This window comes from Pleurodeles waltl, unplaced genomic scaffold (genome assembly GCF_031143425.1).
Source record: "Pleurodeles waltl isolate 20211129_DDA unplaced genomic scaffold, aPleWal1.hap1.20221129 scaffold_69, whole genome shotgun sequence".
Classification (NCBI taxonomy): domain Eukaryota; kingdom Metazoa; phylum Chordata; class Amphibia; order Caudata; family Salamandridae; genus Pleurodeles; species Pleurodeles waltl.
Window position 1 is genome coordinate 2,123,233 of NW_027150390.1, and position 52,046 is coordinate 2,175,278.

A 52,046-nucleotide genomic window follows, 5' to 3' on the forward strand; every position below is an offset into this window, starting at 1 on the left:
CACAGGAGATTGATAATAGCAGGACAAAAAAAGGGAATAATAACGTTCCTAGCAGCCTCAGAAAGAAGTGCGAGGGTCCCATCTTTCGTTAATGGTCATAACTGTGCATCATTTCCTTTGAAGTGTAGGGTTGATTCTCTGACCATCTGTCTCCCTGACTTTGAGCAGAGACCGATAGTTGAGCAGTCTCTTCCCACAAAAAGCTGGCACAAGCCTGCTTTTTTCCGCTCTGGCAGCGTGGAAACGAGAGAGTGGTCCTCACAAGAAAAAAAATCAATCCATGCTAGCAGAGGATGGTTTCGATCCATCGACCTCTGGGTTATGGGCCCAGCACGCTTCCGCTGTGCCACTCTGCTTCCTGCTCAAAATGCTGTGGTTATGCAGATCAGGAGCCTTCAGAGGAGTGGCATGGGATCGCTGGAGCTATTCTGGCAGGGCTCTCACCTCATTTGCCTAAGAATGTCACAAGGCATACTGGGTGCAGAAAATCTTCGCCTTCCCCTCTCACAGTCAGTCATAGGGGAAAGTCAAGGCCCTCTCAGTCACTAGCCATGTCACACCTTTGTCAAGACAGAAGCACCCCCACCCGCTCCTTCTCTGTGATCCTGGGCTACCATGCTCAGGTTTTGGCCTTACCTGGGAGCCAGAGGTGCACCCGGTGAGGACTTGCCCGGTATGAGCGTTCGGGACGTGAGTGGACTTAGGACTGGAAGTTCTGTCCATTCGAAGCAGCCAACCTTCCTGCTGCAGACAGGGGCTGTTCCCTTGGGTTTCTTTCACCTTGCTCTAGGATAAATTTGGTTGTATGCTGCAGTTGCCTACGATGACTACAAGGTGGCGCTGCTTTCAGGTAAGAGCACAAATATGCAGAAAATGTTGGGGACTTTTGCCACATTTATCGGTGGTGGGTCTCGCACATTTTTTCCAGGGGAGAGATATTGACCTGAAACACTTTTTACTGCAGAGATGCTGCAGTTCTAAAGGCTGGTCGGGCAGAAGGGCTTAGCCGTTTCATTGCCTGCCCCCCTGCAGCCCATTTATTACCAGCAGTTGTGAGTGGTGACTGCTGTTTGTAAAATATAAAAATTTCAGGACATAGAAAGTCGCAGACGGGGGTTTTGGGATGCCTGCCTATGTCTTTGTTTATTATTTATCTAATAGCTGAGTAATCTGGTCAAGATATTTCTCTTTTTTTTAACATATTGCGTTAGAATAGCTACAGCTTGCTTAATGTATAAATATTAGCACTGCGTTGGCCGGGAATCGAACCCGGGTCAATTGCTTGGAAGGCAGCTATGCTCACCACTATACCACCAACGCTCCGTGGCATATGTTTTTTTTAAACTCTAGACATCACAACCCTGAGTTCAATGACTATATTGCACCAGTATCAGAGGTATTTTTGGTTTACAGACCAACATGAAAATCAGGAAAAAAGTTCTTGCAACTGCTAAGGAACTGGAGATTGAAACCAATGCAAAAGCTGCGCAGAAAAGGAGAAAGGGAAAGCAGCAGTTCAAATCATTGAAATAAGCATATATTGGCAGCAAGGGAAAAACAGCAGGGTAGAGAAAGAAAACAGCTCCACGAAATTCACAGGAGATTGATAATAGCAGGACAAAAAAAGGGAATAATAACGTTCCAAGCAGCCTCAGAAAGAAGTGCGAGGATCCCATCTTTCGTTAATGGTCATAACTGTGCGTTATTTCCTTTGAAGTGTAGGGTTGATTCTCAGACCATCTGTCTCCCTGAATTTGAGCAGAGACCGATCGTTGAGCAGTCTCTTCCCACAAAAAGCTGGCACAAGCCTGCTGTTTTCCGCTCTGGCAGCATGGAAACGAGAGAGTGGTCCTCACAAGAAAAAAAATCAATCCATGCTAGCAGAGGATGGTTTCGATCCATCAACCTCTGGGTTATGGGCCCAGCACACTTCCGCTGCGCCACTCTGCTTCCTGCTCAAAATGCTGTGGTTATGCAGATCAGGAGCCTTCAGAGGAGTGGCATGGGATCGCTGGAGCTATTCTGGCAGGGCTCTCACCTCATTTGCCTAAGAATGTCACAAGGCATGCTGGGTGCAGAAAATCTTCGCCTTCCCCTCTCACAGTCAGTCATAGGGGAAAGTCAAGGCCCTCTCAGTCACTAGCCATGTCACGCCTTTGTCAAGACAGAAGCACCCCCACCCGCTCCTTCTCTGTGATCCTGCGCTACCATGCTCAGGTTTTGGCCTTACCTGGGAGCCAGAGGTGCACCCGGTGAGTGCTTGCCCGGTATGAGCGTTTGGGAGCGTTCGGGACGTGAGTGGACTTAGGACTGGAAGTTCTGTCCATTCGAAGCAGCCAACCTTCCTGCTGCAGACAAGGGCTGTTCCCTTGGGTTTCTTTCACCTTGCTCTCGGATAAATTTGGTTGTATGCTGCAGTTGCCTGCGATGACTACAAGGTGGCGCTGCTTTCAGGTAAGAGCACAAATATGCATAAAATGTTGGGGACTTTTGCCACATTTATCGGTGGTGGGTCTCGCACATTTTTTCCAGGGGAGAGATATTGACCTGAAACACTTTTTACTGCAGAGATGCTGCACTTCTAAAGGCTGGTCGGGCAGAAGGGCTTAGCCGTTTCATTGCCTGCCCCCCTGCAGCCCATTTATTACCAGCAGTTGTGAGTGGTGACTGCTGTTTGTAAAATATAAAAATTTCAGGACATAGAAAGTCGCAGACGGGGCTTTTGGGATGCCTGCCTATGTCTTTGTTTATTATTTATCTAATAGCTGAGTAATCTGGTCAAGATATTTCTCTTTTTTTTAACATATTGCGTTAGAATAGCTACAGCTTGCTTAATGTATAAATATTAGCACTGCGTTGGCCGGGAATCGAATCCGGGTCAACTGCTTGGAAGGCAGCTATGCTCACCACTATACCACCAACGCTCCGTGGAATATGTTTTTTTTAAACTCTAGACATCACAACCCTGAGTTCAATGACTATATTGCACCAGTATCAGAGGTATTTTTGGTTTACAGACCAACATGAAAATCAGGAAAAAAGTTCTTGCAACTGCTAAGGAACTGGAGATTGAAACCAATGCAAAAGCTGCGCAGAAAAGGAGAAAGGGAAAGCAGCAGTTCAAATCATTGAAATAAGCATATATTGGCAGCAAGGGAAAAACAGCAGGGTAGAGAAAGAAAACAGCTCCACGAAATTCACAGGAGATTGATAATAGCAGGACAAAAAAAGGGAATAATAACGTTCCTAGCAGCCTCAGAAAGAAGTGCGAGGGTCCCATCTTTCGTTAATGGTCATAACTGTGCATCATTTCCTTTGAAGTGTAGGGTTGATTCTCTGACCATCTGACTCCCTGACTTTGAGCAGAGACCGATAGTTGAGCAGTCTCTTCCCACAAAAAGCTGGCACAAGCCTGCTTTTTTCCGCTCTGGCAGCGTGGAAACGAGAGAGTGGTCCTCACAAGAAAGAAAATCAATCCATGCTAGCAGAGGATGGTTTCAATCCATCGACCTCTGGGTTATGGGCCCAGCACGCTTCCGCTGCGCCACTCTGCTTCCTGCTCAAAATGCTGTGGTTATGCAGATCAGGAGCCTTCAGAGGAGTGGCATGGGATCGCTGGAGCTATTCTGGCAGGGCTCTCACCTCATTTGCCTAAGAATGTCACAAGGCATGCTGGGTGCAGAAAATCTTCGCCTTCCCCTCTCACAGTCAGTCATAGGGGAAAGTCAAGGCCCTCTCAGTCACTAGCCATGTCACGCCTTTGTCAAGACAGAAGCACCCCCACCCGCTCCTTCTCTGTGATCCTGGGCTACCATGCTCAGGTTTTGGCCTTACCTGGGAGCCAGAGGTGCACCCGGTGAGGACTTGCCCGGTATGAGCGTTCGGGACGTGAGTGGACTTAGGACTGGAAGTTCTGTCCATTCGAAGCAGCCAACCTTCCTGCTGCAGACAGGGGCTGTTCCCTTGGGTTTCTTTCACCTTGCTCTAGGATAAATTTGGTTGTATGCTGCAGTTGCCTGCGATGACTACAAGGTGGCGCTGTTTTCAGGTAAGAGCACAAATATGCAGAAAATGTTGGGGACTTTTGCCACATTTATCGGTGGTGTGTCTCGCACATTTTTTCCAGGGGAGAGATATTGACCTGAAACACTTTTTACTGCAGAGATGCTGCAGTTCTAAAGGCTGGTCGGGCAGAAGGGCTTAGCCGTTTCATTGCCTGCCCCCCTGCAGCCCATTTATTACCAGCAGTTGTGAGTGGTGACTGCTGTTTGTAAAATATAAAAATTTCAGGACATAGAAAGTCGCAGACGGGGCTTTTGGGATGCCTGCCTATGTCTTTGTTTATTATTTATCTAATAGCTGAGTAATCTGGTCAAGATATTTCTCTTTTTTTTAACATATTGCGTTAGAATAGCTACAGCTTGCTTAATGTATAAATATTAGCACTGCGTTGGCCGGGAATCGAACCCGGGTCAACTGCTTGGAAGGCAGCTATGCTCACCACTATACCACCAACGCTCCGTGGCATATGTTTTTTTTAAACTCTAGACATCACAACCCTGAGTTCAATAACTATATTGCACCAGTATCAGAGGTATTTTTGGTTTACAGACCAACATGAAAATCAGGAAAAAAGTTCTTGCAACTGCTAAGGAACTGGAGATTGAAACCAATGCAAAAGCTGCGCAGAAAAGGAGAAAGGGAAAGCAGCAGTTCAAATCATTGAAATAAGCATATTTTGGCAGCAAGGGAAAAATAGCAGGGTAGAGAAAGAAAACAGCTCCACGAAATTCACAGGAGATTGATAATAGCAGGACAAAAAAAGGGAATAATAACGTTCCAAGCAGCCTCAGAAAGAAGTGCGAGGGTCCCATCTTTCGTTAATGGTCATAACTGTGCATTATTTCCTTTGAAGTGTAGGGTTGATTCTCTGACCATCTGTCTCCCTGACTTTGAGCAGAGACCGATAGTTGAGCAGTCTCTTCCCACAAAAAGCTGGCACAAGCCTGCTGTTTTCCGCTCTGGCAGCATGGAAACGAGAGAGTGGTCCTCACAAGAAAAAAAATCAATCCATGCTAGCAGAGGATGGTTTCGATCCATCGACCTCTGGGTTATGGGCCCAGCACACTTCCGCTGCGCCACTCTGCTTCCTGCTCAAAATGCTGTGGTTATGCAGATCAGGAGCCTTCAGAGGAGTGGCATGGGATCGCTGGTGCTATTCTGGCAGGGCTCTCACCTCATTTGCCTAAGAATATCACAAGGCATGCTGGGTGCAGAAAATCTTCGCCTTCCCCTCTCACAGTCAGTCATAGGGGAAAGTCAAGGCCCTCTCAGTCACTAGCCATGTCACGCCTTTGTCAAGACAGAAGCACCCCCACCCGCTCCTTCTCTGTGATCCTGCGCTACCATGCTCAGGTTTTGGCCTTACCTGGGAGCCAGAGGTGCACCCGGTGAGGGCTTGCCCTGTATGAGCGTTCGGGACATGAGTGGACTTAGGACTGGAAGTTCTGTCCATTCGAAGCAGCCAACCTTCCTGCTGCAGACAGGGGCTGTTCCGTTGGGTTTCTTTCACCTTGCTCTCGGATAAATTTGGTTGTATGCTGCAGTTGCCTGCGATGACTACAAGGTGGCGCTGCTTTCAGGTAAGAGCACAAATATGCAGAAAATGTTGGGGACTTTTGCCACATTTATCGGTGGTGGGTCTCGCACATTTTTTCCAGGGGAGAGATATTGACCTGAAACACTTTTTACTGCAGAGATGCTGCAGTTCTAAAGGCTGGCCGGGCAGAAGGGCTTAGCCGTTTCATTGCCTGCCCCCCTGCAGCCCATTTATTACCAGCAGTTGTGAGTGGTGACTGCTGTTTGTAAAATATAAAAATTTCAGGACATAGAAAGTCGCAGACGGGGCTTTTGGGATGCCTGCCTATGTCTTTGTTTATTATTTATCTAATAGCTGAGTAATCTGGTCAAGATATTTCTCTTTTTTTTAACATATTGCGTTAGAATAGCTACAGCTTGCTTAATGTATAAATATTAGCACTGCGTTGGCTGGGAATCGAACCCGGGTCAACTGCTTGGAAGGCAGCTATGCTCACCACTATACCACCAACGCTCCGTGGCATATGTTTTTTTTAAACTCTAGACATCACAACCCTGAGTTCAATGACTATATTGCACCAGTATCAGAGGTATTTTTGGTTTACAGACCAACATGAAAATCAGGAAAAAAGTTCTTGCAACTGCTAAGGAACTGGAGATTGAAACCAATGCAAAAGCTGCGCAGAAAAGGAGAAAGGGAAAGCAGCAGTTCAAATCATTGAAATAAGCATATATTGGCAGCAAGGGAAAAACAGCAGGGTAGAGAAAGAAAACAGCTCTACGAAATTCACAGGAGATTGATAATAGCAGGACAAAAAAAGGGAATAATAACGTTCCAAGCAGCCTCAGAAAGAAGTGCGAGGGTCCCATCTTTCTTTAATGGTCATAACTGTGCATCATTTCCTTTGAAGTGTAGGGTTGATTCTCTGACCATCTGTCTCCCTGACTTTGAGCAGAGACCGATAGTTGAGCAGTCTCTTCCCACAAAAAGCTGGCACAAGCCTGCTTTTTTCCGCTCTGGCAGCGTGGAAACGAGAGAGTGGTCCTCACAAGAAAAAAAATCAATCCATGCTAGCATAGGATGGTTTCGATCCATCGACCTCTGGGTTATGGGCCCAGCACGCTTCTGCTGCGCCACTCTGCTTCTTGCTCAAAATGCTGTGGTTATGCAGATCAGGAGCCTTCAGAGGAGTGGCATGGGATCGCTGGAGCTATTCTGGCAGGGCTCTCACCTCATTTGCCTAAGAATGTCACAAGGCATGCTGGGTGCAGAAAATCTTCGCCTTCCCCTCTCACAGTCAGTCATAGGGGAAAGTCAAGGCCCTCTCAGTCACTAGCCATGTCACGCCTTTGTCAAGACAGAAGCACCCCCACCCGCTCCTTCTCTGTGATCCTGCGCTACCATGCTCAGGTTTTGGCCTTACCTGGGAGCCAGAGGTGCACCCGGTGAGGTCTTGCCCGGTATGAGCGTTCGGGACGTGAGTGGACTTAGGACTGGAAGTTCTGTCCATTCGAAGCAGCCAACCTTCCTGCTGCAGACAGGGGCTGTTCCCTTGGGTTTCTTTCACCTTGCTCTCGGATAAATTTGGTTGTATGCTGCAGTTGCCTGCGATGACTACAAGGTGGCGCTGCTTTCAGGTAAGAGCACAAATATGCAGAAAATGTTGGGGACTTTTGCCACATTTATCGGTGGTGGGTCTCGCACATTTTTTCCAGGGGAGAGATATTGACCTGAAACACTTTTTACTGCAGAGATGCTGCAGTTCTAAAGGCTGGTCGGGCAGAAGGGCTTAGCCGTTTCATTGCCTGCCCCCCTGCAGCCCATTTATTACCAGCAGTTGTGAGTGGTGACTGCTGTTTGTAAAATATAAAAATTTCAGGACATAGAAAGTAGCAGACGGGGCTTTTGGGATGCCTGCCTATGTCTTTGTTTATTATTTATCTAATAGCTGAGTAATCTGGTCAAGATATTTATCTTTTTTTTAACATATTGCGTTAGAATAGCTACAGCTTGCTTAATGTATAAATATTAGCACTGCGTTAGCCAGGAATCGAACCCAGGTCAACTGCTTGGAAGGCAGCTATGCTCACCACTATACCACCAACGCTCCGTGGCATATGTTTTTTTTAAACTCTAGACATCACAACCCTGAGTTCAATGACTATATTGCACCAGTATCAGAGGTATTTTTGGTTTACAGACCAACATGAAAATCAGGAAAAAAGTTCTTGCAACTGCTAAGGAACTGGAGATTGAAACCAATGCAAAAGCTGCGCAGAAAAGGAGAAAGGGAAAGCAGCAGTTCAAATCATTGAAATAAGCATATATTGGCAGCAAGGGAAAAACAGCAGGGTAGAGAAAGAAAACAGCTCCACGAAATTCACAGGAGATTGATAATAGCAGGACAAAAAAAGGGAATAATAACGTTCCAAGCAGCCTCAGAAAGAAGTGCGAGGGTCCCATCTTTCTTTAATGGTCATAACTGTGCATCATTTCCTTTGAAGTGTAGGGTTGATTCTCTGACCATCTGTCTCCCTGACTTTGAGCAGAGACCGATAGTTGAGCAGTCTCTTCCCACAAAAAGCTGCCACAAGCCTGCTGTTTTCCGCTCTGGCAGCGTGGAAACGAGAGAGTGGTCCTCACAAGAAAAAAAAATCAATCCATGCTAGCAGAGGATGGTTTCGATCCATCGACCTCTGGGTTATGGGCCCAGCACGCTTCCGCTGCGCCACTCTGCTTCCTGCTCAAAATGTTGTGGTTATGCAGATCAGGAGCCTTCAGAGGAGTGGCATGGGATCGCTGGAGCTATTCTGGCAGGGCTCTCACCTCATTTGCCTAAGAATGTCACAAGGCATGCTGGGTGCAGAAAATCTTCGCCTTCCCCTCTCACAGTCAGTCATAGGGGAAAGTCAAGGCCCTCTCAGTCACTAGCCATGTCACGCCTTTGTCAAGACAGAAGCACCCCCACCCGCTCCTTCTCTGTGATCCTGCGCTACCATGCTCAGGTTTTGGCCTTACCTGGGAGCCAGAGGTGCACCCGGTGAGGGCTTGCCCGGTATGAATGTTTGGGACGTGAGTGGACTTAGGACTGGAAGTTCTGTCCATTCGAAGCAGCCAACCTTCCTGCTGCAGACAGGGGCTGTTCCGTTGGGTTTCTTTCACCTTGCTCTCGGATAAATTTGGTTGTATGCTGCAGTTGCCTGCGATGACTACAAGGCGGCGCTGCTTTCAGGTAAGAGCACAAATATGCAGAAAATGTTGGGGACTTTTGCCACATTTATCGGTGGTGGGTCTCGCACATTTTTTCCAGGGGAGAGATATTGACCTGAAACACTTTTTACTGCAGAGATGCTGCAGTTCTAAAGGCTGGTCGGGCAGAAGGGCTTAGCCGTTTCATTGCCTGCCCCCCTGCAGCCCATTTATTACCAGCAGTTGTGAGTGGTGACTGCTGTTTGTAAAATATAAAAATTTCAGGACATAGAAAGTCGCAGATGGGGCTTTTGGGATGCCTGCCTATGTCTTTGTTTATTATTTATCTAATAGCTGAGTAATCTGGTCAAGATATTTCTTTTTTTTTTAACATATTGCGTTAGAATAGCTACAGCTTGCTTAATGTATAAATATTAGCACTGCGTTGGCCGGGAATCGAATCCGGGTCAACTGCTTGGAAGGCAGCTATGCTCACCACTATACCACCAACGCTCCGTGGCATATGTTTTTTTTAAACTCTAGACATCACAACCCTGAGTTCAATGACTATATTGCACCAGTATCAGAGGTATTTTTGGTTTACAGACCAACATGAAAATCAGGAAAAAAGTTCTTGCAACTGCTAAGGAACTGGAGATTGAAACCAATGCAAAAGCTGCGCAGAAAAGGAGAAAGGGAAAGCAGCAGTTCAAATCATTGAAATAAGCATATATTGGCAGCAAGGGAAAAACAGCAGGGTAGAGAAAGAAAACAGCTCCACGAAATTCACAGGAGATTGATAATAGCAGGACAAAAAAAGGGAATAATAACGTTCCTAGCAGCCTCAGAAAGAAGTGCGAGGGTCCCATCTTTCGTTAATGGTCATAACTGTGCATCATTTCCTTTGAAGTGTAGGGTTGATTCTCTGACCATCTGTCTCCCTGACTTTGAGCAGAGACCGATAGTTGAGCAGTCTCTTCCCACAAAAAGCTGGCACAGGCCTGCTTTTTTCCGCTCTGGCAGCGTGGAAACGAGAGAGTGGTCCTCACAAGAAAAAAAATCAATCCATGCTAGCAGAGGATGGTTTCGATCCATCGACCTCTGGGTTAGGGGCCCAGCACGCTTCCGCTACGCCACTCTGCTTCCTGCTCAAAATGCTGTGGTTATGCAGATCAGGAGCCTTCAGAGGAGTGGCATGGGATCGCTGGAGCTATTCTGGCAGGGCACTCACCTCATTTGCCTAAGAATGTCACAAGGCATGCTGGGTGCAGAAAATCTTCGCCTTCCCCTCTCACAGTCAGTCATAGGGGAAAGTCAAGGCCCTCTCAGTCACTAGCCATGTCACGCCTTTGTCAAGACAGAAGCACCCCCACCCGCTCCTTCTCTGTGATCCTGCGCTACCATGCTCAGGTTTTGGCCTTACCTGGGAGCCAGAGGTGCACCCGGTGAGGGCTTGCCCGGTATGAATGTTCTGGACGTGAGTGGACTTAGGACTGGAAGTTCTGTCCATTCGAAGCAGCCAACCTTCCTGCTGCAGACAGGGCCTGTTCCGTTGGGTTTCTTTCACCTTGCTCTCGGATAAATTTGGTTGTATGCTGCAGTTGCCTGCGATGACTACAAGGTGGCGCTGCTTTCAGGTAAGAGCACAAATATGCAGAAAATGTTGGGGACTTTTGCCACATTTATCGGTGGTGGGTCTCGCACATTTTTTCCAGGGGAGAGATATTGACCTGAAACACTTTTTACTGCAGAGATGCTGCAGTTCTAAAGGCTGGTCGGGCAGAAGGGCTTAGCCGTTTCATTGCCTGCCCCCCTGCAGCCCATTTATTACCAGCAGTTGTGAGTGGTGACTGCTGTTTGTAAAATATAAACATTTCAGGACATAGAAAGTCGCAGACGGGGCTTTTGGGATGCCTGCCTATGTCTTTGTTTATTATTTATCTAATAGCTGAGTAATCTGGTCAAGATATTTCTCTTTTTTTTAACATATTGCGTTAGAATAGCTACAGCTTGCTTAATGTATAAATATTAGCACTGCGTTGGCCAGGAATCGAACCCGGGTCAACTGCTTGGAAGGCAGCTATGCTCACCACTATACCACCAACGCTCCATGGCATATGTTTTTTTTTAAACTCTAGACATCACAACCCTGAGTTCAATGACTATATTGCACCAGTATCAGAGGTATTTTTGGTTTACAGACCAACATGAAAATCAGGAAAAAAGTTCTTGCAACTGCTAAGGAACTGGAGATTGAAACCAATGCAAAAGCTGCGCAGAAAAGGAGAAAGGGAAAGCAGCAGTTCAAATCATTGAAATAAGCATATATTGGCAGCAAGGGAAAAACAGCAGGGTAGAGAAAGAAAACAGCTCCACGAAATTCACAGGAGATTGATAATAGCAGGACAAAAAAAGGGAATAATAACGTTCCTAGCAGCCTCAGAAAGAAGTGCGAGGGTCACATCTTTCGTTAATGGTCATAACTGTGCATCATTTCCTTTGAAGTGTAGGGTTGATTCTCTGACCATCTGTCTCCCTGACTTTGAGCAGAGACCGATAGTTGAGCAGTCTCTTCCCACAAAAAGCTGGCACAAGCCTGCTTTTTTCCGCTCTGGCAGCGTGGAAACGAGAGAGTGGTCCTCTCAAGAAAAAAAATCAATCCATGCTAGCAGAGGATGGTTTCGATCCATCGACCTCTGGGTTATGGGCCCAGCACGCTTCCGCTGCGCCACTCTGCTTCCTGCTCAAAATGCTGTGGTTATGCAGATCAGGAGCCTTCAGAGGAGTGGCATGGGATCGCTGGAGCTATTCTGGCAGGGCTCTCACCTCATTTGCCTAAGAATGTCACAAGGCATGCTGGGTGCAGAAAATCTTCGCCTTCCCCTCTCACAGTCAGTCATAGGGGAAAGTCAAGGCCCTCTCAGTCACTAGCCATGTCACGCCTTTGTCAAGACAGAAGCACCCCCACCCGCTCCTTCTCTGTGATCCTGGGCTACCATGCTCAGGTTTTGGCCTTACCTGGGAGCCAGAGGTGCACCCGGTGAGGACTTGCCCGGTATGAGCGTTCGGGACGTGAGTGGACTTAGGACTGGAAGTTCTGTCCATTCGAAGCAGCCAACCTTCCTGCTGCAGACAGGGGCTGTTCCCTTGGGTTTCTTTCACCTTGCTCTAGGATAAATTTGGTTGTATGCTGCAGTTGCCTGCGATGACTACAAGGTGGCGCTGCTTTCAGGTAAAAGCACAAATATGCAGAAAATGTTGGGGACTTTTGCCACATTTATCGGTGGTGGGTCTCGCACATTTTTTCCAGGGGAGAGATATTGACCTGAAACACTTTTTACTGCAGAGATGCTGCAGTTCTAAAGGCTGGTCGGGCAGAAGGGCTTAGCCGTTTCATTGCCTGCCCCCCTGCAGCCCATTTATTACCAGCAGTTGTGAGTGGTGACTGCTGTTTGTAAAATATAAAAATTTCAGGACATAGAAAGTCGCAGACGGGGCTTTTGGGATGCCTGCCTATGTCTTTGTTTATTATTTATCTAATAGCTGAGTAATCTGGTCAAGATATTTCTCTTTTTTTTAACATATTGCGTTAGAATAGCTACAGCTTGCTTAATGTATAAATATTAGCACTGCGTTGGCCGGGAATCGAACCCGGGTCAACTGCTTGGAAGGCAGCTATGCTCACCACTATACCACCAACACTCCGTGGCATATGTTTTTTTTAAACTCTAGACATCACAACCCTGAGTTCAATGACTATATTGCACCAGTATCAGAGGTATTTTTGGTTTACAGACCAACATGAAAATCAGGAAAAAAGTTCTTGCAACTGCTAAGGAACTGGAGATTGAAACCAATGCAAAAGCTGCGCAGAAAAGGAGAAAGGGAAAGCAGCAGTTCAAATCATTGAAATAAGCATATATTGGCAGCAAGGGAAAAACAGCAGGGTAGAGAAAGAAAACAGCTCCACGAAATTCACAGGAGATTGATAATAGCAGGACAGAAAAAGGGAATAATAACGTTCCAAGCAGCCTCAGAAAGAAGTGCGAGGGTCCCATCTTTCGTTAATGGTCATAACTGTGCATCATTTCCTTTGAAGTGTAGGGTTGATTCTCTGACCATCTGTCTCCCTGACTTTGAGCAGAGACCGATAGTTGAGCAGTCTCTTCCCACAAAAGCTGGCACAAGCCTGCTGTTTTCCGCCCTGGCAGCGTGGAAACGAGAGAGTGGTCCTCACAAGAAAAAAAATCAATCCATGCTAGCAGAGGATGGTTTCGATCCATCGACCTCTGGGTTAGGGGCCCAGCACGCTTCCGCTGCGCCACTCTGCTTCATGCTCAAAATGCTGTGGTTATGCAGATCAAGAGCCTTCAGAGGAGTGGCATGGGATCGCTGGAGCTATTCTGGCAGGGCTCTCACCTCATTTGCCTAAGAATGTCACAAGGCATGCTGGGTGCAGAAAATCTTCGCCTTCCCCTCTCACAGTCAGTCATAGGGGAAAGTCAAGGCCCTCTCAGTCACTAGCCATGTCACGCCTTTGTCAAGACAGTAGCACACCCACCCGCTCCTTCTCTGTGATCCTGCGCTACCATGCTCAGGTTTTGGCCTTACCTGGGAGCCAGAGGTGCACCCGGTGAGGGCTTGCCCGGTATGAGCGTTTGGGACGTGAGTGGACTTAGGACTGGAAGTTCTGTCCATTCGAAGCAGCCAACCTTCCTGCTGCAGACAGGGGCTGTCCCCTTGGGTTTCTTTCACCTTGCTCTCGGATAAATTTGGTTGTATGCTGCAGTTGCCTGCGATGACTACAAGGTGGCGCTGCTTTCAGGTAAGAGCACAAATATGCATAAAATGTTGGGGACTTTTGCCACATTTATCAGTGGTGGGTCTCGCACATTTTTTCCAGGGGAGAGATATTGACCTGAAACACTTTTTACTGCAGAGATGCTGCAGTTCTAAAGGCTGGTCGGGCAGAAGGGCTTAGCCGTTTCATTGCCTGCCCCCCTGCAGTCCATTTATTACCAGCAGTTGTGAGTGGTGACTGCTGTTTGTAAAATATAAAAATTTCAGGACATAGAAAGTCGCAGACTGGGCTTTTGGGATGCCTGCCTATGTCTTTGTTTATTATTTATCTAATAGCTGAGTAATCTGGTCAAGATATTTCTCTTTTTTTTAACATTTTGCGTTAGAATAGCTACAGCTTGCTTAATGTATAAATATTAGCACTGCGTTGGCCGGGAATCGAACCCGGGTCAACTGCTTGGAAGGCAGCTATGCTCACCACTATACCACCAACGCTCCGTGGTATATGTTTTTTTTAAACTCTAGACATCACAACCCTGAGTTCAATGACTATATTGCACCAGTATCAGAGGTATTTTTGGTTTACAGACCAACATGAAAATCAGGAAAAAAGTTCTTGCAACTGCTAAGGAACTGGAGATTGAAACCAATGCAAAAGCTGCGCAGAAAAGGAGAAAGGGAAAGCAGCAGTTCAATTCATTGAAATAAGCATATATTGGCAGCAAGGGAAAAACAGCAGGGTAGAGAAAGAAAACAGCTCCACGAAATTCACAGGAGATTGATAATAGCAGGACAAAAAAAGGGAATAATAACGTTCCAAGCAGCCTCAGAAAGAAGTGCGAGGATCCCATCTTTCGTTAATGGTCATAACTGTGCATCATTTCCTTTGAAGTGTAGGGTTGATTCTCTGACCATCTGTCTCCCTGACTTTGAGCAGAGACCGATAGTTGAGCAGTCTCTTCCCACAAAAAGCTGGCACAAGCCTGCTGTTTTCCGCTCTGGCAGCGTGGAAACGAGAGAGTGGTCCTCACAAGAAAAAATATCAATCCATGCTAGCAGAGGATGGTTTCGATCCATCGACCTCTGGGTTATGGGCCCAGCACACTTCCGCTGCGCCACTCTGCTTCTGCTCAAAATGCTGTGGTTATGCAGATCAGGAGCCTTCAGAGGAGTGGCATGGGATCGCTGGAGCTATTCTGGCAGGGCTCTCACCTCATTTGCCTAAGAATGTCACAAGGCATGCTGGGTGCAGAAAATCTTCGCCTTCCCCTCTCACAGTCAGTCATAGGGGAAAGTCAAGTCCCTCTCAGTCACTAGCCATGTCACGCCTTTGTCAAGACAGAAGCACCCCCACCCGCTCCTTCTCTGTGATCCTGCGCTACCATGCTCAGGTTTTGGCCTTACCTGGGAGCCAGAGGTGCACCCGGTGAGGGCTTGCCCGGTATGAGCGTTAGGGACGTGAGTGGACTTAGGACTGGAAGTTCTGTCCATTCCAAGCAGCCAACCTTCCTGCTGCAGACAGGGGCTGTCCCCTTGGGTTTCTTTCACCTTGCTCTCGGATAAATTTGGTTGTATGCTGCAATTGCCTGCGATGACTACAAGGTGGCGCTGCTTTCAGGTAAGAGCACAAATATGCATAAAATGTTGGGGACTTTTGCCACATTTATTGGTGGTGGGTCTCGCACATTTTTTCCAGGGGAGAGATATTGACCTGAAACACTTTTTACTGCAGAGATGCTGCAGTTCTAAAGGCTGGTCGGGCAGAAGGGCTTAGCCGTTTCATTGCCTGCCCCCCTGCAGCCCATTTATTACCAGCAGTTGTGAGTGGTGACTGCTGTTTGTAAAATATAAAAATTTCAGGACATAGAAAGTCGCAGACGGGGCTTTTGGGATGCCTGCCTATGTCTTTGTTTATTATTTATCTAATAGCTGAGTAATCTGGTCAAGATATTTCTCTTTTTTTTAACATATTGCGTTAGAATAGCTACAGCTTGCTTAATGTATAAATATTAGCACTGCGTTGGCCGGGAATCGAACCCGGGTCAACTGCTTGGAAGGCAGCTATGCTCACCACTATACCACCAACGCTCCGTGGTATATGTTTTTTTTAAACTCTAGACATCACAACCCTGAGTTCAATGACTATATTGCACCAGTATCAGAGGTATTTTTGGTTTACAGACCAACATGAAAATCAGGAAAAAAGTTCTTGCAACTGCTAAGGAACTGGAGATTGAAACCAATGCAAAAGCTGCGCAGAAAAGGAGAAAGGGAAAGCAGCAGTTCAAATCATTGAAATAAGCATATATTGGCAGCAAGGGAAAAACAGCAGGGTAGAGAAAGAAAACAGCTCCACGAAATTCACAGGAGATTGATAATAGCAGGACAAAAAAAGGGAATAATAACGTTCCAAGCAGGCTCAGAAAGAAGTGCGAGGGTCCCATCTTTCTTTAATGGTCATAACTGTGCATCATTTCCTTTGAAGTGTAGGGTTGATTCTCTGACCATCTGTCTCCCTGACTTTGAGCAGAGACCGATAGTTGAGCAGTCTCTTCCCACAAAAAGCTGGCACAAGCCTGCTGTTTTCCGCTCTGGCAGCGTGGAAACGAGAGAGTGGTCCTCACAAGAAAAAAAATAAATCCATGCTAGCAGAAGATGGTTTTGTTCCATCGACCTCTGGGTTAGGGGCCCAGCACGCTTCTGCTGCGCCACTCTGCTTCCTGCTCAAAATGCTGTGGTTATGCAGATCAGGAGCCTTCAGAGGAGTGGCATGGGATCGCTGGAGCTATTCTGGCAGGGCTCTCACCTCATTTGCCTAAGAATGTCACAAGGCATGCTGGGTGCAGAAAATCTTCGCCTTCCCCTCTCACAGTCAGTCATAGGGGAAAGTCAGGGCCCTCTCAGTCACTAGCCATGTCACGCCTTTGTCAAGACAGAAGCACCCCCACCCGCTCCTTCTCTGTGATCCTGCGCTACCATGCTCAGGTTTTGGCCTTACCTGGGAGCCAGAGGTGCACCCGGTGAGGACTTGCCCGGTATGAGCGTTCGGGACGTGAGTGGACTTAGGACTGGAAGTTCTGTCCATTCGAAGCAGCCAACCTTCCTGCTGCAGACAGGGGCTGTTCCCTTGGGTTTCTTTCACCTTGCTCTAGGATAAATTTGGTTGTATGCTGCAGTTGCCTGCGATGACTACAAGGTGGCGCTGCTTTCAGGTGAGAGCACAAATATGCAGAAAATGTTGGGGACTTTTGCCACATTTATCGGTGGTGGGTCTCGCACATTTTTTCCAGGGGAGAGATATTGACCTGAAACACTTTTTACTGCAGAGATGCTGCAGTTCTAAAGGCTGGTCGGGCAGAAGGGCTTAGCCGTTTCATTGCCTGCCCCCCTGCAGCCCATTTATTACCAGCAGTTGTGAGTGGTGACTGCTGTTTGTAAAATATAAAAATTTCAGGACATAGAAAGTCGCAGACGGGGCTTTTGGGATGCCTGCCTATGTCTTTGTTTATTATTTATCTAATAGCTGAGTAATCTGGTCAAGATATTTCTCTTTTTTTAACATATTGCGTTAGAATAGCTACAGCTTGCTTAATGTATAAATATTAGCACTGCATTGGCCGGGAATCGAACCCAGGTCAACTGCTTGGAAGGCAGCTATGCTCACCACTATACCACCAACGCTCCGTGGCATATGTTTTTTTTAAACTCTAGACATCACAACCCTGAGTTCAATGACTATATTGCACCAGTATCAGAGGTATTTTTGGTTTACAGACCAACATGAAAATCAGGAAAAAAGTTCTTGCAACTGCTAAGGAACTGGAGATTGAAACCAATGCAAAAGCTGCGCAGAAAAGGAGAAAGGGAAAGCAGCAGTTCAAATCATTGAAATAAGCATATATTGGCAGCAAGGGAAAAACAGCAGGGTAGAGAAAGAAAACAGCTCCACGAAATTCACAGGAGATTGATAATAGCAGGACAAAAAAAGGGAATAATAACGTTCCAAGCAGCCTCAGAAAGAAGTGCGAGGGTCCCATCTTTCGTTAATGGTCATAACTGTGCATCATTTCCTTTGAAGTGTAGGGTTGATTCTCTGACCATCTGTCTCCCTGACTTTGAGCAGAGACCGATAGTTGAGCAGTCTCTTCCCACAAAAAGCTGGCACAAGCCTGCTGTTTTCTGCTCTGGCAGCATGGAAACGAGAGAGTGGTCCTCACAAGAAAAAAAAATCAATCCATGCTAGCAGAGGATGGTTTCGATCCATCGACCTCTGGGTTATGGGCCCAGCACACTTCCGCTGCGCCACTCTGCTTCCTGCTCAAAATGCTGTGGTTATGCAGATCAGGAGCCTTCAGAGGAGTGGCATGGGATCGCTGGAGCTATTCTGGCAGGGCTCTCACCTCATTTGCCTAAGAATGTCACAAGGCATGCTGGGTGCAGAAAATCTTCGCCTTCCCCTCTCACAGTCAGTCATAGGGGAAAGTCAAGGCCCTCTCAGTCACTAGCCATGTCACGCCTTTGTCAAGACAGAAGCACCCCCACCCGCTCCTTCTCTGTGATCCTGCGCTACCATGCTCAGGTTTTGGCCTTACCTGGGAGCCAGAGGTGCACCCGGTGAGGGCTTGCCCGGTATGAGCGTTAGGGACGTGAGTGGACTTAGGACTGGAAGTTCTGTCCATTCGAAGCAGCCAACCTTCCTGCTGCAGACAGGGGCTGTCCCCTTGGGTTTCTTTCACCTTGCTCTCGGATAAATTTGGTTGTATGCTGCAGTTGCCTGCGATGACTACAAGGTGGCGCTGCTTTCAGGTAAGAGCACAAATATGCATAAAATGTTGGGGACTTTTGCCACATTTATCGGTGGTGGGTCTCGCACATTTTTTCCAGGGGAGAGATATTGACCTGAAACACTTTTTACTGCAGAGATGCTGCAGTTCTAAAGGCTGGTCGGGCAGAAGGGCTTAGCCGTTTCATTGCCTGCCCCCCTGCAGCCCATTTATTACCAGCAGTTGTGAGTGGTGACTGCTGTTTGTAAAATATAAAAATTTCAGGACATAGAAAGTCGCAGACGGGGCTTTTGGGATGCCTGCCTATGTCTTTGTTTATTATTTATCTAATAGCTGAGTAATCTGGTCAAGATATTTCTCTTTTTTTTAACATATTGCGTTAGAATAGCTACAGCTTGCTTAATGTATAAATATTAGCACTGCGTTGGCCGGGAATCGAACCCGGGTCCACTGCTTGGAAGGCAGCTATGGTCACCACTATACCACCAACGCTCCGTGGTATATGTTTTTTTTAAACTCTAGACATCACAACCCTGAGTTCAATGACTATATTGCACCAGTATCAGAGGTATTTTTGGTTTACAGACCAACATGAAAATCAGGAAAAAAGTTCTTGCAACTGCTAAGGAACTGGAGATTGAAACCAATGCAAAAGCTGCGCAGAAAAGGAGAAAGGGAAAGCAGCAGTTCAATTCATTGAAATAAGCATATATTGGCAGCAAGGGAAAAACAGCAGGGTAGAGAAAGAAAACAGCTCCACGAAATTCACAGGAGATTGATAATAGCAGGACAAAAAAAGGGAATAATAACGTTCCAAGCAGCCTCAGAAAGAAGTGCGAGGGTCCCATCTTTCGTTAATGGTCATAACTGTGCATCATTTCCTTTGAAGTGTAGGGTTGATTCTCTGACCATCTGTCTCCCTGACTTTGAGCAGAGACCGATAGTTGAGCAGTCTCTTCCCACAAAAAGCTGGCACAAGCCTGCTGTTTTCCGCTCTGGCAGCGTGGAAACGAGAGAGTGGTCCTCACAAGAAAAAAAATCAATCCATGCTAGCAGAAGATGGTTTCGTTCCATCGACCTCTGGGTTAGGGGCCCAGCACGCTTCCGCTGCGCCACTCTGCTTCCTGCTCAAAATGCTGTGGTTATGCAGATCAGGAGCCTTCAGAGGAGTGGCATGGGATCGCTGGAGCTATTCTGGCAGGGCTCTCACCTCATTTGCCTAAGAATGTCACAAGGCATGCTGGGTGCAGAAAATCTTCGCCTTCCCCTCTCACAGTCAGTCATAGGGGAAAGTCAAGGCCCTCTCAGTCACTAGCCATGTCACGCCTTTGTCAAGACAGAAGCACCCCCACCCGCTCCTTCTCTGTGATCCTGCGCTACCATGCTCAGGTTTTGGCCTTACCTGGGAGCCAGAGGTGCACCCGGTGAGGGCTTGCCCGGTATGAGCGTTAGGGACGTGAGTGGACTTAGGACTGGAAGTTCTGTCCATTCGAAGCAGCCAACCTTCCTGCTGCAGACAAGGGCTGTCCCCTTGGGTTTCTTTCACCTTGCTCTCGGATAAATTTGGTTGTATGCTGCAGTTGCCTGCGATGACTACAAGGTGGCGGTGCTTTCAGGTAAGAGCACAAATATGCATAAAATGTTGGGGACTTTTGCCACATTTATCGGTGGTGGGTCTCGCACATTTTTTCCAGGGGAGAGATATTGACCTGAAACACTTTTTACTGCAGAGATGCTGCAGTTCTAAAGGCTGGTCGGGCAGAAGGGCTTAGCCGTTTCATTGCCTGCCCCCCTGCAGCCCATTTATTACCAGCAGTTGTGAGTGGTGACTGCTGTTTGTAAAATATAAAAATTTCAGGACATAGAAAGTCGCAGACGGGGCTTTTGGGATGCCTGCCTATATCTTTGTTTATTATTTATCTAATAGCTGAGTAATCTGGTCAAGATATTTCTCTTTTTTTTAACATATTGCGTTAGAATAGCTACAGCTTGCTTAATGTATAAATATTAGCACTGCGTTGGCCGGGAATCGAACCCGGGTCAACTGCTTGGAAGGCAGCTATGCTCACCACTATACCACCAACGCTCCGTGGTATATGTTTTTTTTAAACTCTAGACATCACAACCCTGAGTTCAATGACTATATTGCACCAGTATCAGAGGTATTTTTGGTTTACAGACCAACATGAAAATCAGGAAAAAAGTTCTTGCAACTGCTAAGGAACTGGAGATTGAAACCAATGCAAAAGCTGCGCAGAAAAGGAGAAAGGGAAAGCAGCAGTTCAATTCATTGAAATAAGCATATATTGGCAGCAAGGGAAAAACAGCAGGGTAGAGAAAGAAAACAGCTCCACGAAATTCACAGGAGATTGATAATAGCAGGACAAAAAAAGGGAATAATAACGTTCCAAGCAGCCTCAGAAAGAAGTGCGAGGGTCCCATCTTTCGTTAATGGTCATAACTGTGCATCATTTCCTTTGAAGTGTAGGGTTGATTCTCTGACCATCTGTCTCCCTGACTTTGAGCAGAGACCGATAGTTGAGCAGTCTCTTCCCACAAAAAGCTGGCACAAGCCTGCTGTTTTCCGCTCTGGCAGCGTGGAAACGAGAGAGTGGTCCTCACAAGAAAAAAAATCAATCCATGCTAGCAGAGGATGGTTTCGATCCATCGACCTCTGGGTTATGGGCCCAGCACGCTTCCGCTGCGCCACTCTGCTTCCTGCTCAAAATGCTGTGGTTATGCAGATCAGGAGCCTTCAGAGGAGTGGCATGGGATCGCTGGAGCTATTCTGGCAGGGCTCTCACCTCATTTGCCTAAGAATGTCACAAGGCATGCTGGGTGCAGAAAATCTTCACCTTCCCCTCTCACAGTCAGTCATAGGGGAAAGTCAAGGCCCTCTCAGTCACTAGCCATGTCACGCCTTTGTCAAGACAGAAGCACCCCCACCCGCTCCTTCTCTGTGATCCTGCGCTACCATGCTCAGGTTTTGGCCTTACCTGGGAGCCAGAGGTGCACCCGGTGAGGGCTTGCCCGGTATGAGCGTTCGGGACGTGAGTGGACTTAGGACTGAAAGTTCTGTCCATTCGAAGCAGCCAACCTTCCTGCTGCAGACAGGGGCTGTCCCCTTGGGTTTCTTTCACCTTGCTCTCGGATAAATTTGGTTGTATGCTGCAGTTGCCTGCGATGACTACAAGGTGGCGCTACTTTCAGGTAACAGCACAAATATGCATAAAACGTTGGGGACTTTTGCCACATTTATCGGTGGTGGGTCTCGCACATTTTTTCCAGGGGAGAGATATTGACCTGAAACACTTTTTACTGCAGAGATGCTGCAGTTCTAAAGGCTGGTCGGGCAGAAGGGCTTAGCCGTTTCATTGCCTGCCCCCCTGCAGCCCATTTATTACCAGCAGTTGTGAGTGGTGACTGCTGTTTGTAAAATATAAAAATTTCAGGACATAGAAAGTCGCAGACGGGGCTTTTGGGGTGCCTGCCTATGTCTTTGTTTATTATTTATCTAATAGCTGAGTAATCTGGTCAAGATATTTCTCTTTTTTTTAACATATTGCGTTAGAATAGCTACAGCTTGCTTAATGTATAAATATTAGCACTGCGTTGGCCGGGAATCAAACCCAGGTCAACAGCTTGGAAGGCAGCTATGCTCACCACTATACCACCAACGCTCCATGGCATATGTTTTTTTTAAACTCTAGACATCACAACCCTGAGTTCAATGACTATATTGCACCAGTATCAGAGGTATTTTTGGTTTACAGACCAACATGAAAATCAGGAAAAAAGTTCTTGCAACTGCTAAGGAACTGGAGATTGAAACCAATGCAAAAGCTGCGCAGAAAAGGAGAAAGGGAAAGCAGCAGTTCAAATCATTGAAATAAGCATATATTGGCACCAAGGGAAAAACAGCAGGGTAGAGAAAGAAAACAGCTCCACGAAATTCACAGGAGATTGATAATAGCAGGACAAAAAAAGGGAATAATAACGTTCCAAGCAGCCTCAGAAAGAAGTGCGAGGGTCCCATCTTTCTTTAATGGTCATAACTGTGCATCATTTCCTTTGAAGTGTAGGGTTGATTCTCTGACCATCTGTCTCCCTGACTTTGAGCAGAGACCGATAGTTGAGCAGTCTCTTCCCACAAAAAGCTGGCACAAGCCTGCTGTTTTCCGCTCTGGCAGCGTGGAAACGAGAGAGTGGTCCTCACAAGAAAAAAAATCAATCCATGCTAGCAGAAGATGGTTTCGTTCCATCGACTTCTGGGTTAGGGGTCCAGCACGCTTCCGCTGCGCCACTCTGCTTCCTGCTCAAAATGCTGTGGTTATGCAGATCAGGAGCCTTCAGAGGAGTGGCATGGGATCGCGGGAGCTATTCTGGCAGGGCTCTCACCTCATTTGCCTAAGAATGTCACAAGGCATGCTGGGTGCAGAAAATCTTCGCCTTCCCCTCTCACAGTCAGTCATAGGGGAAAGTCAAGGCCCTCTCAGTCACTAGCCATGTCACTCCTTTGTCAAGACAGAAGCACCCCCACCCGCTCCTTCTCTGTGATCCTGCGCTACCATGCTCAGGTTTTGGCCTTACCTGGGAGCCAGAGGTGCACCCGGTGAGGGGAGCGTTAGGGACGTGAGTGGACTTAGGACTGGAAGTTCTGTCCATTCGAAGCAGCCAACCTTCCTGCTGCAGACAGGGGCTGTCCCCTTGGGTTTCTTTCACCTTGCTCTCGGATAAATTTGGTTGTATGCTGCAGTTGCCTGCGATGACTACAAGGTGGCGCTGCTTTCAGGTAAGAGCACAAATATGCATAAAATGTTGGGGACTTTTGCCACATTTATCGGTGGTGGGTCTCGCACATTTTTTCCAGGGGAGAGATATTGACCTGAAACACTTTTTACTGCAGAGATGCTGCAGTTCTAAAGGCTGGTCGGGCAGAAGGGCTTAGCCGTTTCATTGCCTGCCCCCCTGCAGCCCATTTATTACCAGCAGTTGTGAGTGGTGACTGCTGTTTGTAAAATATAAAAATTTCAGGACATAGAAAGTCGCAGACGGGGCTTTTGGGATGCCTGCCTATGTCTTTGTTTATTATTTATCTAATAGCTGAGTAATCTGGTCAAGATATTTCTCTTTTTTTTAACATATTGCGTTAGAATAGCTACAGCTTGCTTAATGTATAAATATTAGCACTGCGTTGGCCGGGAATCGAACCCGGGTCAACTGCTTGGAAGGCAGCTATGCTCACCACTATACCACCAACGCTCCGTGGTATATGTTTTTTTTAAACTCTAGACATCACAACCCTGAGTTCAATGACTATATTGCACCAGTATCAGAGGTATTTTTGGTTTACAGACCAACATGAAAATCAGGAAAAAAGTTCTTGCAACTGCTAAGGAACTGGAGATTGAAACCAATGCAAAAGCTGCACAGAAAAGGAGAAAGGGAAAGCAGCAGTTCAATTCATTGAAATAAGCATATATTGGCAGCAAGGGAAAAACAGCAGGGTAGAGAAAGAAAACAGCTCCACGAAATTCACAGGAGATTGATAATAGCAGGACAAAAAAAGGGAATAATAACGTTCCAAGCAGCCTCAGAAAGAAGTGCGAGGGTCCCATCTTTCGTTAATGGTCATAACTGTGCATCATTTCCTTTGAAGTGTAGGGTTGATTTCTGACCATCTGTCTCCCTGACTTTGAGCAGAGACCGATAGTTGAGCAGTCTCTTCCCACAAAAAGCTGGCACAAGCCTGCTGTTTTCCGCTCTGGCAGCGTGGAAACGAGAGAGTGGTCCTCACAAGAAAAAAAATCAATCCATGCTAGCAGAGGATGGTTTCGATCAATCGACCTCTGGGTTATGGGCCCAGCACGCTTCCGCTGCGCCACTCTGCTTCCTGCTCAAAATGCTGTGGTTATGCAGATCAGGAGCCTTCAGAGGAGTGGCATGGGATCGCTGGAGCTATTCTGGCGGGGCTCTCACCTCATTTGCCTAAGAATGTCACAAGGCATGCTGGGTGCAGAAAATCTTCGCCTTCCCCTCTCACAGTCAGTCATAGGGGAAAGTCAAGGCCCTCTCAGTCACTAGCCATGTCACGCCTTTGTGAAGACAGAAGCACCCCCACCCGCTCCTTCTCTGTGATCCTGCGCTACCATGCTCAGGTTTTGGCCTTACCTGGGAGCCAGAGGTGCACCCGGTGAGGGCTTGCCCGGTATGAGCGTTCGGGACGTGAGTGGACTTAGGACTGGAAGTTCTGTCCATTCGAAGCAGCCAACCTTCCTGCTGCAGACAGGGGCTGTCCCCTTGGGTTTCTTTCACCTTGCTCTCGGATAAATTTGGTTGTATGCTGCAGTTGCCTGCGATGACTACAAGGTGGCGCTGCTTTCAGGTAAGAGCACAAATATGCATAAAATGTTGGGGACTTTTGCCACATTTATCGGTGGTGGGTCTCGCACATTTTTTCCAGGGGAGAGATATTGACCTGAAACACTTTTTACTGCAGAGATGCTGCAGTTCTAAAGGCTGGTCGGGCAGAAGGGCTTAGCCGTTTCATTGCCTGCCCCCCTGCAGCCCATTTATTACCAGCAGTTGTGAGTGGTGACTGCTGTTTGTAAAATATAAAAATTTCAGGACATAGAAAGTCGCAGACGGGGCTTTTGGGATGCCTGCCTATGTCTTTGTTTATTATTTATCTAATAGCTGAGTAATCTGGTCAAGATATTTCTCTTTTTTTTAACATATTGCGTTAGAATAGCTACAGCTTGCTTAATGTATAAATATTAGCACTGCGTTGGCCGGGAATCAAACCCAGGTCAACAGCTTGGAAGGCAGCTATGCTCACCACTATACCACCAACGCTCCATGGCATATGTTTTTTTTAAACTCTAGACATCACAACCCTGAGTTCAATGACTATATTGCACCAGTATCAGAGGTATTTTTGGTTTACAGACCAACATGAAAATCAGGAAAAAAGTTCTTGCAACTGCTAAGGAACTGGAGATTGAAACCAATGCAAAAGCTGCGCAGAAAAGGAGAAAGGGAAAGCGGCAGTTCAAATCATTGAAATAAGCATATATTGGCAGCAAGGGAAAAACAGCAGTGTAGAGAAAGAAAACAGCTCCACGAAATTCACAGGAGATTGATAATAGCAGGACAAAAAAAGGGAATAATAACGTTCCAAGCAGGCTCAGAAAGAAGTGCGAGGGTCCCATCTTTCTTTAATGGTCATAACTGTGCATCATTTCCTTTGAAGTGTAGGGTTGATTCTCTGACCATCTGTCTCCCTGACTTTGAGCAGAGACCGATAGTTGAGCAGTCTCTTCCCACAAAAAGCTGGCACAAGCCTGCTGTTTTCCGCTCTGGCAGCGTGGAAACGAGAGAGTGGTCCTCACAAGAAAAAAAATCAATCCATGCTAGCAGAGGATGGTTTTGATCCATCGACCTCTGGGTTATGGGCCCAGCACGCTTCCGCTGCGCCACTCTGCTTCCTGCTCAATATGCTGTGGTTATGCAGATCAGGAGCCTTCAGAGGAGTGGCATGGGATCGCTGGAGCTATTCTGGCAGGGCTCTCACCTCATTTGCCTAAGAATGTCACAAGGCATGCTGGGTGCAGAAAATCTTCGCCTTCCCCTCTCACAGTCAGTCATAGGGGAAAGTCAAGGCCCTCTCAGTCACTAGCCATGTCACGCCTTTGTCAAGACAGAAGCACCCCCACCCGCTCCTTCTCTGTGATCCTGCGCTACCATGCTCAGGTTTTGGCCTTACCTGGGAGCCAGAGGTGCACCCGGTGAGGGCTTGCCCGGTATGAGCGTTCGGGACGTGAGTCGACTTAGGACTGGAAGTTCTGTCCATTCGAAGCAGCCAACCTTCCTGCTGCAGACAGGGGCTGTCCCCTTGGGTTTCTTTCACCTTGCTCTCGGATAAATTTGGTTGTATGCTGCAGTTGCCTGCGATGACTACAAGGTGGCGCTGCTTTCAGGTAACAGCACAAATATGCATAAAATGTTGGGGACTTTTGCCACATTTATCGGTGGTGGGTCTCGCACATTTTTTCCAGGGGAGAGATATTGACCTGAAACACTTTTTACTGCAGAGATGCTTCAGTTCTAAAGGCTGGTCGGGCAGAAGGGCTTAGCCGTTTCATTGCCTGCCCCCCTGCAGCCCATTTATTACCAGCAGTTGTGAGTGGTGACTGCTGTTTGTAAAATATAAAAATTTCAGGACATAGAAAGTCGCAGACGGGGCTTTTGGGATGCCTGCCTATGTCTTTGTTTATTATTTATCTAATAGCTGAGTAATCTGGTCAAGATATTTCTCTTTTTTTTAACATATTGCGTTAGAATAGCTACAGCTTGCTTAATGTATAAATATTAGCACTGCGTTGGCCGGGAATCAAACCCAGGTCAACAGCTTGGAAGGCAGCTATGCTCACCACTATACCACCAACGCTCCATGGCATATGTTTTTTTAAAACTCTAGACATCACAACCCTGAGTTCAATGACTATATTGCACCAGTATCAGAGGTATTTTTGGTTTACAGACCAACATGAAAATCAGGAAAAAAGTTCTTGCAACTGCTAAGGAACTGGAGATTGAAACCAATGCAAAAGCTGCGCAGAAAAGGAGAAAGGGAAAGCAGCAGTTCAAATCATTGAAATAAGCATATATTGGCAGCAAGGGAAAAACAGCAGGGTAGAGAAAGAAAACAGCTCCACGAAATTCACAGGAGATTGATAATAGCAGGACAAAAAAAGGGAATAATAACGTTCCAAGCAGCCTCAGAAAGAAGTGCGAGGGTCCCATCTTTCTTTAATGGTCATAACTGTGCATCATTTCCTTTGAAGTGTAGGGTTGATTCTCTGACCATCTGTCTCCCTGACTTTGAGCAGAGACCGATAGTTGAGCAGTCTCTTCCCACAAAAAGCTGGCACAAGCCTGCTGTTTTCCGCTCTGGCAGCGTGGAAACGAGAGAGTGGTCCTCACAAGAAAAAAAATCAATCCATGCTAGCAGAAGATGGTTTCGTTCCATCGACCTCTGGGTTAGGGGCCCAGCACGCTTCCGCTGCGCCACTCTGCTTCCTGCTCAAAATGCTGTGGTAATGCAGATCAGGAGCCTTCAGAGGAGTGGCATGGGATCGCTGGAGCTATTCTGGCAGGGCTCTCACCTCATTTGCCTAAGAATGTCACAAGGCATGCTGGGTGCAGAAAATCTTCGCCTTCCCCTCTCACAGTCAGTCATAGGGGAAAGTCAAGGCCCTCTCAGTCACTAGCCATGTCACGCCTTTGTCAAGACAGAAGCACCCCCACCCGCTCCTTCTCTGTGATCCTGCGCTACCATGCTCAGGTTTTGGCCTTACCTGGGAGCCAGAGGTGCACCCGGTGAGGGCTTGCCCGGTATGAGCGTTAGGGACGTGAGTGGACTTAGGACTGGAAGTTCTGTCCATTCGAAGCAGCCAACCTTCCTGCTGCAGACAGGGGCTGTCCCCTTGGGTTTCTTTCACCTTGCTCTCGGATAAATTTGGTTGTATGCTGCAGTTGCCTGCGATGACTACAAGGTGGCGCTGCTTTCAGGTAAGAGCACAAATATGCATAAAATGTTGGGGACTTTTGCCACATTTATCGGTGGTGGGTCTCGCACATTTTTTCCAGGGGAGAGATATTGACCTGAAACACTTTTTACTGCAGAGATGCTGCAGTTCTAAAGGCTGGTCGGGCAGAAGGGCTTAGCCGTTTCATTGCCTGCCCCCCTGCAGCCCATTTATTACCAGCAGTTGTGAGTGGTGACTGCTGTTTGTAAAATATAAAAATTTCAGGACATAGAAAGTCGCAGACGGGGCTTTTGGGATGCCTGCCTATGTCTTTGTTTATTATTTATCTAATAGCTGAGTAATCTGGTCAAGATATTTCTCTTTTTTTTAACATATTGCGTTAGAATAGCTACAGCTTGCTTAATGTATAAATATTAGCACTGCGTTGGCCGGGAATCGAACCCGGGTCAACTGCTTGGAAGGCAGCTATGCTCACCACTATACCACCAACGCTCCGTGATATATGTTTTTTTTAAACTCTAGACATCACAACCCTGAGTTCAATGACTATATTGCACCAGTATCAGAGGTATTTTTGGTTTACAGACCAACATGAAAATCAGGAAAAAAGTTCTTGCAACTGCTAAGGAACTGGAGATTGAAACCAATGCAAAAGCTGCGCAGAAAAGGAGAAAGGGAAAGCAGCAGTTCAATTCATTGAAATAAGCATATATTGGCAGCAAGGGAAAAACAGCAGGGTAGAGAAAGAAAACAGCTCCACGAAATTCACAGGAGATTGATAATAGCAGGACAAAAAAAGGGAATAATAACGTTCCAAGCAGCCTCAGAAAGAAGTGCGAGGGTCCCATCTTTCGTTAATGGTCATAACTGTGCATCATTTCCTTTGAAGTGTAGGGTTGATTCTCTGACCATCTGTCTCCCTGACTTTGAGCAGAGACCGATAGTTGAGCAGTCTCTTCCCACAAAAAGCTGGCACAAGCCTGCTGTTTTCCGCTCTGGCAGCGTGGAAACGAGAGAGTGGTCCTCACAAGAAAAAAAATCAATCCATGCTAGCAGAGGATGGTTTCGATCCATCGACCTCTGGGTTATGGGCCCAGCACGCTTCCGCTGCGCCACTCTGCTTCCTGCTCAAAATGCTGTGGTTATGCAGATCAGGAGCCTTCAGAGGAGTGGCATGGGATCGCTGGAGCTATTCTGGCAGGGCTCTCACCTCATTTGCCTAAGAATATCACAAGGCATGCTGGGTGCAGAAAATCTTCGCCTTCCCCTCTCACAGTCAGTCATAGGGGAAAGTCAAGGCCCTCTCAGTCACTAGCCATGTCACGCCTTTGTCAAGACAGAAGCACCCCCACCCGCTCCTTCTCTGTGATCCTGCGCTACCATGCTCAGGTTTTGGCCTTACCTGGGAGCCAGAGGTGCACCCGGTGAGGGCTTGCCCGGTATGAGCGTTAGGGACGTGAGTGGACTTAGGACTGGAAGTTCTGTCCATTCGAAGCAGCCAACCTTCCTGCTGCAGACAGGGGCTGTCCCCTTGGGTTTCTTTCACCTTGCTCTCGGATAAATTTGGTTGTATGCTGCAGTTGCCTGCGATGACTACAAGGTGGCGCTGCTTTCAGGTAAGAGCACAAATATGCATAAAATGTTGGGGACTTTTGCCACATTTATCGGTGGTGGGTCTCGCACATTTTTTCCAGGGGAGAGATATTGACCTGAAACACTTTTTACTGCAGAGATGCTGCAGTTCTAAAGGCTGGTCGGGCAGAAGGGCTTAGCCGTTTCATTGCCTGCCCCCCTGCAGCCCATTTATTACCAGCAGTTGTGAGTGGTGACTGCTGTTTGTAAAATATAAAAATTTCAGGACATAGAAAGTCGCAGACGGGGCTTTTGGGATGCCTGCCTATGTCTTTGTTTATTATTTATCTAATAGCTGAGTAATCTGGTCAAGATATTTCTCTTTTTTTTAACATATTGCGTTAGAATAGCTACAGCTTGCTTAATGTATAAATATTAGCACTGCGTTGGCCGGGAATCGAACCCGGGTCAACTGCTTGGAAGGCAGCTATGCTCACCACTATACCACCAACGCTCCGTGATATATGTTTTTTTTAAACTCTAGACATCACAACCCTGAGTTCAATGACTATATTGCACCAGTATCAGAGGTATTTTTGGTTTACAGACCAACATGAAAATCAGGAAAAAAGTTCTTGCAACTGCTAAGGAACTGGAGATTGAAACCAATGCAAAAGCTGCGCAGAAAAGGAGAAAGGGAAAGCAGCAGTTCAATTCATTGAAATAAGCATATATTGGCAGCAAGGGAAAAACAGCAGGGTAGAGAAAGAAAACAGCTCCACGAAATTCACAGGAGATTGATAATAGCAGGACAAAAAAAGGGAATAATAACGTTCCAAGCAGCCTCAGAAAGAAGTGCGAGGGTCCCATCTTTCGTTAATGGTCATAACTGTGCATCATTTCCTTTGAAGTGTAGGGTTGATTCTCTGACCATCTGTCTCCCTGACTTTGAGCAGAGACCGATAGTTGAGCAGTCTCTTCCCACAAAAAGCTGGCACAAGCCTGCTGTTTTCCGCTCTGGCAGCGTGGAAACGAGAGAGTGGTCCTCACAAGAAAAAAAATCAATCCATGCTAGCAGAGGATGGTTTCGATCCATCGACCTCTGGGTTATGGGCCCAGCACGCTTCCGCTGCGCCACTCTGCTTCCTGCTCAAAATGCTGTGGTTATGCAGATCAGGAGCCTTCAGAGGAGTGGCATGGGATCGCTGGAGCTATTCTGGCAGGGCTCTCACCTCATTTGCCTAAGAATATCACAAGGCATGCTGGGTGCAGAAAATCTTCGCCTTCCCCTCTCACAGTCAGTCATAGGGGAAAGTCAAGGCCCTCTCAGTCACTAGCCATGTCACGCCTTTGTCAAGACAGAAGCACCCCCACCCGCTCCTTCTCTGTGATCCTGCGCTACCATGCTCAGGTTTTGGCCTTACCTGGGAGCCAGAGGTGCACCCGGTAAGGGCTTGCCCGGTATGAGCGTTCGGGACGTGAGTGGACTTAGGACTGGAAGTTCTGTCCATTCGAAGCAGCCAACCTTCCTGCTGCAGACAGGGGCTGTCCCCTTGGGTTTCTTTCACCTTGCTCTCGGATAAATTTGGTTGTATGCTGCAGTTGCCTGCGATGACTACAAGGTGGCGCTGCTTTCAGGTAAGAGCACAAATATGCAGAAAATGTTGGGGACTTTTGCCACATTTATCGGTGGTGGGTCTTGCACATTTTTTCCAGGGGAGAGATATTGACCTGAAACACTTTTTACTGCAGAGATGCTGCAGTTCTAAAGGCTGGTCGGGCAGACGGGCTTAGCCGTTTCATTGCCTGCCCCCCTGCAGCCCATTTATTGCCAGCAGTTGTGAGTGGTGACTGCTGTTTGTAAAATATAAAAATTTCAGGACATAGAAAGTCGCAGACGGGGCTTTTGGGATGCCTGCCTATGTCTTTGTTTATTATTTATCTAATAGCTGAGTAATCTGGTCAAGATATTTCTCTTTTTTTTAACATATTGCGTTAGAATAGCTACAGCTTGCTTAATGTATAAATATTAGCACTGCGTTGGCCGGGAATCAAACCCAGGTCAACAGCTTGGAAGGCAGCTATGCTCACCACTATACCACCAACGCTCCATGGCATATGTTTTTTTTAAACTCTAGACATCACAACCCTGAGTTCAATGACTATATTGCACCAGTATCAGAGGTATTTTTGGTTTACAGACCAACATGAAAATCAGGAAAAAAGTTCTTGCAACTGCTAAGGAACTGGAGATTGAAACCAATGCAAAAGCTGCGCAGAAAAGGAGAAAGGGAAAGCGGCAGTTCAAATCATTGAAATAAGCATATATTGGCAGCAAGGGAAAAACAGCAGGGTAGAGAAAGAAAACAGTTCCACGAAATTCACAGGAGATTGATAATAGCAGGACAAAAAAAGGGAATAATAACGTTCCAAGCAGGCTCAGAAAGAAGTGCGAGGGTCCCATCTTTCTTTAATGGTCATAACTGTGCATCATTTCCTTTGAAGTGTAGGGTTGATTCTCTGACCATCTGTCTCCCTGACTTTGAGCAGAGACTGATAGTTGAGCAGTCTCTTCCCACAAAAAGCTGGCACAAGCCTGCTGTTTTCCGCTCTGGCAGCGTGGAAACGAGAGAGTGGTCCTCACTAGAAAAAAAATCAATCCATGCTAGCAGAGGATGGTTTTGATCCATCGACCTCTGGGTTATGGGCCCAGCACGCTTCCGCTGCGCCACTCTGCTTCCTGCTCAAAATGCTGTGGTTATGCAGATCAGGAGCCTTCAGAGGAGTGGCATGGGATCGCTGGAGCTATTCTGGCAGGGCTCTCACCTCATTTGCCTAAGAATGTCACAAGGCATGCTGGGTGCAGAAAATCTTCGCCTTCCCCTCTCACAGTCAGTCATAGGGGAAAGTCAAGGCCCTCTCAGTCACTAGCCATGTCACGCCTTTGTCAAGACAGAAGCACCCCCACCCGCTCCTTCTCTGTGATCCTGCGCTACCATGCTCAGGTTTTGGCCTTACCTGGGAGCCAGAGGTGCACCCGGTAAGGGCTTGCCCGGTATGAGCGTTCGGGACGTGAGTGGACTTAGGACTGGAAGTTTTGTCCATTCGAAGCAGCCAACCTTCCTGCTGCAGACAGGGGCTGTTCCCTTGGGTTTCTTTCACCTTGCTCTCGGATAAATTTGGTTGTATGCTGCAGTTGCCTGCGATGACTACAAGGTGGCGCTGCTTTCAGGTAAGAGCACAAATATGCAGAAAATGTTGGGGACTTTTGCCACATTTATCGGTGGTGGGTCTTGCACATTTTTTCCAGGGGAGAGATATTGACCTGAAACACTTTTTACTGCAGAGATGCTGCAGTTCTAAAGGCTGGTCGGGCAGACGGGCTTAGCCGTTTCATTGCCTGCCCCCCTGCAGCCCATTTATTGCCAGCAGTTGTGAGTGGTGACTGCTGTTTGTAAAATATAAAAATTTCAGGACATAGAAAGTCGCAGACGGGGCTTTTGGGACGCCTGCCTATGTCTTTGTTTATTATTTATCTAATAGCTGAGTAATCTGGTCAAGATATTTCTCTTTTTTTAACATATTGCGTTAGAATAGCTACAGCTTGCTTAATGTATAAATATTAGCACTGCGTTGGCCGGGAATCGAACCCGGGTCAACTGCTTGGAAGGCAGTTATGCTCACCACTATACCACCAACGCTCCGTGGCATATGTTTTTTTTAAACTCTAGACATCACAACCCTGAGTTCAATGACTATATTGCACCAGTATCAGAGGTATTTTTGGTTTACAGACCAACATGAAAATCAGGAAAAAAGTTCTTGCAACTGCTAAGGAACTGGAGATTGAAACCAATGCAAAAGCTGCGCAGAAAAGGAGAAAGGGAAAGCAGCAGTTCAAATCATTGAAATAAGCATATATTGGCAGTAAGGGAAAAACAGCAGGTTAGAGAAAGAAAACAGCTCCACGAAATTCACAGGAGATTGATAATAGCAGGACAAAAAAAGGGAATAATAACGTTCCAAGCAGCCTCAGAAAGAAGTGCGAGGGTCCCATCTTTCGTTAATGGTCATAACTGTGCATCATTTCCTTTGAAGTGTAGGGTTGATTCTCTGACCATCTGTCTCCCTGACTTTGAGCAGAGACCGATAGTTGAGCAGTCTCTTCCCACAAAAAGCTGGCACAAGCATGCTGTTTTACGCTCTGGCAGCGTGGAAACGAGAGAGTGGTCCTCACAAGAAAAAAAATCAATCCATGCTAGCAGAGGATGGCTTCGATCCATCGACCTCTGGGTTAGGGGCCCAGCACGCTTCTGCTGCGCCACTCTGCTTCCTGCTCAAAATGCTGTGGTTATGCAGATCAGGAGCCTTCAGAGGAGTGGCATGGGATCGCTGGAGCTATTCTGGCAGGGCTCTCACCTCATTTGCCTAAGAATGTCACAAGGCATGCTGGGTGCAGAAAATCTTCGCCTTCCCCTCTCACAGTCAGTCATAGGGGAAAGTCAAGGCCCTCTCAGTCACTAGCCATGTCACGCCTTTGTCAAGACAGAAGCACCCCCACCCGCTCCTTCTCTGTGATCCTGCGCTACCATGCTCAGGTTTTGGCCTTACCTGGGAGCCAGAGGTGCACCCGGTGAGGGCTTGCCCGGTATGAGCGTTCGGGACGTGAGTGGACTTAGGACTGGAAGTTCTGTCCATTCGAAGCAGCCAACCTTCCTGCTGCAGACAGGGGCTGTTCCCTTGGGTTTCTTTCACCTTGCTCTCGGATAAATTTGGTTGTATGCTGCAGTTGCCTGCGATGACTACAAGGTGGCGCTGCTTTCAGGTAAGAGCACAAATATGCAGAAAATTTTGGGGACTTTTGCCACATTTATCGGTGGTGGGTCTTGCACATTTTTTCCAGGGGAGAGATATTGACCTGAAACACTTTTTACTGCAGAGATGCTGCAGTTCTAAAGGCTGGTCGGGCAGACGGGCTTAGCCGTTTCATTGCCTGCCCCCCTGCAGCCCATTTATTGCCAGCAGTTGTGAGTGGTGACTGCTGTTTGTAAAATATAAAAATTTCAGGACATAGAAAGTCGCAGACGGGGCTTTTGGGACGCCTGCCTATGTCTTTGTTTATTATTTATCTAATAGCTGAGTAATCTGGTCAAGATATTTCTCTTTTTTTTAACATATTGCGTTAGAATAGCTACAGCTTGCTTAATGTATAAATATTAGCACTGCGTTGGCCGGGAATCGAACCCGGGTCAACTGCTTGGAAGGCAACTATGCTCACCACTATACCACCAACGCTCCGTGGCATATGTTTTTTTTAAACTCTAGACATCACAACCCTGAGTTCAATGACTATATTGCACCAGTATCAGAGGTATTTTTGGTTTACAGACCAACATGAAAATCAGGAAAAAAGTTCTTGCAACTGCTAAGGAACTGGAGATTGAAACCAATGCAAAAGCTGCGCAGAAAAGGAGAAAGGGAAAGCAGCAGTTCAAATCATTGAAATAAGCATATATTGGCAGTAAGGGAAAAACAGCAGGTTAGAGAAAGAAAACAGCTCCACGAAATTCACAGGAGATTGATAATAGCAGGACAAAAAAAGGGAATAATAACGTTCCAAGCAGCCTCAGAAAGAAGTGCGAGGGTCCCATCTTTCGTTAATGGTCATAACTGTGCATCATTTCCTTTGAAGTGTAGGGTTGATTCTCTGACCATCTGTCTCCCTGACTTTGAGCAGAGACCGATAGTTGAGCAGTCTCTTCCCACAAAAAGCTGGCACAAGCATGCTGTTTTACGCTCTGGCAGCGTGGAAACGAGAGAGTGGTCCTCACAAGAAAAAAAATCAATCCATGCTAGCAGAGGATGGTTTCGATCCATCGACCTCTGGGTTATGGGCCCAGCACGCTTCTGCTGCGCCACTCTGCTTCCTGCTCAAAATGCTGTGGTTATGCAGATCAGGAGCCTTCAGAGGAGTGGCATGGGATCGCTGGAGCTATTCTGGCAGGGCTCTCACCTCATTTGCCTAAGAATGTCACAAGGCATGCTGGGTGCAGAAAATCTTCGCCTTCCCCTCTCACAGTCAGTCATAGGGGAAAGTCAAGGCCCTCTCAGTCACTAGCCATGTCACGCCTTTGTCAAGACAGAAGCACCCCCACCCGCTCCTTCTCTGTGATCCTGCGCTACCATGCTCAGGTTTTGGCCTTACCTGGGAGCCAGAGGTGCACCCGGTGAGGGCTTGCCCGGTATGAGCGTTCGGGACGTGAGTGGACTTAGGACTGGAAGTTCTGTCCATTCGAAGCAGCCAACCTTCCTGCTGCAGACAGGGGCTGTTCCCTTGGGTTTCTTTCCCCTTGCTCTCGGATAAATTTGGTTGTATGCTGCAGTTGCCTGCGATGACTACAAGGTGGCGCTGCTTTCAGGTAAGAGCACAAATATGCAGAAAATGTTGGGGACTTTTGCCACATTTATCGGTGGTGGGTCTCGCACATTTTTTCCAGGGGAGAGATATTGACCTGAAACACTTTTTACTGCAGAGATGCTGCAGTTCTAAAGGCTGGTCGGGCAGACGGGCTTAGCCGTTTCATTGCCTGCCCCCCTGCAGCCCATTTATTGCCAGCAGTTGTGAGTGGTGACTGCTGTTTGTAAAATATAAAAATTTCAGGACATAGAAAGTCGCAGACGGGGCTTTTGGGATGCCTGCCTATGTCTTTGTTTATTATTTATCTAATAGCTGAGTAATCTGGTCAAGATATTTCTCTTTTTTTTAACATATTGCGTTAGAATAGCTACAGCTTGCTTAATGTATAAATATTAGCACTGCGTTGGCCGGGAATCGAACCCGGGTCAACTGCTTGGAAGGCAGCTATGCTCACCACTATACCACCAACGCTCCGTGGCATATGTTTTTTTTAAACTCTAGACATCACAACCCTGAGTTCAATGACTATATTGCACCAGTATCAGAGGTATTTTTGGTTTACAGACCAACATGAAAATCAGGAAAAAAGTTCTTGCAACTGCTAAGGAACTGGAGATTGAAACCAATGCAAAAGCTGCGCAGAAAAGGAGAAAGGGAAAGCAGCAGTTCAAATCATTGAAATAAGCATATATTGGCAGCAAGGGAAAAACAGCAGGGTAGAGAAAGAAAACAGCTCCACGAAATTCACAGGAGATTGATAATAGCAGGACAAAAAAAGGGAATAATAACGTTCCAAGCAGCCTCAGAAAGAAGTGCGAGGGTCCCATCTTTCGTTAATGGTCATAACTGTGCATCATTTCCTTTGAAGTGTAGGGTTGATTCTCTGACCATCTGTCTCCCTGACTTTGAGCAGAGACCGATAGTTGAGCAGTCTCTTCCCACAAAAAGCTGGCACAAGCCTGCTTTTTTCCGCTCTGGCAGCGTGGAAACGAGAGAGTGGTCCTCACAAGAAAAAAAATCAATCCATGCTAGCAGAGGATGGTTTCGATCCATCGACCTCTGGGTTATGGGCCCAGCACGCTTCCGCTGCGCCACTCTGCTTCCTGCTCAAAATGCTGTGGTTATGCAGATCAGGAGCCTTCAGAGGAGTGGCATGGGATCGCTGGAGCTATTCTGGCAGGGCTCTCACCTCATTTGCCTAAGAATGTCACAAGGCATGCTGGGTGCAGAAAATCTTCGCCTTCCCCTCTCACAGTCAGTCATAGGGGAAAGTCAAGGCCCTCTCCGTCACTAGCCATGTCACGCCTTTGTCAAGACAGAAGCACCCCCACCCGCTCCTTCTCTGTGATCCTGCACTACCATGCTCAGGTTTTGGCCTTACCTGGGAGCCAGAGGTGCACCCGGTGAGGGCTTGCCCGGTATGAGCGTTTGTGAGCGTTCGGCACGTGAGTGGACTTAGGACTGGAAGTTCTGTCCATTCGAAGCAGCCAACCTTCCTGCTGCAGACAGGGGCTGTTCCCTTGGGTTTCTTTCACCTTGCTCTCTGATAAATTTGGTTGTATGCTGCAGTTGCCTGCGATGACTACAAGGTGGCGCTGCTTTCAGGTAAGAGCACAAATATGCAGAAAATGTTGGGGACTTTTGCCACATTTATCGGTGGTGGGTCTCGCACATTTTTTCCAGGGGAGAGATATTGACCTGAAACACTTTTTACTGCAGAGATGCTGCAGTTCTAAAGGCTGGTCGGGCAGAAGGGCTTAGCCGTTTCATTGCCTGCCCCCCTGCAGCCCATTTATTGCCTGCAGTTGTGAGTGGTGACTGCTGTTTGTAAAATATAAAAATTTCAGGACATAGAAAGTCGCAGACGGGGCTTTTGGATGCCTGCCTATGTATTTGTTTATTATTTATCTAATAGCTGAGTAATCTGGTCAAGATATTTCTCTTTTTTTTTAACATATTGCGTTAGAATAGCTACAGCTTGCTTAATGTATAAATATTAGCACTGCGTTAGCCGGGAATCGAACCCGGGTCAACTGCTTGGAAGGCAGCTATGCTCACCACTATACCACCAACGCTCCGTGGAATATGTTTTTTTTAAACTCTAGACATCACAACCCTGAGTTCAATGACTATATTGCACCAGTATCAGAGGTATTTTTGGTTTACAGACCAACATGAAAATCAGGAAAAAAGTTCTTGCAACTGCTAAGGAACTGGAGATTGAAACCAATGCAAAAGCTGCGCAGAAAAGGAGAAAGGGAAAGCAGCAGTTCAAATCATTGAAATAAGCATATATTGGCAGCAAGGGAAAACAGCAGGGTAGAGAAAGAAAACAGCTCCACGAAATTCACAGGAGATTGATAATAGCAGGACAAAAAAAGGGAATAATAACGTTCCAAGCAGCCTCAGAAAGAAGTGCGAGGGTCCCATCTTTCGTTAATGGTCATAACTGGGCATCATTTCCTTTGAAGTGTAGGGTTGATTCTCTGACCATCTGTCTCCCTGACTTTGAGCAGAGACCGATAGTTGAGCAGTCTCTTCCCACAAAAAGCTGGCACAAGCCTGCTTTTTTCCGCTCTGGCAGCGTGGAAAAGAGAGAGTGGTCCTCACAAGAAAAAAAATCAATCCATGCCAGCAGAGGATGGTTTCAATCCATCGACCTCTGGGTTATGGGCCCAGCACGCTTACGCTGCGCCACTCTGCTTCCTGCTCAAAATGCTGTGGTTATGCAGATCAGGAGCCTTCAGAGGAGTGGCATGGGATCGCTGGAGCTATTCTGGCAGGGCTCTCACCTCATTTGCCTAAGAATGTCACAAGGCATGCTGGGTGCAGAAAATCTTCGCCTTCCCCTCTCACAGTCAGTCATAGGGGAAAGTCAAGGCCCTCTCAGTCACTAGCCATGTCACGCCTTTGTCAAGACAGAAGCACCCCCACCCGCTCCTTCTCTGTGATCCTGCGCTACCATGCTCAGGTTTTGGCCTTACCTGGGAGCCAGAGGTGCACCCGGTGAGGGCTTGCCCGGTATGAGCGTTTGGGAGCGTTCGGGACATGAGTGGACTTAGGACTGGAAGTTCTGTCCATTCGAAGCAGCCAACCTTCCTGCTGCAGACAGGGGCTGTTCCCTTGGGTTTCTTTCACCTTGCTCTCGGATAAATTTGGTTGTATGCTGCAGTTGCCTGCGATGACTACAAGGTGGCGCTGCTTTCAGGTAAGAGCACAAATATGCATAAAATGTTGGGGACTTTTGCCACATTTATCGGTGGTGGGTCTCGCACATTTTTTCCAGGGGAGAGATATTGACCTGAAACACTTTTTACTGCAGAGATGCTGCAGTTGTAAAGGCTGGTCGGGCAGAAGGGCTTAGCCGTTTCATTGCCTGCCCCCCTGCAGCCCATTTATTACCAGCAGTTGTGAGTGGTGACTGCTGTTTGTAAAATATAAAAATTTCAGGACATAGAAAGTCGCAGACGGGGCTTTTGGGATGCCTGCCTATGTCTTTGTTTATTATTTATCTAATAGCTGAGTAATCTGGTCAAGATATTTCTCTTTTTTTTAACATATTGCGTTAGAATAGCTACAGCTTGCTTAATGTATAAATATTAGCACTGTGTTGGCCGGGAATCAAACCCGGGTCAACTGCTTGGAAGGCAGCTATGCTCACCACTATACCACCAACGCTCCATGGCCTATGTTTTTTTTAAACTCTAGACATCACAACCCTGAGTTCAATGACTATATTGCACCAGTATCAGAGGTATTTTTGGTTTACAGACCAACATGAAAATCAGGAAAAAAGTTCTTGCAACTGCTAAGGAACTGGAGATTGAAACCAATGCAAAAGCTGCGCAGAAAAGGAGAAAGGGAAAGCAGCAGTTCAAATCATTGAAATAAGCATATATTGGCAGCAAGGGAAAAACAGCAGGGTAGAGAAAGAAAACTGCTCCACGAAATTCACAGGAGATTGATAATAGCAGGACAAAAAAAGGGAATAATAACGTTCCAAGCAGCCTCAGAAAGAAGTGCGAGGGTCCCATCTTCCGTTAATGGTCATAACTGTGCATCATTTCCTTTGAAGTGTAGGGTTGATTCTCTGACCATCTGTCTCCCTGACTTTGAGCAGAGACCGATAGTTGAGCAGTCTCTTCCCACAAAAAGCTGGCACAAGCCTGCTTTTTTCCGCTCTGGCAGCGTGGAAACGAGAGAGTGGTCCTCACAAGAAAAAAAATCAATCCATGCTAGCAAAGGATGGTTTCGATCCATCGACCTCTGGGTTATGGGCCCAGCACGCTTCTGCTGCGCCACTCTGCTTCCTGCTCAAAATGCTGTGGTTATGCAGATCAGGAGCCTTCAGAGGAGTGGCATGGGATCGCTGGAGCTATTCTGGCAGGGCTCTCACCTCATTTGCCTAAGAATGTCACAAGGCATGCTGGGTGCAGAAAATCTTCGCCTTCCCCTCTCACAGTCAGTCATAGGGGAAAGTCAAGGCCCTCTCAGTCACTAGCCATGTCACGCCTTTGTCAAGACAGAAGCACCCCCACTCGCTCCTTCTCTGTGATCCTGCGCTACCATGCTCAGGTTTTGGCCTTACCTGGGAGCCAGAGGTGCACCCGGTAAGGGCTTGCCCGGTATGAGCGTTCGGGACGTGAGTGGACTTAGGACTGGAAGTTCTGTCCATTCGAAGCAGCCAACCTTCCTGCTGCAGACAGGGGCTGTTCCCTTGGGTTTCTTTCACCTTGCTCTCGGATAAATTTGGTTGTATGCTGCAGTTGCCTGCGATGACTACAAGGTGGCGCTGCTTTCAGGTAAGAGCACAAATATGCAGAAAATGTTGGGGACTTTTGCCACATTTATCGGTGGTGGGTCTCGCTCATTTTTTCCAGGGGAGAGATATTGACCTGAAACACTTTTTACTGCAGAGATGCTGCAGTTCTAAAGGCTGGTCGGGCAGACGGGCTTAGCCGTTTCATTGCCTGCCCCCCTGCAGCCCATTTATTGCCAGCAGTTGTGAGTGGTGACTGCTGTTTGTAAAATATAAAAATTTCAGGACATAGAAAGTCGCAGACGGGGCTTTTGGGACGCCTGCCTATGTCTTTGTTTATTATTTATCTAATAGCTGAGTAATCTGGTCAAGATATTTCTCTTTTTTTTAACATATTGCGTTAGAATAGCTACAGCTTGCTTAATGTATAAATATTAGCACTGCGTTGGCCGGGAATCGAACCCGGGTCAACTGCTTGGAAGGCAGCTATGCTCACCACTATACCACCAACGCTCCGTGGCATATGTTTTTTTTAAACTCTAGACATCACAACCCTGAGTTCAATGACTATATTGCACCAGTATCAGAGGTATTTTTGGTTTACAGACCAACATGAAAATCAGGAAAAAAGTTCTTGCAACTGCTAAGGAACTGGAGATTGAAACCAATGCAAAAGCTGCGCAGAAAAGGAGAAAGGGAAAGCAGCAGTTCAAATCATTGAAATAAGCATATATTGGCAGCAAGGGAAAAACAGCAGGGTAGAGAAAGAAAACAGCTCCACGAAATTCACAGGAGATTGATAATAGCAGGACAAAAAAAGGGAATAATAACGTTCCAAGCAGCCTCAGAAAGAAGTGCGAGGGTCCCATCTTTCGTTAATGGTCATAACTGTGCATCATTTCCTTTGAAGTGTAGGGTTGATTCTCTGACCATCTGTCTCCCTGACTTTGAGCAGAGACCGATAGTTGAGCAGTCTCTTCCCACAAAAAGCTGGCACAAGCCTGCTTTTTTCCGCTCTGGCAGCGTGGAAACGAGAGAGTGGTCCTCACAAGAAAAAAAATCAATCCATGCTAGCAGAGGATGGTTTCGATCCATCGACCTCTGGGTTATGGGCCCAGCACGCTTCCGCTGCGCCACTCTGCTTCCTGCTCAAAATGCTGTGGTTATGCAGATCAGGAGCCTTCAGAGGAGTGGCATGGGATCGCTGGAGCTATTCTGGCAGGGCTCTCACCTCATTTGCCTAAGAATGTCACAAGGCATGCTGGGTGCAGAAAATCTTCGCCTTCCCCTCTCACAGTCAGTCATAGGGGAAAGTCAAGGCCCTCTCCGTCACTAGCCATGTCACGCCTTTGTCAAGACAGAAGCACCCCCTCCCGCTCCTTCTCTGTGATCCTGCGCTACCATGCTCAGGTTTTGGCCTTACCTGGGAGCCAGAGGTGCACCCGGTGAGGGCTTGCCCGGTATGAGCGTTCGGGACGTGAGTGGACTTAGGACTGGAAGTTCTGTCCATTCGAAGCAGCCAACCTTCCTGCTGCAGACAGGGGCTGTTCCCTTGGGTTTCTTTCACCTTGCTCTCGGATAAATTTGGTTGTATGCTGCAGTTGCCTGCGATGACTACAAGGTGGCGCTGCTTTCAGGTAAGAGCACAAATATGCAGAAAATGTTGGGGACTTTTGCCACATTTATCGGTGGTGGGTCTCGCACATTTTTTCCAGGGGAGAGATATTGACCTGAAACACTTTTTACTGCAGAGATGCTGCAGTTCTAAAGGCTGGTCGGGCAGACGGGCTTAGCCGTTTCATTGCCTGCCCCCCTGCAGCCCATTTATTGCCAGCAGTTGTGAGTGGTGACTGCTGTTTGTAAAATATAAAAATTTCAGGACATAGAAAGTCGCAGACGGGGCTTTTGGGATGCCTGCCTATGTCTTTGTTTATTATTTATCTAATAGCTGAGTAATCTGGTCAAGATATTTCTCTTTTTTTTAACATATTGCGTTAGAATAGCTACAGCTTGCTTAATGTATAAATATTAGCACTGCGTTGGCCGGGAATCGAACCCGGGTCAACTGCTTGGAAGGCAGCTATGCTCACCACTATACCACCAACGCTCCGTGGCATATGTTTTTTTTAAACTCTAGACATCACAACCCTGAGTTCAATGACTATATTGCACCAGTATCAGAGGTATTTTTGGTTTACAGACCAACATGAAAATCAGGAAAAAAGTTCTTGCAACTGCTAAGGAACTGGAGATTGAAACCAATGCAAAAGCTGCGCAGAAAAGGAGAAAGGGAAAGCAGCAGTTCAAATCATTGAAATAAGCATATATTGGCAGCAAGGGAAAAACAGCAGGGTAGAGAAAGAAAACAGCTCCACGAAATTCACAGGAGATTGATAATAGCAGGACAAAAAAAGGGAATAATAACGTTCCAAGCAGCCTCAGAAAGAAGTGCGAGGGTCCCATCTTTCGTTAATGGTCATAACTGTGCATCATTTCCTTTGAAGTGTAGGGTTGATTCTCTGACCATCTGTCTCCCTGACTTTGAGCAGAGACCGATAGTTGAGCAGTCTCTTCCCACAAAAAGCTGGCACAAGCCTGCTTTTTTCCGCTCTGGCAGCGTGGAAACGAGAGAGTGGTCCTCACAAGAAAAAAAATCAATCCATGCTAGCAGAGGATGGTTTCGATCCATCGACCTCTGGGTTATGGGCCCAGCACGCTTCCGCTGCGCCACTCTGCTTCCTGCTCAAAATGCTGTGGTTATGCAGATCAGGAGCCTTCAGAGGAGTGGCATGGGATCGCTGGAGCTATTCTGGCAGGGCTCTCACCTCATTTGCCTAAGAATGTCACAAGGCATGCTGGGTGCAGAAAATCTTCGCCTTCCCCTCTCACAGTCAGTCATAGGGGAAAGTCAAGGCCCTCTCCGTCACTAGCCATGTCACGCCTTTGTCAAGACAGAAGCACCCCCACCCGCTCCTTCTCTGTGATCCTGCACTACCATGCTCAGGTTTTGGCCTTACCTGGGAGCCAGAGGTGCACCCGGTGAGGGCTTGCCCGGTATGAGCGTTTGTGAGCGTTCGGCACGTGAGTGGACTTAGGACTGGAAGTTCTGTCCATTCGAAGCAGCCAACCTTCCTGCTGCAGACAGGGGCTGTTCCCTTGGGTTTCTTTCACCTTGCTCTCTGATAAATTTGGTTGTATGCTGCAGTTGCCTGCGATGACTACAAGGTGGCGCTGCTTTCAGGTAAGAGCACAAATATGCAGAAAATGTTGGGGACTTTTGCCACATTTATCGGTGGTGGGTCTCGCACATTTTTTCCAGGGGAGAGATATTGACCTGAAACACTTTTTACTGCAGAGATGCTGCAGTTCTAAAGGCTGGTCGGGCAGAAAGGCTTAGCCGTTTCATTGCCTGCCCCCCTGCAGCCCATTTATTGCCAGCAGTTGTGAGTGGTGACTGCTGTTTGTAAAATATAAAAATTTCAGGACATAGAAAGTCGCAGACGGGGCTTTTGGGATGCCTGCCTATGTCTTTGTTTATTATTTATCTAATAGCTGAGTAATCTGGTCAAGATATTTCTCTTTTTTTTAACATATTGCGTTAGAATAGCTACAGCTTGCTTAATGTATAAATATTAGCACTGTGTTGGCCGGGAATCAAACCCGGGTCAACTGCTTGGAAGGCAGCTATGCTCACCACTATACCACCAACGCTCCATGGCCTATGTTTTTTTTAAACTCTAGACATCACAACCCTGAGTTCAATGACTATATTGCACCAGTATCAGAGGTATTTTTGGTTTACAGACCAACATGAAAATCAGGAAAAAAGTTCTTGCAACTGCTAAGGAACTGGAGATTGAAACCAATGCAAAAGCTGCGCAGAAAAGGAGAAAGGGAAAGCAGCAGTTCAAATCATTGAAATAAGCATATATTGGCAGCAAGGGAAAAACAGCAGGGTAGAGAAAGAAAACTGCTCCACGAAATTCACAGGAGATTGATAATAGCAGGACAAAAAAAGGGAATAATAACGTTCCAAGCAGCCTCAGAAAGAAGTGCGAGGGTCCCATGTTCCGTTAATGGTCATAACTGTGCATCATTTCCTTTGAAGTGTAGGGTTGATTCTCTGACCATCTGTCTCCCTGACTTTGAGCAGAGACCGATAGTTGAGCAGTCTCTTCCCACAAAAAGCTGGCACAAGCCTGCTTTTTTCCGCTCTGGCAGCGTGGAAACGAGAGAGTGGTCCTCACAAGAAAAAAAATCAATCCATGCTAGCAAAGGATGGTTTCGATCCATCGACCTCTGGGTTATGGGCCCAGCACGCTTCTGCTGCGCCACTCTGCTTCCTGCTCAAAATGCTGTGGTTATGCAGATCAGGAGCCTTCAGAGGAGTGGCATGGGATCGCTGGAGCTATTCTGGCAGGGCTCTCACCTCATTTGCCTAAGAATGTCACAAGGCATGCTGGGTGCAGAAAATCTTCGCCTTCCCCTCTCACAGTCAGTCATAGGGGAAAGTCAAGGCCCTCTCAGTCACTAGCCATGTCACGCCTTTGTCAAGACAGAAGCACCCCCACTCGCTCCTTCTCTGTGATCCTGCGCTACCATGCTCACGTTTTGGCCTTACCTGGGAGCCAGAGGTGCACCCGGTGAGGGCTTGCCCGGTATGAGCGTTCGGGACGTGAGTGGACTTAGGACTGGAAGTTCTGTCCATTCGAAGCAGCCAACCTTCCTGCTGCAGACAGGGGCTGTTCCCTTGGGTTTCTTTCACCTTGCTCTCGGATAAATTTGGTTGTATGCTGCAGTTGCCTGCGATGACTACAAGGTGGCGCTGCTTTCAGGTAAGAGCACAAATATGCATAAAATGTTGGGGACTTTTGCCACATTTATCGGTGGTGGGTCTCGCACATTTTTTCCAGGGGAGAGATATTGACCTGAAACACTTTTTACTGCAGAGATGCTGCAGTTCTAAAGGCTGGTCGGGCAGAAGGGCTTAGCCGTTTCATTGCCTGCCCCCCTGCAGCCCATTTATTGCCAGCAGTTGTGAGTGGTGACTGCTGTTTGTAAAATATAAAAATTTCAGGACATAGAAAGTCGCAGACGGGGCTTTTGGGATGCCTGCCTATGTCTTTGTTTATTATTTATCTAATAGCTGAGTAATCTGGTCAAGATATTTCTCTTTTTTTTAACATATTGCGTTAGAATAGCTACAGCTTGCTTAATGTATAAATATTAGCACTGCGTTGGCCGGGAATCGAACCCAGGTCAACTGTTTGGAAGGCAGCTATGCTCACCACTATACCACCAACGCTCCGTGGCATATGTTTTTTTTAAACTCTAGACATCACAACCCTGAGTTCAATGACTATATTGCACCAGTATCAGAGGTATTTTTGGTTTACAGACCAACATGAAAATCAGGAAAAAAGTTCTTGCAACTGCTAAGGAACTGGAGATTGAAACCAATGCAAAAGCTGCGCAGAAAAGGAGAAAGGGAAAGCAGCAGTTCAAATCATTGAAATAAGCATATATTGGCAGCAAGGGAAAAACAGCAGGGTAGAGAAAGAAAACAGCTCCACGAAATTCACAGGAGATTGATAATAGCAGGACAAAAAAAGGGAATAATAACGTTCAAAGCAGCCTCAGAAAGAAGTGCGAGGGTCCCATCTTTCGTTAATGGTCATAACTGTGCATCATTTCCTTTGAAGTGTAGGGTTGATTCTCTGACCATCTGTCTCCCTGACTTTGAGCAGAGACCGATAGTTGAGCAGTCTCTTCCCACAAAAAGCTGGCACAAGCCTGCTTTTTTCCGCTCTGGCAGCGTGGAAACGAGAGAGTGGTCCTCACAAGAAAAAAAATCAATCCATGCTAGCAGAGGATGGTTTCGATCCATCGACCTCTGGGTTATGGGCCCAGCACGCTTCCGCTGCGCCACTCTGCTTCCTGCTCAAAATGCTGTGGTTATGCAGATCAGGAGCCTTCAGAGGAGTGGCATGGGATCGCTGGAGCTATTCTGGCAGGGCTCTCACCTCATTTGCCTAAGAATGTCACAAGGCATGCTGGGTGCAGAAAATCTTCGCCTTCCCCTCTCACAGTCAGTCATAGGGGAAAGTCAAGGCCCTCTCCGTCACTAGCCATGTCACGCCTTTGTCAAGACAGAAGCACCCCCACCCGCTCCTTCTCTGTGATCCTGCACTACCATGCTCAGGTTTTGGCCTTACCTGGGAGCCAGAGGTGCACCCGGTGAGGGCTTGCCCGGTATGAGCGTTTGTGAGCGTTCGGCACGTGAGTGGACTTAGGACTGGAAGTTCTGTCCATTCGAAGCAGCCAACCTTCCTGCTGCAGACAGGGGCTGTTCCCTTGGGTTTCTTTCACCTTGCTCTCGGATAAATTTGGTTGTATGCTGCAGTTGCCTGCGATGACTACAAGGTGGCGCTGCTTTCAGGTAAGAGCACAAATATGCAGAAAATGTTGGGGACTTTTGCCACATTTATCGGTGGTGGGTCTCGCACATTTTTTCCAGGGGAGAGATATTGACCTGAAACACTTTTTACTGCAGAGATGCTGCAGTTCTAAAGGCTGGTCGGGCAGAAGGGCTTAGCCGTTTCATTGCCTGCCCCCCTGCAGCCCATTTATTACCAGCAGTTGTGAGTGGTGACTGCTGTTTGTAAAATATAAAAATTTCAGGACATAGAAAGTCGCAGTCGGGGCTTTTGGGATGCCTGCCTATGTCTTTGTTTATTATTTATCTAATAGCTGAGTAATCTGGTCAAGATATTTCTCTTTTTTTTAACATATTGCGTTAGAATAGCTACAGCTTGCTTAATGTATAAATATTAGCACTGCGTTGGCCGGGAATCAAACCTGGGTCAACTGCTTGGAAGGCAGCTATGCTCACCACTATACCACCAAGCTCCATGGCATATGTTTTTTTTAAACTCTAGACATCACAACCCTGAGTTCAATGACTATATTGCACCAGTATCAGAGGTATTTTTGGTTTGCAGACCAACATGAAAATCAGGAAAAAAGTTCTTGCAACTGCTAAGGAACTGGAGATTGAAACCAATGCAAAAGCTGCGCAGAAAAGGAGAAAGGGAAAGCAGCAGTTCAAATCATTGAAATAAGCATATATTGGCAGCAAGGGAAAAACAGCAGGGTAGAGAAAGAAAACAGCTCCACGAAATTCACAGGAGATTGATAATAGCAGGACAAAAAAAGGGAATAATAACGTTCCAAGCAGGCTCAGAAAGAAGTGCGAGGGTCCCATCTTTCTTTAATGGTCATAACTGTGCATCATTTCCTTTGAAGTGTAGGGTTGATTCTCTGACCATCTGTCTCCCTGACTTTGAGCAGAGACCGATAGTTGAGCAGTCTCTTCCCAGAAAAAGCTGGCACAAGCCTGCTGTTTTCCGCTCTGGCAGCGTGGAAACGAGAGAGTGGTCCTCACAAGAAAAAAAATCAATCCATGCTAGCAGAGGATGGTTTCGATCCATCGACCTCTGGGTTATAGGCCCAGCACGCTTCCGCTGCGCCACTCTGCTTCCTGTCCAAAATGCTGTGGTTATGCAGATCAGGAGCCTTCAGAGGAGTGGCATGGGATCGCTGGAGCTATTCTGGCACGGCTCTCACCTCATTTGCCTAAGAATGTCACAAGGCATGCTGGGTGCAGAAAATCTTCGCCTTCCCCTCTCACAGTCAGTCATAGGGGAAAGTCAAGGCCCTCTCAGTCACTAGCCATGTCACGCCTTTGTCAAGACAGAAGCACCCCCACCCGCTCCTTCTCTGTGATCCTGCGCTACCATGCTCACGTTTTGGCCTTACCTGGGAGCCAGAGGTGCACCCGGTGAGGGCTTGCCCGGTATGAGCGTTCGGGACGTGAGTGGACTTAGGACTGGAAGTTCTGTCCATTCGAAGCAGCCAACCTTCCTGCTGCAGACAGGGGCTGTTCCCTTGGGTTTCTTTCACCTTGCTCTCGGATAAATTTGGTTGTATGCTGCAGTTGCCTGCGATGACTACAAGGTGGCGCTGCTTTCAGGTAAGAGCACAAATATGCATAAAATGTTGGGGACTTTTGCCACATTTATCGGTGGTGGGTCTCACACATTTTTTCCAGGGGAGAGATATTGACCTGAAACACTTTTTACTGCAGAGATGCTGCAGTTCTAAAGGCTGGTCGGGAAGAAGGGCTTAGCCGTTTCATTGCCTGCCCCCCTGCAGCCCATTTATTACCAGCAGTTGTGAGTGGTGACTGCTGTTTGTAAAATATAAAAATTTCAGGACATAGAAAGTCGCAGACGGGGCTTTTGGGATGCCTGCCTATGTCTTTGTTTATTATTTATCTAATAGCTGAGTAATCTGGTCAAGATATTTCTCTTTTTTTTAACATATTGCGTTAGAATAGCTACAGCTTGCTTAATGGATAAATATTAGCACTGCGTTGGCCAGGAATCAAACCCGGGTCAACTGCTTGGAAGGCAGCTATGCTCACAACTATACCACCAACGCTCCATGGCATATGTTTTTTTTAAACTCTAGACATCACAACCCTGAGTTCAATGACTATATTGCACCAGTATCAGAGGTATTTTTGGTTTACAGTCCAACATGAAAATCAGGAATAAAGTTCTTGCAACTGCTAAGGAACTGGAGATTGAAACCAATGCAAAAGCTGCGCAGAAAAGGAGAAAGGGAAACCAGCAGTTCAAATCATTGAAATAAGCATATATTGGCAGCAAGGGAAAAACAGCAGGGTAGAGAAATAAAACAGCTCCACGAAATTCACAGGAGATTGATAATAGCAGGACAAAAAAAGGGAATAATAACGTTCCAAGCAGGCTCAGAAAGAAGTGCGAGGGTCCCATCTTTCTTTAATGGTCATAACTGTGCATAATTTCCTTTGAAGTGTAGGGTTGATTCTCTGACCATCTGTCTCCCTGACTTTGAGCAGAGACCGATAGTTGAGCAGTCTCTTCCCACAAAAAGCTGGCACAAGCCTGCTGTTTTCCGCTCTGGCAGGGTGGAAACGAGAGAGTGGTCCTCACAAGAAAAAAAATCAATCCATGCTAGCAGAGGATGGTTTCGATCCATCGACCTCTGGGTTATAGACCCAGCACGCTTCCGCTGCGCCACTCTGCTTCCTGTTCAAAATGCTGTGGTTATGCAGATCAGGAGCCTTCAGAGGAGTGGCATGGGATCGCTGGAGCTATTCTGGCAGGGCTCTCACCTCATTTGCCTAAGAATGTCACAAGGCATGCTGGGTGCAGAAAATCTTCGCCTTCCCCTCTCACAGTCAGTCATAGGGGAAAGTCAAGGCCCTCTCAGTCACTAGCCATGTCACGCCTTTGTCAAGACAGAAGCACCCCCACCCGCTCCTTCTCTGTGATCCTGCGCTACCATGCTCAGGTTTTGGCCTTACCTGGGAGCCAGAGGTGCACCCGGTGAGGGCTTGCCCGGTATGAGCGTTTGGGAGCATTCGGGACGTGAGTGGACTTAGGACTGGAAGTTCTGTCCATTCGAAGCAGCCAACCTTCCTGCTGCAGACAGGGGCTGTTCCCTTGGGTTTCTTTCACCTTGCTCTCGGATAAATTTGGTTGTATGCTGCAGTTGCCTGCGATGACTACAAGGTGGCGCTGCTTTCAGGTAAGAGCACAAATATGCAGAAAATGTTGGGGACTTTTGCCACATTTATCGGTGGTGGGTCTCGCACATTTTTTCCAGGGGAGAGATATTGACCTGAAACACTTTTTACTGCAGAGATGCTGCAGTTCTAAAGGCTGGTCGGGCAGAAGGGCTTAGCCGTTTCATTGCCTGCCCCCCTGCAGCCCATTTATTGCCAGCAGTTGTGAGTGGTGACTGCTGTTTGTAAAATATAAAAATTTCAGGACATAGAAAGTCGCAGACGGGGCTTTTGGGATGCCTGCCTATGTCTTTGTTTATTATTTATCTAATAGCTGAGTAATCTGGTCAAGATATTTCTCTTTTTTTTAACATATTGCGTTAGAATAGCTTCAGCTTGCTTAATGTATAAATATTAGCACTGCGTTGGCTGGGAATCGAACCCGGGACAACTGTTTGGAAGGCAGTTATGCTCACCACTATACCACCAACGCTCCGTGACATATGTTTTTTTTAAACTCTAGACATCACAACCCTGAGTTCAATGACTATATTGCACCAGTATCAGAGGTATTTTTGGTTTACAGACCAACATGAAAATCAGGAAAAAAGTTCTTGCAACTGCTAAGGAACTGGAGATTGAAACCAATGCAAAAGCTGCGCAGAAAAGGAGAAAGGGAAAGCAGCAGTTCAAATCATTGAAATAAGCATATATTGGCAGCAAGGGAAAAACAGCAGGGTAGAGAAAGAAAACAGCTCCACGAAATTCACAGGAGATTGATAATAGCAGGACAAAAAAAGGGAATAATAACGTTCCAAGCAGCCTCAGAAAGAAGTGCGAGGGTCCCATCTTTCGTTAATGGTCATAACTGTGCATCATTTCCTTTGAAGTGTAGGGTTGATTCTCTGACCATCTGTCTCCCTGACTTTGAGCAGAGACCGATAGTTGAGCAGTCTCTTCCCACAAAAAGCTGGCACAAGCCTGCTTTTTTCCGCTCTGGCAGCGTGGAAACGAGAGAGTGGTCCTCACAAGAAAAAAAATCAATCCATGCTAGCAGAGGATGGTTTCGATCCATCGACCTCTGGGTTATGGGCCCAGCACGCTTCTGCTGCGCCACTCTGCTTCCTGCTCAAAATGCTGTGGTTATGCAGATCAGGAGCCTTCAGAGGAGTGGCATGGGATCGCTGGAGCTATTCTGGCAGGGCTCTCACCTCATTTGCCTAAGAATGTCACAAGGCATGCTGGGTGCAGAAAATCTTCGCCTTCCCCTCTCACAGTCAGTCATAGGGGAAAGTCAAGGCCCTCTCAGTCACTAGCCATGTCACGCCTTTGTCAAGACAGAAGCACCCCCACCCGCTCCTTCTCTGTGATCCTGCGCTACCATGCTCAGGTTTTGGCCTTACCTGGGAGCCAGAGGTGCACCCGGTGAGGGCTTGCCCGGTATGAGCATTCGGGACGTGAGTGGATTTAGGACTGGAAGTTCTGTCCATTCGAAGCAGCCAACCTTCCTGCTGCAGACAGGGGCTGTTCCCTTGGGTTTCTTTCACCTTGCTCTTGGATAAATTTGGTTGTATGCTGCAGTTGCCTGCGATGACTACAAGGTGGCGCTGCTTTCAGGTAAGAGCACAAATATGCAGAAAATATTGGGGACTTTTGCCACATTTATCGGTGGTGGGTCTCGCACATTTTTTCCAGGGGAGAGATATTGACCTGAAACACTTTTTACTGCAGAGATGCTGCAGTTCTAAAGGCTTGTCGGGC

The 52,046-nt window shown here is 47.1% G+C and overlaps 18 non-coding genes across 18 annotated transcripts; all 18 read right to left on the bottom strand.

Annotated features, from left to right (window-relative positions):
* Nucleotides 1–4,446: 4,446 nt before the first annotated feature.
* On the bottom strand, nt 4,447–4,518 carry TRNAG-UCC (transfer RNA glycine (anticodon UCC)). Its single transcript has one exon. It is a non-coding gene; the product is annotated as a tRNA-Gly (tRNA).
* A 5,341-nt stretch (nt 4,519–9,859) lies between these two features.
* On the bottom strand, nt 9,860–9,931 carry TRNAR-CCU (transfer RNA arginine (anticodon CCU)). The gene has a single exon. It is a non-coding gene; the product is annotated as a tRNA-Arg (tRNA).
* Nucleotides 9,932–13,047: 3,116 nt separating this feature from the next.
* On the bottom strand, nt 13,048–13,119 carry TRNAR-CCU (transfer RNA arginine (anticodon CCU)). Its single transcript has one exon. It is a non-coding gene; the product is annotated as a tRNA-Arg (tRNA).
* Nucleotides 13,120–14,011: 892 nt separating this feature from the next.
* Nucleotides 14,012–14,083, bottom strand: TRNAG-UCC (transfer RNA glycine (anticodon UCC)). Its single transcript has one exon. It is a non-coding gene; the product is annotated as a tRNA-Gly (tRNA).
* Nucleotides 14,084–15,604: 1,521 nt separating this feature from the next.
* On the bottom strand, nt 15,605–15,676 carry TRNAG-UCC (transfer RNA glycine (anticodon UCC)). Its single transcript has one exon. It is a non-coding gene; the product is annotated as a tRNA-Gly (tRNA).
* A 1,521-nt stretch (nt 15,677–17,197) lies between these two features.
* TRNAG-UCC (transfer RNA glycine (anticodon UCC)) lies at nt 17,198–17,269 on the bottom strand. The gene has a single exon. It is a non-coding gene; the product is annotated as a tRNA-Gly (tRNA).
* A 3,117-nt stretch (nt 17,270–20,386) lies between these two features.
* TRNAG-UCC (transfer RNA glycine (anticodon UCC)) lies at nt 20,387–20,458 on the bottom strand. Its single transcript has one exon. It is a non-coding gene; the product is annotated as a tRNA-Gly (tRNA).
* A 3,104-nt stretch (nt 20,459–23,562) lies between these two features.
* On the bottom strand, nt 23,563–23,634 carry TRNAG-UCC (transfer RNA glycine (anticodon UCC)). The gene has a single exon. It is a non-coding gene; the product is annotated as a tRNA-Gly (tRNA).
* Nucleotides 23,635–28,343: 4,709 nt separating this feature from the next.
* On the bottom strand, nt 28,344–28,415 carry TRNAG-UCC (transfer RNA glycine (anticodon UCC)). Its single transcript has one exon. It is a non-coding gene; the product is annotated as a tRNA-Gly (tRNA).
* Nucleotides 28,416–29,937: 1,522 nt separating this feature from the next.
* Nucleotides 29,938–30,009, bottom strand: TRNAG-UCC (transfer RNA glycine (anticodon UCC)). Its single transcript has one exon. It is a non-coding gene; the product is annotated as a tRNA-Gly (tRNA).
* A 3,115-nt stretch (nt 30,010–33,124) lies between these two features.
* Nucleotides 33,125–33,196, bottom strand: TRNAG-UCC (transfer RNA glycine (anticodon UCC)). The gene has a single exon. It is a non-coding gene; the product is annotated as a tRNA-Gly (tRNA).
* A 1,522-nt stretch (nt 33,197–34,718) lies between these two features.
* TRNAG-UCC (transfer RNA glycine (anticodon UCC)) lies at nt 34,719–34,790 on the bottom strand. The gene has a single exon. It is a non-coding gene; the product is annotated as a tRNA-Gly (tRNA).
* A 1,522-nt stretch (nt 34,791–36,312) lies between these two features.
* Nucleotides 36,313–36,384, bottom strand: TRNAG-UCC (transfer RNA glycine (anticodon UCC)). The gene has a single exon. It is a non-coding gene; the product is annotated as a tRNA-Gly (tRNA).
* Nucleotides 36,385–37,916: 1,532 nt separating this feature from the next.
* TRNAG-UCC (transfer RNA glycine (anticodon UCC)) lies at nt 37,917–37,988 on the bottom strand. The gene has a single exon. It is a non-coding gene; the product is annotated as a tRNA-Gly (tRNA).
* A 3,125-nt stretch (nt 37,989–41,113) lies between these two features.
* On the bottom strand, nt 41,114–41,185 carry TRNAG-UCC (transfer RNA glycine (anticodon UCC)). Its single transcript has one exon. It is a non-coding gene; the product is annotated as a tRNA-Gly (tRNA).
* Nucleotides 41,186–42,707: 1,522 nt separating this feature from the next.
* TRNAG-UCC (transfer RNA glycine (anticodon UCC)) lies at nt 42,708–42,779 on the bottom strand. Its single transcript has one exon. It is a non-coding gene; the product is annotated as a tRNA-Gly (tRNA).
* Nucleotides 42,780–48,138: 5,359 nt separating this feature from the next.
* On the bottom strand, nt 48,139–48,210 carry TRNAI-UAU (transfer RNA isoleucine (anticodon UAU)). The gene has a single exon. It is a non-coding gene; the product is annotated as a tRNA-Ile (tRNA).
* Nucleotides 48,211–49,732: 1,522 nt separating this feature from the next.
* Nucleotides 49,733–49,804, bottom strand: TRNAI-UAU (transfer RNA isoleucine (anticodon UAU)). Its single transcript has one exon. It is a non-coding gene; the product is annotated as a tRNA-Ile (tRNA).
* Between the last annotated feature and the right edge of the window lie 2,242 nt (nt 49,805–52,046).